The sequence below is a fragment of the Cyprinus carpio genome, chromosome B7 (genome assembly GCF_018340385.1).
Source record: "Cyprinus carpio isolate SPL01 chromosome B7, ASM1834038v1, whole genome shotgun sequence".
NCBI lineage: Eukaryota > Metazoa > Chordata > Actinopteri > Cypriniformes > Cyprinidae > Cyprinus > Cyprinus carpio.
In genome coordinates this window covers 35,445,690-35,507,531 of record NC_056603.1, presented here as the reverse complement: position 1 = coordinate 35,507,531, position 61,842 = coordinate 35,445,690, and the positions used below count along the sequence as shown (strand labels likewise).

Here is a 61,842-nt window from a genome sequence, read left to right as displayed (position 1 = left end):
TTTCTTCCATTGCGTATGTTTATCTATGGCTGAGAGGAGAACGATCACAGCTCTACTGTCTTCCTATTGGCTGTCGCTCCCGAAAGTCGCTCTTCATTTGCCAATTCGCCAATGGCCGCCGTCGCTCATGTCGCCGGAAATCACCAGCTCTCCATTAAAATGAATGGAATTGTGTTGCTTTGCTGTTGCGTGTCGCTTGTAGTGTGAACAGGACTTTAAGGAAGACTCTGTGAATGTCCTATGGCCCAACAAGAACAAGTATAGTGTAACATGGAACAATAAGTAATTGGTTGCTTAACAGGGTCAGCTGCATTTCAGTGGGAGGCCACATTTCTTACTTTGCGTAAAGAGGTGCTATTATGTTTTTTCACTTTTTCAACTAGTCTGTAACGTTGCTGTTTGAGCATAAAAAAGATCTGCAAAGTTACAAAGCTCAAAGTCCAATTCAAAAGGATATATTTTATTTAACAGAAATCACTTTCAAAAACTACAACGAACGACTCGTTTGGACTAACGCATATTTTCTGGGATTTGTGATATCACAAAGATCGACGAATGGGAAGAGACCTGGTTGAGCTGCACTAGAGAAGGCATCAACGAGTGTTATCACTATGTCGGAGACACGCTAGTGTTCCCAAAACAGACGAGCTTAGGGTGGTTACAATAATCCGAGTTCAAATCGGATCAATTTGATTTTTGACAAAATATTTACACTGAAGCTCGCAGAAGGCAGCTATGGTAAGAGGCAGGACATTTCCTGACCAGGCGCCGAGTGCTGTCTATCACAGCACACACTGACCCAGCTAACCAATCACAGCACACACTGGCCTAGCTAACCAATCACAACACATGTCGTATTCCAGAAGGCGGGCCTTCCTTTGATACAGGAACTATTCGAGCAGTTCATGTCTGACTGGGGAGAGAGGTGTTGTAATAATGAAAAATATGTGAAAAATAATGTGTTTTTCGAACAACCTAGTATGAGAGCCTGTTCTACTACACCCCCAAAACAAAATCAAGACATTGTAAAAGAGCATAATAGGACCCCTTTATTTAAGGTTCTAAACTTTGTAAAAATCGACGCATTTCAGAAAGGCGGGGCATAGAGAAGCAACAATATATGGAAAAGAATGTGTATTTTGAACCTTAAAACGCATAAACACATTGCATTACACCAAATACACAGCATAGGGTAATGTTCTTTTTAGCAACGTCATATGGCCCTTTAAACATATTTTCATTTAATTCTTTATGGAAAGGCTCTTTACAATATAATGTCTCTACTTTACATCCAGTAATACTATCTATACCCCCTATCTAGACTATCTATCTATCATTATTATTATTAACTGCCTGTTTTTGATGTAACAATGTAACATTGTTATACCTTTAAAAAAAATACCCAAACACATGACGTCATAAAGGCGGACGCGACCTGGAACTGTCACGTGGGGAAGCGCAACATTTCTAGTCTAAAGAAAACATGATTCACCTCTACCTTGCCTGCCTTTTTACATTTTCAAATGCCGTGTTTGCTTACCATATCGGAACACCAATAAAAACAAATGAAAGGCCAATAATTGGTGAGTTGCAACGCTGTATTAAACAGAGTGCAAGCTACTTTCAACTGTATTATTATTACATATTTCATGACGTAAACCATGTCTAAATCTTGTCTAGGTGTTCTTGCCCAGGAAGTGTATGACCCGCCGCCTCATAGAAACTCGTATATCGCGGCGTCCTACGTTAAGTTTCTGGAATCTGCTGGCGCTCGTGTTGTGCCTCTGATGTAAGATAAACACTATAGAGAAACTACCTTCACTGTAAACATGCAGGGTTTATTGATTTAAAATGAGAAACAGTGTTTTTTTCTTCTTGTACACCTGCAGCTTAAACATCGAGTTCGCACTGTGGCTTACTAGCGTACTGCATACTGCCTACAATTTTGTGAAAGTGGAAGCAATATGGAATGTGAAACATATCTGTCATATAGCGTTTTTATATTTATTATTATTATTATTATTTTAGTACGTAACATTTATTGCAATGGTATTATGTAATTATACAACTGTTTATTTTAGTTGGGAAATATCATTCATATAAGAACATATGGACTCCAAAATTAGCCATGACCTAAAATTTATAAATATACATAGCTCTGCTTTGATTAAATAATTAATGAATAAAGCAGCATACAGAGGCCTCTGCTGTCTATCCACCTTATTTTTCAATGAATGTGCAAGACTGAAATTTTCACAAAATTGCAACTTATTTTTTAAAAATGTCTTTAGGATAAATAAGTCTGATGATGAGTACAGAAGGCTCTTCAAATCCATAAATGGGTAAGTAAAGTATTTTTTTTAATTATAGCAGTGAATACAATAAGGGATTTGTGACACCTTTTCTCTCTCTAGAGTCCTTTTTCCTGGAGGTGGAGTCAGTTTAGAATCATCTGGCTATTCCAAAGCAGCTGGCATCTTCTACAGGCTTGCTCTTGAGGTTTGTGTACAAATGGTCCATTTGGTGCAGATATTCAGCATGACAATGCATCCAAAGTACATTATTAAACATTAAGCAACACTTGAACAGCATTGATAGTAAGGTAAAATAAAAATAAGTTAAATTAGTAGAAATTGTGAAATAAAGTAAAATTTTAAATGGAGCTGCAGAGGTCAGAGTTTGGGTTTATGATCATTTTTGTGATTTGTGTTTATGAGCTATAAAAGAGGGCTGGCAAAACTTTAACCCCTGAGCAACGGATAAAATCATGAAGAGTCATAATGATCTTCATTTTACACATATACACTGCATTTTGTTGTTTGGCATTCCTCTTACTCATGTTGGTGTAAGAGGAATACAATATGTTGGTGTGATTTAATTTTCCAGCCAATTTATATATATGTATATATATTTGTGTGTTAACAGGCCAATTCAAATGGTGATTATTTCCCTGTATGGGGAACCTGTTTAGGATTTGAACTTCTCACTTTGTTAACAAGTGGGAAGTTGCTGTTGTCCCACACCAACACCAGTGGTATTGCCTTGCCACTGAACTTCACAGATGGTAAAGCCATGTTTTATAACAATTAACTGTAAAATCAAATATATTTGCATGATGGTTAATGCAAGTAACATTGTCAGCTTACTTCCAGTCATGAATTTCACAAAAATGGTACTCTGTGATGTAACCTGTAATTATCATGGTGCCACTGCAGTGCAGCTAGTATAAATTTCTCAAATAAGTGAACATATTTTAAGAATAAGTGCCGCAGTCATCATAGATGTATAAACATTATTCATTTATCCAATGCTGTTTAGATGTAAGAGACAGTAGACTGTTCAAAGATTTTCCTGAAGACCTTATGAAATCACTGGAAACAGAACCCCTCACAGAGAACTCTCATCAGTGGAGTCTTACTACAGAGGTAGGGTAGCAAATATTATTATATATTATATTAAATATATATCACTATTCAACAACGCTTTCTTGAAATCAATTGTTGTTTTCATTACTACTATGTTACTACTAGATGCTTGGTTTAAAATACATTGATCTTGCCATAAAAAATAGCCATAGATGTTGGTATGGCTTGCTATCCCATGATTTCTGCTTTGTAATAAAATGTATAAACTAGTGATTAAAATTAACGTTATAAAAATAAAAATGATTAACAAGTTAGGGTTACATTTTATTAAACTTTTAATTTAATAATTTAATATGGTATGCTTTACTGGTGAGCAGTTGTACACAACAGGAAAAGAATACACCTTCACATCTTAGAATACAGTGTCTAATACATTTCATTGTTTGGAATGTATTCACTGAATGTGAATAGTTTATTACGTTACAGGATCACCAGATATTATTAAGTATACAGTGTACACGCCAACGCACAACATCATGTCTGTGATAGAAATTTGGTCAAACAGAGGTGAGGGTGAAATGTTTTAGTTCTCACAGGAAATATCTTAAATACTGCAATATTAGTATGATGGATGGCAATGTTAATTCTAAAGCGTAATGTACAAAAAAAAAAAAAAAGAACATATCACAGGAAATGGATTTAATGTATATTTTAGTTTTTTTTTTTTTTTACTGGAGGAAATACAATGAGACATTATCAATTCTTTAAATCTAGAACTTTACCAAGAGTGAGACCCTGAAAAAGTTCTACAGAGTTTTGAGTACCAACACAGATGGACAAAATGAGTTTGTGTCCACAATGGAAGGTGAGTGATGATAAGACTGTGCTTATAGACTGTGCTTTTCACCTCTTTCTATTGAGCAACATTGTCATTGTACTTTTTTTATGCATTCCCTCAGCATATGATTTCCCTATCTACGCTACTCAATGGCATCCAGAGAAAAATGCTTTTGAGTGGACCCGGCCCTATATTCCCCACACACCTTCAGCCATTAAGACAACATTCTACATGGCTTACTTTTTTGTGAATGAAGGTATGGTTAATACTACTACTACTGAGCAGCATAAAATGTGTTTTTATTAGCTCCTAATTAAATGTGATTCCTTTAATGCAATGAATTATCAAATTAAAAAGTTAGACCTTCACAGGCTAACCTTTCTCCTCATTTTGTTGCTTTTACAGCGAGGAAAAGTTTTCACAGCTTTCCTAGTACAGAGGAAGAGGAAAACGCTTTGATCTATAACTACAAACCTGAATACACTGGACCTCAAAGTGCATTTGAACAGATCTATTTTTTTGATTAGATGAATTCGTTAAATGCACTGATTTCTTTATTAGTTTTTTTTTCTTTTTAATTATTATTATCATTATTATTTAATTTTCAGTTTGGAACTTCACGTACACGTGACATGAAAATGAATCAAACTGAATTATAATTGAGATAAATTATTATTATTGTTCTTTTCAGACATATCAAAACTGAATACTTCCCAAACAATACAAAGAACAGACATTTTCACATGATGAAATTATTCAAACAAACGTGTATACAAAAATCATGTAGAATTTGTAGTGTTAATAAAATGTGCTTGCAGTGAATCTGAAGAAAATATATCCACATCACATTTCACAAAAACAAACAAAAACAGAATAGTTCCCAAGTTGGAAAAGGCACAAAGTGATTTTGTTTTATGGCTGTGCACTCATTTCTTATAGCTAACACATCTGTTCATTTATGTATTCACCTGGACACACATTATATAAAGTAACCCACAACATACAGTGCAACATTCAATCATATTTCTACAAAAAGTGACTGAGGTCTCCTTTTTTTTCAGAAAGAAAGAGCAAATACAACTCATTCTCTCATATTCTGATCTCTTCATTGGTCCCATAACATGCATCTCATTACTCGTACTGTTATTTTACTAGAGGTAACCCTTCAAACTAACCTAAGATATAAATCTCAAAATGTACATTTTTTTATCCTTATTGTATCTTTCATTTTACTGTTTACTGTTGAGCCCTAAAAACATGCTTCTGAAACAAGATTACAAATCGTATTTGCTTTACCAGAATTAAGATACTGAATATTAGGTGAACTGTCTTTTTAAAACCCTTGAATTTTTTTCAAAAACCACATATATTACTTACAACTATCAGCATGATTGTTTTCATAAGACTTCTACATTCAAATTGCCTTGTAATCAGTACCCACAGGACAGCACAACAGATATTTGTGATTTATGAAATCTGTGATTGGCTAAGGACAGTAAATCTGTCACTCCGATTGGCCGTTGACCTACTTTTCAAAACTCAGTTTTTAAACAAATCGTCTATATTGGTGACAGAGTCTGCCTCTGTAATTGGGTGAGTTCTGGATGCCAGACATCCACAATAAAGATGAGTCTGAAGCTTTCTGCTTCCTGCCAGACTTCATGCTCGAATGAGTCATCAAATATTAACACTTTTCCTTCTTCCCACTCCCTGAAAGACAATCAACATTCACTGAATACATTTTGAAATAGTAAAAGCCATGGCAATAAATAAAAATAAACAAACCATCAAAGTTATTCTACTCGCCAATTTTTTATTTACATATGATGCTTGCATGTGTTCATTTAAAACCCTGTAACCAACTAGTTAGAGCAGAAATGGAGCTGCCTATAGTGCAACATTTTAAAAGCTTTGTAGTTAATGCAGTTTTAATCAATGTGTGTAAACTTGTGTTTCTATGATTTAACTGACCTGGTTTGGTTTGTACAACGAATCCTGCATCCCTTAGAAGGGATAACAAGGCCTAGATGCATTCGTAGACGACAGTTGGTGGGACCAGTGTGAGGCCATACATGAGTACCAGCTTGCATTACTGAAAACTTTATCTAAAAGAGGAAGATTTAAATGAGTAGGCAACAGTTAATAAGCAACAGTTCATAAACAGAAATAAGCATTGTAAAAAGGAGACATGGTGAAGCTAAATTAAAAGTACAGCTAGGCATTAGCGTACAACTGTCAGAGCCGATCCTCCCTATATACAAAATACGCAAGATGCGTAGGGCCCCCGAAACACCAGGGGGCCCCCTTGCTCTCAAAGATGATTTAATTATCTGGAACGGTTATGAGAACATGAATGATCATTTCTTTTAATGTGGTGCACTGTCGCCCTTTCTACATAAAATTCTAATCATGTAATGTGAATGTTGTACAGTCTTGCTTGAGTCTAAAAAAATTAGATGAAGGTGTACGGAGCCACGGAAGAGACAGTTTCTCAAGCGTTTTCCTGAAGCGCGATTTGAGACGGAGTGAAACACGAACAAATGCGTTTCATTCATTCATAACCACTTGTACCCCCCCAATCCCCCCCTGCCGACACAGTTTTGCGTACGGCCCCCAGAAGTCTAGGATCGGCACTGACAACTGTAGTTGATTTCTGGTTACTGACCTGGCCTCTTTTGCAGCTGGTGGCCTCTGTGTAACGTTCGAGCAAACCACAGGTTTTAGGGACATAGCGACATGAAGCAGCAACCTTTCGACCTGAGAATGAGTAAAACTTGCATACACATTGTGTTTTCCCCAAAAGTGTCTCAATATTACATATTAAAAAAACAGTAATACCACCCAAGACTTTAGCATATTCAAAGAAATCCACACTAGGTTGCTAAATGAAGTTACTCTGTTTTAACTTGTAGTTGAAAAACCACGTGAATTGGTTTTTGAATTGAAACGTGCTCACCAATAGTTTTTTGAATAAAGGTGTTAATTGCAGAGGAATTTTACAATCAAAAAGGTTAAGATGTATTAAGAACTGCTTACAAAGAAGTCACTTTTAAATTAACCAGGTTTTTGTTGGACAACGCTGGGAATTCACTCCTGATCGCACAAATTCCTAATGGATTGCTGGATTTAAAATGCAACAGAAAATGTGACTGCACTTTAAAAAAGCAAGAACCACTAAAAACAAAATCGTTGGCTAGGCGCTAACATCCCTGTGCCCCTACATAGAGGACAAGCTGTTGGGAAACAGGTGGGTGGATGTATATCCAATGCAATTAGAAATACAAGGAATTTGTTGGTAAATCTAAGGTACATGCTGGTGGATATTAATTAATTATATATTTTACCCTGCTGCCACAGTGTAAACTGGCCCCAGTCTCCTGTCTCTCTCAGATTTTCATCTTCAGGCAAGAACTGCCCACTGTTGCTGTCTAACACTGACAGTGCTTCATCTCTGATGGTCAACCAGTTACGTTCCAACATCTGTAAAGACATATGAACACAATGAAAGCAAAGCGGAGAGACAAACATACAAACTGCACTTCCTTCACAATTAATGTGATGAATAATTATAGGGGCAGTTGTGGCCTAATGGTTAGGGAGTCAGACTTATAACCCGAAAGGTTGCAAGTTTGATTTTCAATACCGGCAGGAAATGCAGGTGGGGACAGAGCTCTCTTTCACGCTCAAGAAGCATGACAAATAATGTGTAATGGATCTTCACTGGGGACTTCAGGAGAAGATGCTGTTTATGTGAATATTTATTTGTTAATCAATATGACTGTTTTTGACTTAATTTAATGTGAAATAGCGATTATACACTACCAGTCAAAAGTTTTTGAACAGTAAGCCTCTTTAAATAGTGAAAATATTTTACAATATTAATGTTTTGCTGTATTTTGGATGAAATAAATGCTGGCTTGATGAGCAGAAGAGAGTTCTTAAAAAACATTAAACATCTTACTGTTCAAAAAAAATTTGACTGGTAGTGCATGTGTTAGAAATGTGTAGTTACATACAGTATAAGATTGGAACAGAACTGGGGTGGGGGGCTTTTAATGCATTTAGTTAAAAGATGTTGTGTCTTGAGACACTGCACTTCTGGTTTAGACAGTGTAGACAGCTGTTGCAGTTCAGTCTGCAGGATGTGCCGATTAACAGTGACAAAACAATTTAACACATTTGCTATTTGATGGTAAACACTATCTTTTTTTTTTTTTACATTTTTTGAAAGATGCAGTTGCTATGGTGCTCCCAGTGGGTTTTAGCGGAAAGTCAAAAAGTCCCCACCCTCAAACCTATATATATATACAAATATATAACCTTGACTAAAGCTGTATATCCAGTCTCTTCAGCCGTCCACCAAGGTCGAGCACGAAGCCCTGGGACATTATACAGAGACCTCTGCCATACAGAGGCAAAGTGACCTCGCCGATGTCCAGCCTCATACCAGTCATAGGCCTAAACACATGCAAAAAAACACAACAAAACACCAAATTCACTTTTTTTTTCCTTGTAAACTTCATTTTAATAATCTTAATTTCATTTTACACTCTTGTCTCCTGTTCTCTGTAGAGCATCCCCGAGATGAAAGTAAAATCTTCCGTCATCAGTTCCTGGCTCTCCAGTCTCCAAACCCTCCTAAGCACACACAAACATGGAGAAAATATTTAATTACTTGTATGTGTGTGTGTGAGTGGAAGTATGTGCTGTACATTTCTGTTCATAAAATCAGAATTACCCTGAGGTACGGTATGCTCTCTGCAATCATGTTTTCGGATTTAAGTATGAACCCATAATGCACTTTAGCAAATCCATCATGTGGGGCGCGAGCTAAAACCTGAAGAGGAATTTCAAAAAAGAAGTGAAATTAGTTATCCATATCAAATTGGTAAACATAACATAATAGCGATATCTTACCTCCTCATATATTCGTTTTGCACCCTTGTTGTCACCCAGAAGCAGATGTGCCACTCCCAAGTCATTCTTTAAGCTGATGTCTTCTGGGAAAATCTGAACTAGCTTCTCCAAAGTAGCCAAAGATCCCTTTGTACGACCTGAACAGGAACATGTCAAAGGAACATGTTGTATTATGTTCCTCATATTGTTATGGACAACAAACAATTGTTATTTTACAGCAGTCAATGAGAAGTCACCATAATTCTATACTGTAGCTACATTACTTGTATACCTAAGAACTGTTGTCTGTCTGCACATCTCTTTAATGTGGCTTTGACGAGGTCAGGTGGTACGTCTGGGAGCTCGGCTACTTCCCTGTACGAGTTCACTGCCTTCAGCAGCATCTCATTACTGCGCTTTTTCTCTGCCAAATCATCTTCTGCCTGGACACATATCACACTTCTCAGAAAAAAAAACTATTTTGTTAAGGATTTTCCACTGAAGCAAAATAATGAGAGTGACCATTATGTGATGTAAACAGTAATGTTAACTTTAATGATTATATGTTACCTGGGCTTTACCATATCGGCATCTCGGACTTTGTGGGAACTTCTGGACAAGAGCTTCAAAAGCACGGAGAGATTCTTCAATTTTCCCCTGAAAAAAAAAAAAAAAAAAGTAAGACTACTACTTCATTCATACTTTCATTTTGAAAAATACTATCTGCCAAATTTTACAAAAAACATTTTATTCTGTAGTTTTTTTTATGTTACTGGAAGAATAAAATGTTTTTTTTAAAACTGTTTTTACAGTATAGAATCTTACCTTCTTGCGTAATTTCTCTGCAGCGTTGATCTCAGATTTGATTGTTTTGTCAAATTTATTAAGAAGTTTTGGTTTCTTCTTTTTGGCTGTAAAAGAATTCACCACAGCATTAGACTTACAGTAATGTAAAATAACTTAATAAATCAAAGAAGTGCATAATGTCTATTAGTATAGTGTTTTTCACAACAAGTATCTTTAAAGTATTTCACAGCAGACCAACTAAAAAAAAAAAAAAAAAAAAAAAAACCTTAGACAAAAAAGGGTTGATTTCCCTCGAGAAGTGTGCTGACTGTGGTTGTGTGGTGCTATTAGAACATTGTTCTGTTTGTTTAAACAGAACAACATTAAAAGCAAGCTCAACATACCTTCTTTTTCTTCTTTGGACTCTACTGAGGGTTCTTCTGTAAATTCTGTTGTCTCAGTAATCGATTCAGGTGTGGAGACTGATGTAGGCACAGGCTGAGTTGCAGGTGGCGACTCTGGTGAAATTTGGTTTGCAGTTCTTGATTCCTCTGTTGTGAACTCTAATAAAGGTTCAGCATCGGATGTAGACCCATGTGGAGAGTGTGATGTGGATTATTTACAGGACACATATAGTGTACTTTAACAAAAATCTAATACCAAAAGTACACATTACATAAACCATACATAAGTATTTTAGTAAAATATTTCTCTTACCTCTGTTTTCACCAGGTAGAGAATCTGCATGTAACAAATGACAACAAAATTAAAAGAAAGAAAGAAACTTTAGCAAAATACTGCATATTCATGCACATTGATATACTCAGAAACCCTAAGGGCTAGAAACAAAATGAAAAATAATTTCTGTCTTCATTTTCAGTTTCATTTCGGTGTTTTCCATCATATTTGATTTGTCAAAGATATATAGGAATTAAATAGTCTAGATCAGGGTTCCTCAATTAGTTTTCGCGGGGGCCAAATTCTGGCAATGATACCAAGCCAAGGGCCACTGACCTATATATATTTATTATTATTATATATATATAGTCTAGATCAGGGTTCCTCAATTAGTTTTCGCGGGTATATTATATTGCTATTTATAATAATATATATCCAAATTATTGGTCTATATTGTTGCTTTTGTTAAAATAATCAAAACATGGTCACAAGATAAATATTCAGATTTTATATTGTTGTTTTTGTTAGTATTCACACAAAAATGACTCCTAATAATGGGGTTGTAAAAACATGTCCATGGGGGTGCAATAAAATTTCAGTCAGGATTAAATCTTCAAATTGGGTGGATTATATGTTCAAATCTAGATTAAAGATGTATATTAAATTTGGTGAGAATCCGCCACAATTATTATCTGTGAAGATATGGGCTGCCCAGTGGGATAACAGGAATACTGTATATTAAATAAATAAATAATAAAAAAAATCTACCTTTTCTACCAAAGGAAACAGTAGGGGCCTCATTTAAAAAATGTTGCGCATAAACCATCCTAAATTTGATCTTAGATCATTTCTCAAATATACATAAGTGTGATTCATAGAATGAACATATGCACAGAAAATGCACGTACACCTCTCTTTCAGATGTGAAACCTATGAATTGCAAATTATCTTGAACTCGTGTGCAACTAAGGGCCAGTTTTACTAACAGCTTGCGCCAGCGCAAACCGTCTTTTGGCGTAAAAATAGTACTGTCAGGTTTTACTAAAGACATGCAGTGACGAAAGTGACCTTATTGAATATGCATTTGTAGGAGTTTCCCTTTCAGATGCAAAAATTATGGGAGGAGTGTATTCAAGTAAATCACGCAACACGTTTAACATTTGTGCTCGTCAAATTACTGGTATTTACACCATTATTTAACGCCCAAAAAAGGGTTTAAAAGGCTTTAAAGGCTTCTTTAATTATGACTGCTCTAATTTGCGCTGCGCTGGGTATATTGCATTGGTCAATATGTAAATGAGATGTTGGTCTGTGTTCAATTTGCGAATTGTTAGTAAATCACTTGTGGAAATTTGCGAGATTTTCGGTGCTATTTTTGATTTTTTGTATTTGTGTTATTTGCCCTGTTTAGTAAAACTGGCTCTAAATGGTTTCAGCTCTCTGCTTTGTAAAAGACTCCTAATTAATGTCATCAACATATAAAACGATCCCGTCATCTTCCAAATCCTTTCATTTAGAACAGCGAGCTGCCGGAACAGCTTACATTTCCAAAAACCTACAGTACTCTGACAAGAAAAAGTGTGTACGTCTGCTCAGACCCTGACGTGACACTTTTCCATGTCAAAGGCAGGTTTTACAAATATGACCACTACTGTGGATTTAAGCGCACACACACTTGATAAATGAGGCCCCACAGATGATGGCCATAATACTAATATTGTTTTTATTCTTTAATAGATTAAAATTAAATTAAAATTAAAACATAATCCAATCAAACAAAGGAGACAAAAAATATATCCTTTGTCATTTATTTATTGTTAATCATTAATCTTAGCTTTCAGTATATGGTGTGACCCCATTTTGGAGCAATAACTGCAAGTAACATTGCTTGTCACTGCTGATCAGACCTGCACATCGGCTTGTATTTAGCCCATTCCTCAGTACAGAAACACTTAAACTCGGTGATGTTGGTGGGTTTCCTCCTATGAATTGCTTGCTTCAGGTCCTTCCACCAAATTTCAACTGGATTAAGGTTTGGAATTTGACTCAGTCATTCGAAAACATTAGCTTTGTCCTCCTTTAACCATTCTTTGGTAGAACGACTTGTGTGCTTAGGGTCGTTGTTTTGCTGCATGACCCACTTTCTCTTGAGATTCAGGTCTCGGACAGATGTCCAGACATTTTCCTTCAGAATTTGCTGGTATAATTCAGAAGTCATTGTTCCATCAATAATGGCAAGCCATTCTGGACCAGATGTTCTTTTTTGCAGAACAGTGGCTTTCTTCTTGCGACTCTGCCATGGACACCATGGATGTTCAGTGTTCTCCTGATGATGGGCTCATAAACATTAACATTAACCAATGTGAGAAAGGCCTTTAGTTGCTTAGAAGTTAGCCTTCAGTCCTTGAAAACTAGGTCTGTGCGATTAATCGAAATCGTAATAAAAATCGTGATTTGAGCGTGCGCGATTTCTAAATCGCTGTATAGCACGATTTTCCGCGGCCCGACCTCCCGCAGTATGCTATGATCCAATCAGAATGCAGCCACCTAAGTGGAGCGCGAGAACATAACAGACTGGCATATGCATAACTCCAGGTTCACACACTCTGTCTGTGATGCGTATTTTTTCTGAGCCCATGTTAAATGGATCAGAGCTTCACACTGCACGCGGTAAAAGATGTGAACAGAAAATGTTAGAAATCGAAAGGTGCGAAAAGAATGAATATCTATCTCATGAGCATAGAGAGAGTTGTGAGTGAGTGAGTGAGAGGAGACATGTTTTTATTGCGCGCATTCTCTCCGGACGAGAGCACGTGTATCGGAGCACACGTGTCTCATTTTGTGACAAAAACAAAGGAAATCTGCGTAGCAAAGGAGAGATTCGCGCATTATTTTAATGTGCTCTCGCGTTACAATAATGCGCTTCGCTGCTGCTTCTGCACCGCATACACATACTGTATACGCACTGCAAACGGAGTACGTGTGAACCTTGGGCAATAAATATATTTCAGCACCTGAGGCACCGCAATAATGAGCTCTATGACCTGCATGGCAAAAAAAAAAGCCCTGGACACGGGTTTTATTTTATTTTATTTTTTATTTTTTTTGCCCTGGTCTAAAAAATGACATTTTGTTTGAAATCTTTACTAGTGATTATTTTGACTTATGTCTGTTCTAGAGGCATGTTACAACTTTTTGATAAAGCGCTCATTGGTTTTCTTTTGGAAATATGTTTCAAATTTATACTGAATGCATTTATGACTGTAAAGCATGTCTGTGTGTGTCAAAATCGTGATTAAAATTGAAATCGCAAAATTGATCAAAAATCGTGATAGTTTTTTTTTTGTTCATATCGCACAGGCCCTATTTGAAACCTGACGTCTGACTGGGAGTCCAAACTCTTTAGAAATGGCTTTGTAACCTGTTCTAGCCTGATCAACAACATCAGCTCTTTTTCTGAGGTCCTCAGAGATCTCATTTGTTTGTGCCATGATGCACTTCCACAATCATCACCAAACTTTGATAGATCCCTGTTCTTTAAATAAAACAGGGCACACACTGACACCTGATAGTCATCTCACTGATTAAAAACACCTCTGAACAGATGGACTCTAATTTCACCTTCAAATTAACAGCTAATCCTAGAGATTCATATACTTTTGCCGCTCACAGAAATGTAATATTGGATAATTTTCCTGAATAAATAAATGACAAAGTATATATTTTCATCTCATTTGTTTGATTGGGTTCTCTGTCAACTTTCAGGACTTGCATGAAAATCTGATGATGTTTATGCAGAAAAATAGATTTCAAGCAGCTCTGTGCATGTTAGGGCTCAGTCTGAAAACACAAAGAAAAACAGCATGACTGGGCCACTTGGTGGTGCTATAATGAATTAAAATATAAAGACTGGCTGTAACTATAGCCAACTAATGATTGACTACAACATTGCCATGAAGTGTATTAATCATATTTGCCATGAGTTTCATGGACCATAATGATATTTGTGTATCTTGAGAGATTCATTGCAAGATGTCAAAAATGATCTGAGGCTGTATCTCTGGAAGGTGCTTTGGCATACTGACATGAAACTTAATATCTGCAATAGTAATCTTCCCCTAACAATGTTGCATAAATTTCATCGCCAAAATAATGTTCAGTTGACATTTCTGCCATAAGTGTGCCAGAACCCTGTTTTTGCAGATTGTTTTCCTTTTCTGCCATAAAAGTGAATGGACATCAGAAACGTCTTGCAGACCCCAGACTTGGATGGTTCCAAATATGCACTTTGCACAAATGTGCACTGACACCATCTGTCTGACATTAGGTGCCATGTCATGTCATGATGTCATAGCATGAAGAATTGCTTCTATCATTTTCTTACCTTTTTCTCCTAAGGGGTTCTCTGGTGATGCCACCATAACAGGCTTCTCAGTCAGACCTGTATGAATGTTGAGTAAAATCAGATCACTTTCAGTACTTTGTCTTATCCTAGTTAAATATACACATCTTTTTCATATCGTTTTCCCTGAAAACATAACAATGTCAAAGCATTGCTGTTTGTTGAAACAAACATGTAACTTGACTAGTTTGAGTAATGGAAGATGGGAAAATTGCTTAGCAGGCTTTTTATTTATTCATTTTCAGAAATCTATCTAGAAACATAACTTTTGTCTGTTTGGTAGCACTAGTGGTAAAGAAATAACACACTTCAACTTCAACACACTAACAACATTCTACTATATAATTAATGTTACATGATTAACATAATTAAACCTTAAAATGTTTCACACAACAATAAAATGTTTCACACAATAATAAATTGTTATCCATCAAAGATCCATCAAATGACAAGATCAAGGTCTTACTATACTGAACAAAATAAACCTAAATGTAAACTCTTAAATAAAACAGTTAAACAATACAATTGAGCAGACATTGTCTGGTCTGAAAATTTTGTTTAAAAAAAAAGGTTTAAAGATAGTAGGTTAGACATACTGTACAACTAACAACTGCAGACAACTGCTGAATAAATATAAGCAAATGTTAAAAACTTGATCCTCATTGTAGCTGCATAGCTTCACTTCCTGAACTTAAGTAGTGTATTATTTCCTCATTAGCTCTTTCACTGGCTCAGAAAAAGCAGAACTAATGTGTGATCAGTACTCAGTCATGATCTGATATTTTTGCATTTTAGACTTTGTTCACACTGCATTCAAGTATAATTAGTTTTTTCAAATATGACCTCTTAGGTCTGTCTGTCTGCACTTTCATTTTGCAAGTAATCAGATGAAATTGGATCGATTTGTTCACTGTATCTAAACTGAATGTCATAGTAATGATTTAAGTGCCTGCAAGAGACTTTCTTCAACAAGAAGTGAGAACAGCTGTCAGTGTGAATAGAGATGATAAAAAAAAACAATTAAACAACAACAACAACAACAACAAAAAAAAACTATGTGTATGTTTGTTATGGCACCTCACAGTGGTGCTGAACTTAACACAAATTAAACAAAAGTGTTTTACACACTCATGAACACACAATGTTTAAAACCAGTCATATGCTCATTCAAAAAAAATAAAATAAAAAAAAAATAATCGCTACAATCAATATCATAGTTCACAACAAATTCAGGCACAACTGTACACATTTGTGTTGTGTCATATACGCAATGTCACAAATGAAAAAAAAAAAAACCAAAATCTATTAAATATAATGATTTTTCAGATTCAAGTGTAATTTCAAAACTTCTAATTATTACTATATTTCAAGTCACTAAATGGATTCATATTGTATTATCACATTGTTTAGCTTGATTACACTTATGCCTTCATACAGTCACCAGTGTGATCAGATAAACATAAATAAAAACCAGGACACTGTACAGTGCTACAAGAGAGGTTGTATTAACTGAAATATTTCCATTATTCTCTAAAAAAAAAAAAAAAAAAAAAAAAAAAAAAAATACAATTATTAAAACATGCTAATTTATACAACTCGCTATTTTTTAAAATTCAGCCTGGACTTTTGTGCAAGCTAAATCACTTATTGCAGAGGTGTTTGACTCCTTTGCTGGAGTCCCCCAACTCTGCACATTTTGAATGTGTCCCATTTCAGATCTCAGTGTCTCTACTAATGAGGTGATGACATGAATCGGGGGGTTTGATTATGAAGAAATGCAAAATGTGAATGGCCGGAGAGGGCCACAGGAACAGGGTTGAAAACCACTGGCTTGTTGGATCTAAGAAATCATGTTTATTTACATGAAATCCAAGTAAACCGATTCACTGAGTCAAACCTCCCAACACAGTGAGCTGACAGTTGGGTTATTACCTCCTTCACTCAGCAGCTGTAGCATGGGACCAACAGCAATGTAGTGTTTTGTTTTACTACACCACTAGTTAAAAAGTAGCTCGTTACCATTTTGAACAGCTGTCACTGTTATTTAAAAATAGTTTGTAGTAACACTGCTTTTAGTTATTTACTTTGCAGCGCTGTTCCTAGTAAACACCTTAGGAGTTTTTATTTCTGATCAAATCTCACAGTTATGGCAGTTCACTATTATTTCCTGATATTTTTTTTCGAAGATTTAAGTAAACCACGAGTAGATATTTTCTCATCATTTTCATTTTCTGATTGATCAACTTTTTGTCCATGAGCTTTTTTATTTAATTTGGCCTCTTTTTCTTGTTTGTAATTGTTCACATTTTCTTTTTCCTCCTTTACATTTTTCTCTGTTTGCCCCTTTGGTGCACTCTCTTTTATTTTGTTAAGCCTTTCGTTCTCTGCTTTCTCTTTCTCCAGTCTTTGTTTTTCAGCTTTTTCTTTATTGAGTCTCTCTTTTTCTGCTTTTTCTTTGGCCAGTCTTTCCTCTTTTGTCTTCTGTTTCTCAAGCCTTTCTTTTTCTACTTTCTCTTTCTCAAGTCTTTCTTTTTCTGCTTTTTCTTTAGCAGTCTCTCTTTTTCTGCTTTTCTTTGGCCATCTCAGTCTCTCTTCTTTTTCTGCTTTTTCTTTAGCGAGTCTCTCTTTTTCTGCCTTTTCTTTGGCCAGTCTTTCTTTTTCTGCTTTGTCTTTCTGTGCTTTCTCTTTCTCCAGTCTTTCTTTTTCTGCTTTGTCTTTAGCAATTCTATCTTTTTCTGCCTTTTCTTTGGCCAGTCTTTCTTTCTCTGCTTTCTCTTTCTCCGCTTTTTCTTTAGCCAATCTTTCTTTTTCTGTCTTTTGTTTCTCAAGTCTTTCTTTTTCTGCTTTTTCTTTAGCCATTCTTTCTTTTTCTGCTTTTTCTTTAGCCATTCTTTCTTTTTCTGCTTTCTCTTTCTCCAATCTTTCTTTTTCTGCTTTTTTTTTTCGTCTCTCTTTTTCTGCCTTTTCTTTCTCCAATCTTTCTTTTTCTGCTTTTCTTTCTGCTTTCTCTTCTTTCTCCAATCTTTCTTTTTCTGCTTTCTCTTTCTCCAATCTTTCTTTTTCTGCTTTTTCTTTAGTGAGTCTCTCTTTTTCTGCCTTTTCTTTCTCAAGTCTTTCTTTTTCTGCTTTCTCTTTCTCCAGTCTTTCTTTTTCTGCCTTTTCTTTGGCGAGTCTCTCTTTTTCTGCCTTTTCTTTAGCGAGTCTCTCTTTTTCTGCCTTTTCTTTAGCGAGTCTCTCTTTTTCTGCCTTTTCTTTGGCCAGTCTTTCTTTCTCTGCTTTCTCTTTCTCCAATCTTTCTCTCTCTGCTTTTTCTTTAGCCAGTATTTCTTTTTCTGCCTTTTGTTTCTCAAGCCTTTCCTTTTCTGCTTTCTCTTTCTCCTGTCTTTCTTTTTCCGCTTTTTCTTTAGCCAGTATTTCTTTTTCTGCTTTTTCTTTGGCCAGTCTTTCTTTTTCTGCTTTCTCTTTCTCCTGTCTTTCTTTTTCCGCTTTTTCTTTAGCCAGTCTTTCTTTTTCTGCTTTTTCTTTGGCCAGTCTTTCTTTTTCTGCCTTTTCTTTGGCCAGTCTTTCTTTTTCTGCTTTTTCTTTGGCCAGTCTTTCTTTTTCTGCCTTTTCTTTCTCAAGTCTTTCTTTTTCTGCTTTCTGTTTCTCCAATCTTTCTTTTTCTGCTTTTTCTTTAGCGAGTCTCTCTTTTTCTGCTTTCTTTCTCAAGTCTTTGTTTTTTTTTTTTCTGTTTTTTGTTTCTTTTATTTTTCTTTTTTTTGCTTTTTGATTATCTAGTTTTTCTACCTTTTCTTTGGCCAGTCTTTCTTTCTCTGCTTTCTCTTTCTCCAATCTTTCTTTTTCTGCCTTTTCTTTCTCAAGTCTTTCCTTTTCTGCTTTTTCTTTAGCCATTTTTTCTTTTTCTGCCTTTTCTTTTTCAAGTTTTTCATTTTCTGCCCTTTCTTTCTCCACTTTTTCTTTAGCGAGTCTTTCTTTTTCTGCTTTTTCTTTGGCCAGTCTTTCCTTTTCTGCTTTCTCTTTCTCCATCTTTTCTTTTTCTGCTCTTTCTTTGGCTAGTTTTTCTTGTTCCATTCTTTCTCTCTCTGCTTTCTCCTTGACTAGTTTCTCCTCTTGTTCTCTTTGTATTCGTTCCTCTTGAAGCTTAGCTTCTGCCTCTTCTTTGACTTTTTTGGCAGCAAGAGCAGCTTGTCTCTCCTCTTCCTCTTGAGCCAAAACACTACGGACCTCAGCAAGGGCTAGTTTGGCAATCTTTTTGGCTTCAATCTTCTCATGAATAATTCGTAGCTGCTCCTTCAGGGCTGCTTTCAGCTTTCGCCCAATATCCCTGGTAGGATGTTCTGAGAATGAGTGGGACAAAAATTCACATCTCAGAAGGCTCATCATTCCCATGTCCCATGCAAACACACATATTATTTGATTGAGTGTGTGATTGTCTTACTGTCTATAATTCATGAGAAAGGAAAATTCACATTCAGTTCTTTCAATTAGAATTAGGATTTCTTTTTGATGAGGTCCAGTTTATTTGTCAATTTTAAGAATAAACTTGCAAGCTATCAGTAATTTTAGTTCAAGTCTGTACTGCTTTAGTGATTTATTGATTAAGTGATAGTTTGAATTACAAAGACTCCAATTGTTTTCATTCATGCATCTGTTGAAATCGCATTGTTGTGCAACTGATGTCCCTTACACACACATACACAGAATTTTTATGTATATATACACAGAAACATATGCTTTGTGTTCTGCAGAAAAAAACATCATGCAGGTTTTGGAACAACATGAGAGTGAATATATCATGATAGAATTATTTTTTGAGCATTACTGAAGCTAATTTATTATGCTACTAACTCCATAACTCATGCTAAGTACCTCTGTCTTTTTTAAGCCCCACTTCTTTAGGTCTCTCATCTGCATTGAAAGAGGGGCAAACAGAACAGAAGAAAGAATGACCTGGAAAGAGCTGTAATTGTTGCAACTGCCAAGTTACAGAACACATGCTCTACTAAAATCCAACATCCAGCACAATCACCTTTAGCTGAATACTAAAACATAATAAAAAAAAAAAAAAAAAAAAATGTGAATGCATTGGATAAGATATAGTAAGTAATCATATCAGATACCATTATTAGTTCTTTCAGTTAAAAGAGAGAAAAAAAAACTTTTTAAAGGGTTAGTTCACACAAAAATTTAAATTGTCACCATTTATTCATCCTTATAACATTCTGTTTTTTCAGAACACAAATTAAGATATTTTCTATTTTTTCTCACATTAAATTTTTTTTTTCCCTTAAGTTTGTTTTCCCCCCCTTAGTATCCAAACAGCATTTTCTGGAGGGAAAAAAACAATAAGAATGATACATAGACTACAGCCCGACCGATATGGGTTTTTTGGGGCCGATACCGATACTAGGGAGTAAAAAAAAAGGCAGATATCGGTATCTCAGCTGATATTCTTTGTATTATATACAGTACCAGTCAAAAGTTTGGACACTTTCCCATTTGCGTGTTCCAAACATTTGACTGGTACTATATAGAATACAGTATATACATAAACAGAATGTATATACATAAACACATTTTTTGCAATGATCAATCAAATGTGGTGGTCAAACACTTACAATGACGTGACAGAGATATGAGATATGTAATAGAGGCAGGGCATTTAACAATTTAACAATAAACTTTATTATCCAAAATGAGTCTGACATCAGTGCACTGAACAGTGAAGCTGAAGTTTATTCAACTTTAATTCAATTCAGGCACTCTGCTGGACAAACTAAATAATTACACCATTACAAGCATTTTATCTGCATTATATGGTCTGTAAAAAAAAATTCATATCGGCGGCATATTCGCCGATACCAATATATCGGCCGGGCTCTAAAATAGATCCCCACAAGTCCACACGCAAACACTAACTATCACCAGACAATGTGGTCCACAGCTATAATTAAACACTGTAAAAAAAAAATATATATTTAGACCTTTTAGAAAATTAATCTTGTCAGAAGATGTATCCCCGTGGTTATGATGTTACTGGTTTTCAGAAGGGGCAAAATTTGGTCAAGAACTTCCCAATGAATTATTAAAATCTAGAAGGTGGTTACTTTTAGGTTCACTATATTAAATAGGGATTCCGATCTGATACTCAGTATCTTTACTGGCTCTGATACTGGCATTTTCTGTCAGATCAGGTATCGGTCAAACGAGATCGATCCAAATCTGATATTGTGCGTATACTATTCTGTGTTATTGTTAAAGGTGCTGTATGTAGGTTTGACACCGAGTGGTTGAACTAGGTGTTGCAGTCCAAATTCAAAATACTGGAGAGGGTTTTTTTTTTTCACCCGGCCTCTCCTCTTCAGACTAGATGCACCCGCAGGTAGGGCTGGGCGATATATCGCATGCGATTGTCACGTGCATTTCGTCAGTAAAGCCAGTTCCCTGATTAGCGCTAAATCGCCATCACCTGCTTCAAATGGAGCGGCATTTAATAGACAGAGCCGTAGATCACTGACAAGCTACGCAATATCGCGTTCATTATCGAAGGTGGTTCATCTGCGATAATGAACGCAATATTGCGTAGCTTGTCTGTGATCTATGGCTCTCGCCCAGCCCTACCCGCAGGTTGCCAGATTGACGACACCAACAGAAACGAGCGCACTTGACAATGAATGAAATGAAATACACTGTTTTCCGCCAACTGGCAACCTGAGGTGCCAAAATACAATCGGGTAAACTGGCAGTGGGCGGGTTTCACAAACAAAAACAAAGACCAACATTCCGGCCCGGAATGCACATTTTCAAAGTAGAATAACTGACTGTAGCATTGTTTTTCAATAAACAATTACGCTAACTTGCCATGTTTCTTAAATATCTGCAAACATATGGTATTTCTATGCATTAGTAGAGTCAAAAATAGTGATCGACCGATATTGATTTTTTTATAACAGATACCGATACCAATTAGTCTTTCATGTTAAATTTAATCTTTATATTACAACAATAAAAAACATTTTATTTATAAAAAGCATCAACAGCAACAACACTAATATTAACAATAAGCAAAATAAATGTAGAATGTCTAATGTTTTCAAATGGAGAAAATAAAGGACAGGAGTCATATCAACTTTTAAATTTTAAACTACCGTTTTAGTAGGTTTATATCTGTTTAACAGCTACAGAGTCAAGAATAATTCACTGGATAATGTTAATTCACTGAATAATATTCTCTGGAATATTGGAATATAACAAACAAAACATCGTATTTTATTGCATTTCTCAACTGGAATGTTATATCAAAACTATTAATAATGTTTTGTCCTTCTAGATTAAATGCCTGCTGACAGCGCGGTTTATCTTTGCAGTTACATAGAACTAACATTATATACACAAACTGTGATCGCTTGTGGCGATAATAAATAATTCATTTCCATAGAGTTGTATTTATTAAGATGCTTATTAGCAAAATAATGGTTATATAGTAAATGTAAATACAATTTAGGGTGTTTTGAACAAGTGAATCTTGTTAAAAGTTACATGCGGTGGCCGTGCTGGAGCATTTCCTGAGCATCAACCACATCAACCCGCTGAGCGAACAGCAACATGAAAGCACCAGATTAATGATAAGCAAATTTACGACAGAGAGAGAATTAAATTCAGCGCTTTTTTCCAACATGCGGTCATTCATGGCTGTATTATTTAACTCATGCAAAGTTCCATCTTTATTGGGAGAGGATCTTGACGGATCATCTGTGTGACTTCGACTTCACAAGATCAACGATGAGCATAGACAACAGAGAGAGAATTAAATTCAGCGCTTTTTTTTTCCCAACATGCGCTCATTCATGGCTGTATTTATTCAGGCAAAGTTATGTCTTTATTGGGACAGGACTTGATGGATTATTTAACATGAGTTGGTCTCTATTTCTTAGAGCCAAGCTGCATAAACTACATATCAGGCATTTATGTAATGCATCTAATTTGTGCATAACTGGCTGTTATGTTAAATAAAGTTTACAAACTACAGCAAATCAAGTACCTGCACGCTGTTGTCTCGTCTCCCCTCAGACGCGCTGCAATGGCGATCCTGTGCGCAATTCTCAAAACACCCACAAGATGGCGTTTATCGGTGAATCCAATATTACAAAACCGATATCCGATTATGATAAAATGCTTAAATATCAGGGAAAATATTGGTAAATCGATATATATGGGTCAATCTCTAGTCAAAAACTTACATACAGCACCTTTAAGCCCCACAAAAGGCACAAAAACATTATTAAGCACCATATTACAAGTATTCTGATGCTGTTCCATTGTTTAATGTGAGGTACAGATGAGTATTTAACTCGTTAAATTCAAGTTCACGTAAACTCTTCTCTCTTCTGTGGCTGTCTGTCATTCTCCATTCAGCATTCAAACTGTGCATCATGTTCAGTTACGACAGTCAAGACTATGAAACTCTCTCCAAGAGCACAGTAACTGAAATTTAAAACTGTTAAAAGAATAGGCTCACTAAACTATCACACAGATATAATATACTACGCATCAATATATCTTCTCTTTTTTTGCTTTCTATGCGGAGTGCTGCACGCTGTGACTCCGTGTTGCTTGAAGCGCATCATTCTGCACACGGGATGTGCATAAGCACTTTGTGCCGCTCTGTATCGGAGCCTTTCATATTATAATACTTTTGTGCAATGAAAGATTATTAATAGCCTTTCTTGTTCTGTCCTATCTATTATATGTTGCTGCCTCCATTACTGTGCTATGCATATAAAAATAAATCTTTCACATATAAATACATTTGCTTTATATTCTTATAATTATTTATTTATATTATATTTATTTTCATGAATGTATTTTACAACAATACAAAGAGCAATGTAACATTTTACCAGATTTAGTCCAACACTTATTCACTTTTATTTGTTCCCCACTAAATAATGTTATTTCACTAAATGTTTAGATTTTATACAATTATTGTGCACTCATTATTTTTCTAGAATAACTTTTGCAGCTGAATTATCTACTAACCTAGTTTTTAAATAGTATTTTTTCAAAGATTATGATTATATATATAGTTTTTAAATAGTATTTTTTCAAAGTATATATATCTATATATATATATATATCTATATGATAAAATAGTATTTTTTTTTTTTTTATTTTTTTTTTTTCTTTAAAATTAAGTTTTTTTTTGTATGTATTTATTAGGTTGTTTTTGTTTAAAAAACAGTGATGTTATGGTCAAGTCACTGAGGTGAGGTAATTATATTCTAATTTAATTAAAATTGTGCTGGTATTGGATTGGTATCGGTATCGGCTGATACTCAGAATTCTTGGTATTGGATCAGATGGTTGTGAAAAAAATGGTATCATTGCATCCCTACTGTAAATATCATGTAAGAACTGTAGTCAGGAAAAAAAAAAATCTTGAATGACCACGATCACCAAAATGCTTGAATACATTTTTCTAGGGAGCCTAAAGAATTGGCTATGAAGCATTGGTCAGGACTAATCTCTGATATGTTATGTGGCAATAAAATGAAGTCAGCGGAGTACTAAATGACCATCCAATGACAACACTCACATATTACAGAAAAACAGTGCCAAATTAATCTGGCTCAAATTGTTAAAGAGTGGTTCAGGGAGCACAATGAATCATTTCTACACATGAACTGGGCACCACAGATTCCTTCCTTTAACCGCACGCAGAGCTGGGTAGATTAGTTACAAATTGTTATCCATTACTGATTCCAAATTACATGCCAAAAATTTAAGTTAGTAACATAAATCCATTTCATTACACATTTTAGGTAATATAATCAGACTTCTGTTTTGATTACTTTTGACCTAACTCATTTATCACATTGATTTAAATAGGATAATATTGTACTATATATATATATATATATATATTTCTTATATATATATATATATATATATATATATATATATATATATATATATAAAATGTAAAGATAAAGAAAATTTATTCTATTTGTTGTTACTGACAACATGAAGTGCATTAAAAATTACATTATTTCAAGGTTTCCCAAACTGGCGTTCGTAAAGGAACTGACGGGGTTTTGCGAGTTTAATGAAAAGCAAATCATTAATCCAATCATAAAAAAGTAAAATTAAAGGACGTGTTGCAGGGTTAATTTTTCAACGAATTTGTGCAGTTTGCTTGTTGGTAATAAACATTTAAACTGTTATCCATTGTATTTTATGTTGTTGGGTATCACAAAAGGGAATAAAATACGAAAAAGTAGGTACTATCTTACAGCGGTTTGCAACGATTCTCCTTTCCCCCACAATGCATTGCATTACGTCACGTTGGGGAGAAGATTTACCAAAAGCCCGCCTTGAGAGCATTTGAGAGTGACTAGAGAGACGAGTAGTAGACGAGAGTATTCAGATAGTGCAGATTATAGTTAAATAGATAAATACATAGATATAGATAGATAGACTAGATATATCAGATAGATAGACAGACAGACAGATAGATAGATAGATAGATATCGACCAACAGCGACCAAAATGCACTCACTTCCCTACAGCACCAGCTTTCCAAGGCAGTTTCCATGGGACAGCACTGCCCACACAAGCACCAGCCAAACATAGCGACAGACACGCGGCTACGTTTGCAACAACATTTTCACTGGAGGAAGAGATAAACGCTTTAGAAACGCCCATATAGCTAGCATGATGCCTTTTTTCTAGATGACAAAGACAAAGTTTACCAGTACTACGACACTATGACAAAGGTTACCAGTACTTATCTGAACTAACGTCATGATCACTGCCACTAGATATAAAGAAACGTTAATTTTTCACTCGGTGCTATCCAATGACAGTAAAAAAATTTATATATATATATATATATATATAATATATATATATATATATATATATATATATATATATATATGTATGTGTGTGTGTGTGTGTGTCGTTATTGTGCACTGGTGCTCGTAGACTAGCTCCAGTGCTCATTGCTGCGTTGCTAAATGATAGCAACTCACCAGGACACTTCACCAACTCTCCACTCATTCTCCTCGGACCATGCAATTAATTGGCTTTGACGGCCATCAGTTCTTGGGAATTCCTCATTTGCTCTCTCTCGTCTGGCTGGTTCAAAATTATACGGCTGCGGTCCATCATACATGTTGGCTCTTGCCACCTCTTCCTCATCCCAGTTTTTATCGCAACGTTACATTGTCCTAAAGTCGTTTTTTCAACGTGTACCACTTGCATAAACACTGCGTCCGCAGGCAGTATTATCTGTAGGGGCTGTCATTATTGTTTAGCGTCCTGTGTGACATTGGAACTCGAAGTACATCGATCTAGTACGAGTTCACGGGTGGGAAGTCACGGGTTTGACTGCCGTTCCAGTGCACTTTCATGGGTTTGGACAAACACCGGGTTGGAAAAACACGGGTTACGGGTTGCCTGGAACGCACATCATACTAGGCTGAGGCCACCTTTCCTCCACTTCTCCCCAATGTGACGTCATCACCGAATTGAGTAAAAAAACCTGTTAATACCAAAAACGTAAAAAAACTGGTCTTTAAGACCTTTTTTTGAGACATTTAAAAAAATTATATACATATCTTGAGTGATTTATGTACCCATTAATCGACAGTGGTGGTTAAACCTGCAACATGGGCTAAAGCAAATCATTAATCCAATCATAAAAAAGTAAAATTAATTTTTATAATTTTTAAATATTTTTTTGTTTAAATGCTTGATAATTAATTTAAGTCTTTGTAACTTACTAAAAAATGTAAATCTTTATTTGTTTACTTGAATGACGTTTGAGTAACGTGGGAGTGCAGTTGAGATGCCAATTTTTCCTGCAGTGCACTATTTCTTTTTTACATGTAATGCATTTTACTGTGTTTGAAAGACGAAAGCCTTCCAAAGGCAAAGTAATGCATGATTAAATAACCCTCTGTATGTTCATCAGTAGTTGATGTAATGTTGAAATGCTAAGGAAACACTTCTTAAAACTGAAATGATTTTTGTAAAAATCCAGGGATCAGTGGGCTAATGAATATTTTACATTTATTATTATTATTATTATTATTTTGAAAGTATTTTAAAATGTGATTTAATCTAATTACAAGTATTTTTAGTTTTGGAATCTGATTATGCAATCCAGACATGTAATCAGATGCTACCCATCTCCGAACACACACAAATATTTTGGGATGTTCTGGGTAAGACTTTTTGAAGTGATTTGACTCAGCTCTGGACAGAAATAAATGTTGCAATATTGCTTATGGTTGTCGAAAACACTCCTACAACTAATGTGCACCATAATCATATAAGACAGGTATGCAATGCATCCCACTAATTTAAAATATCTAGATTTTGATCTACTCTTTTAGCTGAAATGTAGCTGTCTTCAGTTGGACGCATGTCACAATCATGTATTAAGAATAAAAGAGAAATGACTGACTAAGACATAAACACTGAGCAATGAACATACATGGAGCACATCAAATACGGTAGACATAAACTCAAAAGCATGCTTGACATGAGAATTAAGGAGGTTTGTTTGCTTCTGCATACACAGTGAATAATGTTTATGATTTTTTTTTCAACTTTTAAATTGATGAGAGAATATTAAAAATATCTTCATTTGTGTTCAGAACATGAACACAAGTCATATGGGATGGAAAGTTTGTGGGGGGGGGGTTGGGGGGCAACAATGACAACAATGACTTGAGACTTTACCTAAAACAAAACAAAAAAAGAGTTCTGATCAATATAGGCGGGTTACTGAAGCATATGATCACACTGGATTAGTGCAGTTTTTGGCACTGAGCCAGAGAGGGACTCACTAGTGAGCACTGGTTAGCATTTTCATCCACATAATGTTTAGGATATTTAATGTTTTAGATATTAAAAATACACATAATCACTATAAACCACTTATATAATAATAATAAGAAGAAGAAGAAGAAACAACGGCAATATATATTGAAACAGCAGTAGGCTAAACCTTTCAAACATAATTAGATTTTTTTTTCACATCATACGCTTGTATGTAGCCAACATATAAAGTTCACTCTGTTCTTCCTGTTTACCAGCCACTCACTTTCATGTCTTTCAGAGGAAATGGACGAATTCACATGTTGTAAATCCATCAGCTCTTATAGCACACATATAGCCCTTAAACTAAGCCATCAACTGTGATTCATTATGAACTTATGAGTCATTATGAACTTGTTTAAAACACAAAATACATTTGCTTACGTAGTATATTTGTGTATCTGAATAGCTACAGTTTTGCAGTGAATAATTAAGCACGCATCAATTCTTAAACCTGCTATAGTGAACGTTTTGGTGCCGGACATGCTCTGTTTAGGCTACTTGTGGCCAAGAGACATATAACTCGCAAACTCGACATATTAACTCAACCCCTAGAATTATTAAAATATTAACATTTTATTTTGAATGAAGACAGTGCAGTGTCATGATAAAAATAAAGATGCTTAAAAGGTTTTTCACAGCGATGCCATACATTAACCATTTTTGGTTCCACAAAGAACCATTCAGTCAAATGTTCTTTAAAGAACCATCTCTTTCTTACCTTGTTATAATCTGAAGAACTTTTTTTCCTCACAAAGATGTTAAAAGTTCTTTATGGAACCATTTAGACAAAAAAAGGTTCTTCTATGGCATCGTGAAGCACCTTTATTTAGGCTATAACTATTACTGCACTCGTCTCCGTGGCAGCATGAAATTTGAATAATTTGTTATTATCATTATTACCCATTCACAGAGAGTTTATTATTTTTATTTAACATTTGTATAGGCTATATTATAACTATTGTTTTATATTTACTTTTCTGCTTCATTTCATGTAGCCTATCTTGTAATTAACATTCTGTATCAACATATCAGTTTAGGACTTAAAGTACAATAAATGTTTGTCAGTCCCTCATGGATTTCGCGAAATTTTTTTCTGATTTTTGTGGCCTAAAATGACTGATTTCTTTGACTGAATGTGTGTTGCGATGACGTCATGGGACGCGTCTATGCCCAAAATCTCCGGAAAATCTGCAGCAATTATGAAAATTTGAGAAAATTGCGGAGTTTGCTTGATTTTGCGATACATTCAGCGATCGCAGAATCCTGGAGGGACTGTTTTGTAAATAGCCTACTTTAAATAATACCCAACAATCATGTCAATAATACTATGCCTATTTCTGTAGACCTACGTCAGTAGGTGGCATAAATGAGTGTCTGTATTACGTAGCCTATTAGCAAATTAATGTTTGACTCAACTGATTCATTAAAATCACTGAATTGTTTACAAATGAAACAGTGGACTTAAAAGAAATTATTCATTCACTTAGGCCTATATTTGTTTACAAACATTGATTCCTCAAAGAAACACCACTAATTGTTATATCTTTATAATTATACTTACTATAGACTATTAATGACTTTAAATTTACTGTAGTAACTAATACAGAGACACTCATTTGGGCAAATAACATTAACGACTTGTTTAGGACTTGAAGCTTAAAGTTGAGGACTTGCAACTCGACTTGGACTTGCCCGTCTTGACTCAGGACTTAACGCGGGACTTGTCTGTCTTAACTTGGGACTTTACTCGAGACTTGAATGCAAAGACTCGAGACTTACATGTGACTTGGTCCCACCTCTGTTAATATTTAATTTAAAAAGTACAGTACATTTTCATGGTCCAATACTTTTTCCTTTTTTTTTTTAATAACCTTTAGCAATATTTTGCTTGGAGCGTTATGTTTGCTTTCATTCAGTATCACTTTTTAAAAACTATTGGTTGATTAATCGGTTATTATCAGTTATTATCACTTATCTTAGATTTTTGTACAAGTCATGCACAAGTATAAGATAAGTACTGTATGTGCAAATTAAAATGTTTTCATTACTGTTGTGACGGCTATTGTTGAAGCACATTGCATTACACACAGCTGACCTTCTCTGTATAAATGCTGCAACACAGACTGCACCATGCAGGGATCTACAAAGTGATGCATCAGACAACCATTACAAGCGGTGCCACTTAAAAATAAATTCAAATGAAAGTGTCTACTATCAATAACAGACATTTTCATTATATTAATTCAAAAATAAGTTGAAAAATCTTTTCAAATTGACAAATAGATTTAAAACAAATTCATGTACTTGTTTAAAAATGTAGCTAGATGTAACAATAATAATAATATACAAGGCTAAATCATTTTAATTGCTTTTCTTTATTTATAAAAATGCTTTTTAATCCTTCTGCAAAAAACAAGGCTAAATCATTTTAATTGCTTTTCTTTATTTATAAAAATGCTTTTTAATCCTTCTGCAAAAAACCAAATAAATAACCATTCGTTTGTCAATTTGAAATGTTTGTTTTTAACGATACACTCTCATAAATCCACTTCAGTCAAGTTTGGGTGCCAAGAGCCAAGTCAGAATAAAAAGCTTCCTGCTTCAAAGACCTCAAACAACACACCAGTGGATACCTTCCAACATGCCAGTGTAAGAAAAAACCTACATCTTTTTAGAGCTTTCTCATTGCAAGCAAACACAATCGACAAACACAAAGTGAAGGTATATGTGGCCATGATAGCCACAAAAATGTCTTTACATGTAGGCTTGGAAGGGCCTGCTTGGATATGGTCTCCCTCTGTTGTGATATTTTTTCTTAAAGTTTTTTCCTTAGCAGCCACAGTAGCATTTTCTGAAGGGAAGAAAGTTATACGAATGATACCGATAAATATAAAGGCATATATGCACATGCATAGAAAGATAAATAAACGCTGACTAACAGCAGACAACACTACAGCACTTATTAATAACCACTGTATATAAGCCAAACACTTTACATTTACCTGACATTCCCAAAAGAAAAAAAAAGAAAGAAAAAAAATTATCCACAGATTGTAACAACAAATTCTGGGAGCAAATCAGTGTGAAGCTTGCAAAGCAGGATAATTTGTGGGGTCACTTAAGCCTGCAAAACTGTAGAAAGCATGTTCATGTGAAGCTTTAGTGGAAATAATTTCCTTTCAAAAAACAGACCACTCTGTCTTCATGTTCATAATTAATTATTTTTGAAAAAATAATAATTAAAAACTGGTTACAAAATTTGGTAACAAATCTGGCACACCAAATGCCAGTAATAATTCTGAATCTAATTCTGAACTATATTTATATATAAAAAAAGTTCATAACAGGAAAAAACAAAACAAAAAAAGCTTTGAGATGCCAGCCTCACTAACACAAAACCAAATAGTTTCATGCTAAGTATTTGCTAACCCTGTCACATGACAGGAAACCTCAAATGCAGACACACTTCTCGTTCACGGCATCCTCACATTTAAATTTAGTGACACAGAAAAAGCTTTAGAACACTTATCTTAAGTCTGAAAATAAATAAGGGACATTAAAAAAAGAGAGATAGAAAGAGTTGTCACCTCAGTCATGCCAGGAAAAAAGCAACATACATAAGTAAATCTCACTCACCCAACAAAACTTTGGCATCTTCTACATCAAAGTCTCCATCACCATCAGCATCATATACTCCTCCAAGAGTACCTTTCATTGACAAGGATAAAAGAAAATACTTGTGTAACGAGCAATTAAAGATGCAGAGTAAAGAAGGTACAGCACAGTAACATGGTAACCCAAATGCATTTCCAAATGTAATTTCTTGCCCCAGACCCCGTTTGTGCTTTTGTTGTACATCCTTTTACATTCACAATGAATCATGAGGTTGTTAAGGCTCATTCACACTGAGCATGGCTTAACAGTATACATCTCTGGTTGTGTGAACTTTCTATTTTGTTTGTCCCCTCACAAATCAAACAGCAAACCAAAGACTGATTTGCATGAAACAACCCCCCCTCCCCCCCGCCAAAAAAAAAACAAACATTTAAGGTGCATCCCGAATCGCGTACTTATGCACTATTAATATGACGTTTTGTAGTATAAATAGTGTGAGTAGTGCATTCACACCGAAAATTCCAAAAAGAAAAAGAGCACTTTAAATACCTGTATGATGCACTAAAATGACTGAAAAAAATGAAGTGTGGAATGTTGGTTATGTAGTGAAGGGGGAGGGGCTATCAGACTTATTAGTTTAGACTTATCAGAATATGAATGACAAAATAACCTTTATGGTATTCATTTATGGTATATGACCCGCTCTATAACCTTTTTTTTTAAATTTAGATTTTTAACTCAAACCGTTGCAGTCTGTCAGTCGTATAATGTAAGTGGATGGGAATCAAGGCTTTGAGAGTCATAAAACATACACAAACAAAATCAAATTAAACCCTGCGGCTCATAACGATACACTGATGTGTAAAGATACAAAACGATCGGTCTGTGCAAGAAACTGAACAGTATTTATATAGATTTTTACCACTGATTTTCACCGCAATGTCTGAACTGTAGTGTTGGGCGATTTTTCATTTTTCAAATTGTCATATCGTCAGCCCGTGAGATCGACGATACGCGATATTATCGTGCATGGGTGGAGCAAGAGAGAGACTCTTTGTTCTTGTCATAGCATAACTATTTGGTGTTTTAAACCACGCAGGTGCGTGAGAGAGAGAGCCTATGGAATCACCAATAATCTAAAACATATACTTTCAAACATACTGATAAACTAACTTTATAAAAATACTGTATTTAAAACAGCTAGTTCATATATAGTCGGACGCAACTGTCATATTGCGCGTCCTGTGACAAATTTACCACATCTGCGCACGGAAGTTATCAGTCTAAATGTTCTGCAAAATCAGTCAATGGTGAAAATCAATAGTAGATTTAATTTAAAGTCCAACAGTTTAACACTAATATTGGACATAAACGAACATGTTAAATATAAAGTATTCAAAACAGGTAAGTTCATATATTTGGAGTAAAGTTCAATTGAACTGATGCATCAGTCATACAGCGCTCCGGACCGTGCGCCCCACCCGACGCACCGCCACAGAAACAAGAATGAGATGCATTCTAACATAACTTTGGCATTAAACTCAGTTAGTGAGGGCTCATTTAAAATATTGCACATATATAGGCCATTCAGATTACTTGTTAAAGTGCAATGAAATACATTGTATCTGCAGACGATGTACGTCTGTTTGTGGATGGAGACTTCTTCACCGGCTACAGGCTCTAATCCTCATTTGCATGCGTGTGTGTGTGTGAAATGCGGTGCTGAAGTGAAATAGCTGGGCAGTTTAATAGGCAAATTATAATAGGCCGCCTAATAAAAATAAAAATAGTAATTATTATTATTATTATAATTTAATACATTAATAGTAGAATGAGCCTAATATCGTCTTGACTATCGACAGAGACATCTGCTGTCGTCGATATTTCTGACTATTGTCGATACACAATACTATCGTCTATCGGCACAACCCTACTGAACTGTTCTGAGCACATTCGCATCTTCTTCAGCCTCCACAAAAGGAGTCTTCTTCTTGCTTTACGGTGGATCGAAGACTTCTAAGTGCATTACCGCCACCTATCTCTCAAATGGACCATTGAAACTCCTAATTGAGATTGTAGATAGAGTGTCAATGGTCCATTTTAGAGATAGGTGGCAATAATGCACTTATTTGGTTTTGTTTGTGTATGTTTTATGACTCTCAAAGTCGTGACTCCCATCCACTTACATTATATGACTGACAGACTACAACGGTTTGAGTTAAAAATCTCCATTTGTGTTCTACTGAAGAAACAAAGTCACCTACATCTTGGATGCCCTGGGGGTAAGCAGATAAACATCAAATTTTCATTTTTGGGTGAACTATCCCTTTAAGCACCTGTGGGGGATTTTGTAGAGACAAGTTGAGCAACACTTCCTTTAAAAGGTGCTGTTTGTAGGATTGACACCGAGTGGTTGAATTAGGTATTGCAGTCCAAATTCAAAATATTGGAGAGGGTTTTTTTTCACCCGGTCCTTCCTCCTCAGACTTGACGCACACGCAGGTTGCCAGATTGATGACATCAACAGGAACAAGCGCACTTGACAATGAATGAAATGAAATACGCTGTGTTTTCTCCCAACTGGCAACCGGGTGCCGAAATACAATTGGGTAAACTAGCAAGTGGGCGGGTTTCACAAACCAAAACAGAGACCGACGTTCCGGCCTGGAACACACATTTTCAAAGGAGAATAACTGACTGTAGCATTGTTTTTCAGATAAACAAGTATGTTAAAGTAGCATGTTTCCTAAGTATCTGCAAACATATTATGGTATTTTTATGCTTTAGTAGAGTCAAAAACTTACATACAGCACCTTAAAAGGAGGGCATTTAAGGAGGTTGTCCTCCTGGAGTTAAACAGGACAGATGTGACAATTTGTTATGAACTTGTACACTCAATGCCAAGAAGGGAGGAACAGTTATGCTACTTATATACTTAAAAGTTATGAAGCACATACCAAGTACTAGAACATTACACAGTTACTGGATTCAATTAAGGGTGTTTCTGCAGCCCTTTACTTAAGCAATATAATTTACTATTTGTTTTATATATTTAAATTTTGTCATCTTTCTATGAATTCCATTAGTAATCATTAAGGGAAAAAATAATACAAGAAAAACAAAATGAAGAAAAAATACAGGAAAAAAGTATTTTTTTCAGAAGGTGGTTTTTCAGGGGATCTCTCATATACACACACACACTTTTACAATACTATAAAAAAATGTTGATGCAAACACTCCAGAGATCTGCATGAATCAATTAGGTAACTATTTGTTTATTAAAAAACTAATAATTATACCACAAAATGTGAGCAGTCTACATTCCTGCAAGACTATTTTCAAAAAAATAAATAAAAAAAAAACTTACCAACCACACTGTTGTAGTCAACTAGGTCAAACCACATGACACCCACAGACAGCCAAGCCCCCAGAAAAGCCAGCACCAACAGCCAGCTAAAGAAAGAGTTTCCCTCTGTCTTCTTTTCACTCTTAATGGCTGTTTTTCCACCTGGAGAGTCTGAGAAGACACACACATACAGAATTGGATATGAAATACTCAAAACGACTGTCTCTGTCAGAAGCTATCATTCTAAGTTAAATGCAAACTAAATGTACACTGAAAAACTAAATTCAGAATTAGAATTAGAAACATATTAGGTTTTCAAAAATGCTAGTTAAGCAAATACAAAAAAGCTAGTATTTTAATGTAGGGCTGGACAATAATTCAATATCAATAATCGCAATATATATACACTGTATATATTTTTTTCAGTAACGGTGATATGATTTTTTAACACATTTTGGATATTTTGATATACAATGTTTCCCATACATTGATTTATTTGTGGCATTTGACTTTGTTGAATAAACATGAGCACTGCACATTTCAGAATCATAACACGGCATGGGTGTTTTATATGAATGTATCTGAAGGGAACCGACTGTCTTCAGAAAAGTTTCGATGACATTTTCATTTGATCTGATAAAGTAGCTTTCATGAGTGGAGCTGATCTGATTACAGCCATTACTGAGGAAACCGCTAGTTTCATCACTCTAGCGGAGCACTTTTTATACCCTTTTTTTCTGGCTGAAGCACATTTGTTTCAATCTATAAGAATAATCAGCCTACACTAACAGTCAAAAGTTTTTGAACAATAAAATCCTTTTTCTTTTTTTTAAGAATTCGCTCACCAAGCCTGCATTTATTTGATCCAAAGTACAGCAAAAACAGTACAATTTTGAAGTACTTTTACTATTTAAAATTGCTTTCTATTTGAATAGATTTTAAAATGTACTGTAGTCCTGTGATCATGGCTACATTTTCAGCATCATTACTCCAGTCTCCAGTGTCACATGATCCTTCAGAAATCATTCTAATATGCTGATTTGCTGAATATCAATATTTAAAAAAAAAAAAATTAGTAATTTTATATTTATTTTTCTCAGGATTCTTTGATGAATAGAAAGATCCAAAGATCAGCAGTTATCTGAAATAAAATGCTTTTCTAACATACACTATTCCATTCAAAGGCTTGGAGTCAGTATAATTTTGTATTATTTTTTTAGGAAATAAATTATAGAAATTAATAATTTTAGAAAGGATGCTTAAAATTGACCAAAAGTATCGATATCGGAATTATATCGTATTGACCGAAATTAAGAAATATATTGTGATCTAAATTTTGACCATATTGTCCAGCCCTATTTTAATGTAAAATAACCACAAAAAAAGTCCTAGTAAAGTATTAGTTCACCGAAAATGTACATTTCTACTATCATTTTCTTACTTTCATGTCATTCCAAATCCATAGGACTTTTATTCATATTCAGAACATTAATGATTTCCCCCACCCCATTTAAAAATAAAATAAAAATGGTACTATGGTTTGATAAATATGTGGATATGTGCTGAACACTATCTTCTCAATAACAAAATAAACAACAAAAATAAGCATTAAGAAAACATCTAATCATATCAATGTGATCACAACAGTACAACCTGCTGAACATGCAGTAATTTTTCATTAATGCTTGTTGGATGAAGACTGGAACGTTATGCTAAGCACAAGCAGTCAGCTTCAAAGCTCAAAACACAGGTATGCTGTGCTATATCCAGCTGGACACTATATCATATTCATGTATAAAATTAGCGTTGCCTGGTCTTTATTGGAGAAAATATGATTCTCAATATGCAAAGGCCATTTGATTAAGTGCACTGCTGGTTACAATGTTTACTTGCTTTTTATTCATGCTTTTGATCATTTTATTTTTGAAAAATAAAATGGGCTATGCTAATATGTTACAGAGCTGGGTGGATAAGTATATACACATATCCGCTCATCTCTGTAACATATCAGCATCAGCCATTAAAAAAAACCTATATCGGTCCACCTTTAGTTTTATAGGTTTGGTACAACATGAGGGTGAGTACATGACATTGTTAATTTTTGAGTGAACTAACAATTTAATATCATCTTGTTACATATGTCACCCCTACTGGCACTATGGAGTTTTCAGTTTGGTAATACTAGCTCTTCTGGCATTGTGCACTTCGTATTCTATGAAAGTACTGTACATGTAACGTCCTGAAATGAGGTCAAATGTTGAATGTAAAAAGCCACAGGGAATGGTTTACTCACAGAGGCAAATAACAAAGGGTTAGAAAAAACACGATCATATAACAGATTGTATTACACTTGACTGGCAAGGTCGTCTGTATGTTACATACATACATACATACTCTAACGGGCCTAATTTTTAGCCCAAACTATGAATGGGGAGTGGCTACATATATGTGGTTGTGACCTTACGAGGTTGACAGGGCCAGTGTAATTAGTGTCACAATGATTAGTCCAAAACACAACCATTTATCAAACTATTAAACATACATTTGTTAAATGAAAACAACTCAAATGTAAAAATAATTACAAAAAGTTGTTAACAACCAAAACTACAGTGGCATGTTATGAATGAACTACAAATGGCATGACATAAATAATTTAACAAGCTCACACTTCATGAAAAATGCAACACACAAACACACAAAGAGATGAACTTTGGACTTCATGCTCAAACCAGCACTGAGGTTAACAACCCCATATGAAACGTTACACTATATCTGACAGATATAGATTTTGCTCACACCATGCCAGTAAAAGCACCAGCAAAAACAGCCCACGTCTAAACACGTCAGACTATACCTGTCATTTTGGCTCCATCTACACTGGTTTCATCCATGCTTGTAGTTTTCTAGTTTTTTTTACCTAAACTGTAAAAGAAAAACTGCAAAGGTTTTTCTGCTCACATGAAGTACATCTCACTGGTTTAGCTGCAACACGATATATGCACAGCGCCTCCTGGGTATTTTTAGAGCTGCTGTACACACACCCTCTTTTGGACCTCATATGGAGACAACAGTTATAGCTAACACACACATACTAACACAACTGACCCTCCACTGAGCCCACCTCCCTGTGTTACTGTTTAATAAAAGAAAAAAAAAAAGACCAGACCAAGCTGTAACTTTTATTAGATTTTTTTTTTTTTATGTTAAAATAATTCACACCTAAACTGCACTTTGTAATAAATTGTTTAAAAAACATCATGATAGTACCGAAATACAACCAGGCTAAATCTTTTATGACAAATTCTGTTGATGTGAAAATAATGTAAGGTAAGATGTGAGAAGACCCTTATAATAATGCGTATTTACTTGTATATTGTAAAACAAGATAAGAGTTGAAAATGTACAGAATGATGATGAATAGCACAAAATGTGAATGAATTAAAATTGTAAATTTTTTAGCTGGAGCAAGACAATGTAAACATTTGATTAATGCAAGCATAGAGAACATACCTTATTTTATATAAGAAATAAATGTTAATGTTTTTTTTTTCTTTTTACAAATTCTAATACAGTGAAAACCCAGACCTAATAAAACCAAATAACTATGTAACTTTGAAATTCGTTAAACCTGACTTTTAAAGGGATCATGACATTATTATATATATATTTTTTCAATTAACTTTAATATGTTACTCAAGGTTCACTTAATTGTTAATAAAGTTTAAAAACATTAAAGGGGTGGTTGATTGTGATTTCACTTTTTTAACTTTAGTTAGTGTGTAATGTTGCTGTTTGAGCAAAACAATATCTGCAAAGTTACGACGCTGAAAGTTCAATGCAAACGGAGATGTTTTCTTTTAAAATGATGGCAGTTTAGTGCCTACAATTACAGCTGGTAGGGACAACAATGAGCTACTTCTTGGGTTGGTGACATCACAAACCCTGAAATTTACATAAACTATGTTTGAAATGTATGCTTTCTATTTCAGTATATTTTAAAATGAAATTTAAAGCCGGTTCTCTAATCAGCTGTAAATTCCATCAGGTGCGTGATTTCACATAGAGCAGCTGTAACTACACAGAGCCGTTGTTAACTGACAAGCTGCGCAAATCCGTGGATTTGGAATTTACTGCTGATTAGAGAACCGGCTTTTCTGACAAGATGCACATTAATTATAGGCCGATATTTATCGTGCACCCCTAACATAAACCCCGCCCCTGGGAACATGCAACTAAGGGGGCAAGGCCATGAATAGAGGTCGACCGATTCATTGGTTTTGCTACTGATAGTTTATTGGATAGTTTATTGCAAAAATCCAAGTCGATAGCTTTCCGGGTTACGTCCACTTCTGGAGTGACTGAGAAGGGTCCGCTCCATTATACAGTACGAGGGCGGCCTCTAGAGGCAGAAATCACTAACAGCACATGTTGTTTGTTTTGACACGTGACACTGCATGCTGCACAGAGCGGGAAACTTCAAATGCATATTTAAATGCAGCCGACAGAAAATCCTGCAACGGAACAGAGTGCCATTCACATAGTTTTCCATTAAATTACATTATATTTGTCCCAAATCATTGTTAAGTTACATAATGACTTCACCCTATAAATTATGTATCTTTCTATGGCTCTAATACAGTCTGTATGCTTCATATAGAGCGCTGTAATAAAGATTGCACTTTCTCTTTCCCTATGCTCTGTTTTTCTAAACACCAAACTTCAAACTCATTTATGCCACATTGTTCATTCTTGAAGCAAACTCCATTTGGTGATTAAATGAACAGTTTTAGACCACTGCTTGAATTGAACGTGACGCGTCTGTTGTGTGACTTCTGTCTGGTGTGTGACTTCCCCTAGACGCAGCGTTGCGCTTTTGCCCAGTGTGTTAATTATATATATATATATATATATATATATATATATATATATATATATATATATATATATATATATATATATATATATATATATATTATTAGATGATCATGCAGTGTTCTAAAACAGAAGCAAATAAAGTGTGAGTGTACACATACAATATCAATAATCTATGTATGTAATTTTAATGCTATGGCCTTGTGTACTGTTGATATTTAAAGATGGTCATCTGGTCATCTTTAAGCATGACTGTTGAAATTAAATGGTAATACTTAACAGTAAGAGTCCATTTGTAATATTAATGAAAGCTGTAGAAGTATTGTTCCTAGTGTGTTCATTTCAACATTTACTATTAATCGTTGACGGAGAGTGTGCTGACCTTTAATTTAATTTCATGGTATGGGCATCTAAATTGTAAGCAGAAAAATAATCTGGCAAGAGTCACTAATACAGCTAGTAAAATCATTGGCAGACCACAGAGTAAGTTGGGTGAAGTTTACACCTTAAGATGTGTTGGGAAAGCGGAGAGTATATTAAAAGACCCAACTCATCCTCTGTGTGATCAGTTTGTTTTATTGCCCTCTGGGAGGCGATTTTTAATGCCTAGAGCAAAGACAAATATTTATAAAAGATATTTTGTACCTTCTGCAATCAGATTTATTAATCAAAAAGGTATGCAATTAAGTATAATGGGATTTATGTGTTTTGTAGTATGTGTTTGTAAGTTTGTAATATTAATATGTTTATTCATTTACAACGTATGGTTCAGTGCTGCTACTGCTTTTTTAAAAATAGTAAAGCACTGTTTTAGTTTTAATTAAGTATCCATTTTAAAAACTATTGGTTGATTAATTGGTATCGGCCAGTGTGGTCCAATCTAGTTATCGGTTTTTTAGTTATTTATATCGCTGTTAATCACGAAAATCCGTGAAAGAGCTGCAACTGCTAAAACTTTCATCATAAACACTAATGCCAAAATGTGAAGAAGGTAGTGTCATGATCATAAACTTGGACATTTGGAGAACCAAGATGAACATCTGCCTTGGGTCATATAGCTTAAATATTATCAAACAACTGGGGGAAGCTTTTGAAAATAAGAGCGAGAAGCTGTTTCCTTCCTTTAATGAGTCTTTCATTTGCAGACTCATTACTCTAGTGTAATCTATGAGATAATGCTGCATATATTTGTCTATGGCACAGTACTGCACTATAGTACAGTATGTTTTCAGTTTTATTGCTATTGTTAGATGTGTCCCTATTTCTTTATTATGATGCTATCGGAGATACTGTGTTTCGTTTCTCCCTGAAGCCACTGGCAGATGTTTTTATAATATTCAACTGGAGACTACTCAAAAGTTGCATGAATCTATTCAAAGAAGGTTAGAATGATGCTAAAACACCTTAATAATGACATATTGCCTGTTTAACAGGTATTCACATTGTGAATTTATGTGAAATTAATTCTTGAATGAAAAAAAAAGAGTGGGACTTGATTTTGTCCATTGGGACTGTTGTCGTTTGCCACTGAGAGGAAGAGAATTGTAAAGAAAGAAGACCGAAACCTCCAAGCGATTCACTATAGAGGTGTGGTTAGAAAAACATGACAATGGAAGAAAACAGTGACTATTTAAAACAGCTTTTTAAAACTTAATGGCATGGACATTTTATTGTACTATATTTATTTAATTTCTAGCAACTTTATTGTCATTATTGTGTGTTTGTCTAGTGACATTAAATTTGCCTAAATGTTTAGGTCCATTGTGCCTGACACACTCAGTATGTACAGTTCTCTCCTTCTGATGGTGTTGATCTGAATTAGGTGTGTTAGATAAGACACATACAAAATGTGCAGAGCGATGGTGCACCGGGACTGAAATTGAAAACCAGAAGCTATGTTTTATTTAAACAATGCTAGATGGCTGAAACTGCATATTGTTTAAACGCCTGTAGTTTAGGGGTTCATTAACGGCACAATTTCATTATTTTATTAAATGTTTTAACTGTTAAGGAGACACCCCCAACAGGGTGTTTTTTTTTTCAGTCCAAATGAGTCAACAACGTGACACTAAAGGACTTTTTGGTTGCATGTAAACATGGTTAATGAAAACATACCGACACTAAAATTACTTTTCCTTTTTTTTTCATGATAAATCAATCACAGGCCAAGATACGTACAACCCATTAGGAGCTTTGATTCCTCCTAATTTCCCTGTCAGCTTGTAGCTGACTTTAACTCTGTCAGGATCTTTAAATCAGTAAAAATCACTGCAGAACATTTTAAACTCATTATTAATAATGCATATGTCTAACTGACAAACTTTGCCACAAGGTATTTTCTAAAAAGGCCATGGTAAAATCGTATGGATATGTAGTAGTACAACAGAAGTTCTTTGGAATGCCATGGTAGTGAAAGATTACCACATTAAAGTATGTTGCATATATTAATTACCAATCAAATGCCATCGCTCTACTATACTGCTGTCATAGTTTCTGGTAAGAGAACTGCAATTCCGATAAGTTATTCACAGTATCAGAAAGGGTGTGTGTACAGTACTGCTTTCATCTCTGCAACCTTTATCATTAAACATCCACCCGATTCTGTACGAAAAACATTCTCTCACTCCTGCGCGGATAACACACTGAAATTGCTTGATGAATTGTGACATTTAAATAATATTGCGTGATAAAAAAAAAAAGAATCTGAATCTCTGCATTGGGGCCCACATAAAGAACAGTTTACTTGCATGAAACGAAATCTTAATTAACGTTACCTTTTCTGGCCTGGTTGCGAACCGTTTTCTTCTGCTTCATGATAACAGAGAGAAAAAGTAACAGAGGCTTGAAGAGGCTTGTTAATGACTGGTTAATCTCACAGTTTAAAAGTTCTGCATTTCTAATTGTGACTTGTGCAATCAAAAGATTTCTTCCTCTTCTTCGGGTCTAATAGCAGATTGGTGTCGTAAGCACATACCGCCACCTACTGTACATTGGCCTCTTATCATCATGAATATACTTTATGGGCGCCTCTCAAACGGAAGGCTGCATTTTATGAGGACGCATCAAAGCTGGAGTTCTTGCTCAGCATTAACGCTTGAATGAGACAGTCTAGCAAGTGTGGATGGATATGAAACAGAAATACAATTAAAATTATAATTTGAAGAATAAAAAAAATCTTTATTTTAACTGGCCTTACAACCGAACAGTACAGACAACTGTGTGTGGTTTCTCAGTGGTTTACATTTATGCACAGTTTAGCAGTATGATTAACTTACAACAACAACAACAAAAAGAAAGCAATGCTTTATTGTCCAAAACCATTTTTTGTCTATGATTAAATTACAACAACAACAACAAAAAGAAAGCAATGCTTTATTGTCAAAAACCAAATGAATGCCTGATGAAACACTAGGGTCAGTTTTTGGAAATTCCACTCGCCCAGTAGGAGTCAGTGCTGCATTTTCAGTGTCTTCTGTTCATTTTTCATGTATGGACAGAAAAACGTGATATTATGCCTTGGCTTGCAACTTAAAAATGTGGTTTGCTTTTATGCATTGAACACTAATTATAAATATATGACCAAGGCAACATTATCGAGCTGGCTTATTGTCCAAAACCATTTTTTGTCTAAATTTTATATTGCAAGATGTTTCCTGAAGACGGTTAAGATAGATTTTATAAGCATCAACAAATAAGTCTTGCTTTTGACTGTATGCCACTGTTTAGCTAGAAAATTATTAATTTATAGCTGTCTTTGGAGTTATATTAAAACAGTAGAATTTACAGTTACTATTACTATTATAATTACTAAAGCAATTAAAAAATCTAATTATTTTATAAACGCAACAATAAAATTATCTTATATTATCATTATTATTATTATTCCATTTTATTTATTTTTTACACTTATGGACAGAAAAACATGTTGCTAAAAATAAAATGTATAATTTTATATGGAACCAGTGAAAATAATTGATTTTTCAGTTGTAATTCACAGCCTGACACTGTCTGAAGAGGCTTTAGATGAACATGTAATAGCAAGGTAGCAAAACAATGTGCTGCAAAGGAGTAGTCCTATCAGTTTTAGTGAGAAAAACTACTGTTTTTTTTTTTTTAAGTACCTAACCACACAGGCCACTCAAACATAAACAATGTAAAGAACAACAACAAGAAAAATGCATAGGCACAAAACTGTGCTGCAATTATAACTCTTAAACATAAAGTCATCACATAATTAATCTCTTAATTCTGTACTTTTTTGTAATATATAATATATCCTCAGCAGTGCATAGTTTTTTGTTTTTTAAAAAATGGCTTTTAGAATGTAATTTTAACAGCATTATTATTATGACTGATTTACTGCATCAGCATGCTGCAATGCATGTTGATGATAATTCAGAATGCTTTTTGTGTGATATTATGTTACAAGAAATTGAAATAAGCTTCAGGCTTAACAAAAATATCTAAAGATGAAGGAGATGAATTAAAGGCATCACCCAACAATGAAAATCTGTCAACATTTACTCATCTTTATGTTGTTCCAAACCTTATTCTAAACCTAAGGAGATGCAGAATATTCACACTAAAATGAGAACATGAATGGGGACAGAGTACTTCAAAAAAGCACTATGAATATGTCCTAAAAATAAACCATATGACTTGTGTGCTGTAAGTCTTCTGAAGCTATACAATAGCTTTGTATAGGGAAAAATACTGATGTTTAAGTTGTTATTTGCTGAAAATCTTCTCCACTGCAGCTCCCTATTTGAATTCATGTATATATAATTAAGAAGTGTGAAGACAAGTCACACCAACATAATGATGCCAAACTGCATAGGTTGTTGCGTGTGTTATGATTGATCGTGATGAACCAGTTTTAATATGCAAAAGTGTGAATGACATTTGACAGCTATGGCAGAGGAGAGGATAAGTGAATTTAATCAGTAAATAATGACTTACATTCCAATGTGTTCCACATTATATTTGCCTTCATATGAGTTAGAATATAGGACAGTAAGTTGAATAATATGCTGTACTTTTTAGGTTCAAAAGCATCCGACCCCACTTTCAGTGTAAGGAAAAGAGCAGTGTGAACATTTTGCATATGGCCTAACATTTTCTTTTGTGTTATATGTCAGAAACGCATATGGGGTTGGAACAACATAAAGGTAAGTAAATGAATACAGAACTTGTCAATTTTGGGTACAATACATATAAAGGAAAAACTGAAACAAATATCTCTTGTGTTCTCCTTGCTTTGTCTTTCTTTGCCCAACAATAACCTCTTAAACGTACATAAACATACATAAAATCACATGATTGTGGACACACAACTGAACTTGTGCTCCAAACAAAATGTGAGCCCTCCAAAAACATGGCCAAATCATCCTCAGCTGTACAGTTTGATCCAAACGATCTCACACCTCAGGAATAGAATGGTCCATTAGTGACTTTACAATACTGCTGGACATCCTGCAGCAAGAAAAAGAATGTTAAGAATACATTTGTGAGACCCAATAAAAGAAGGGAAAAAAGATACTTTCAGTAAAGTTGCATGAATAGACTGCTGATTGGCAATGGGTTTTGTCCACCCGCAGTTTATTTTCCACACCTTTTCATCATGTGTTCAAAGATGACCACTGGCATCACAGTTACCGTGACAACTCCTCCGCTGGAATTAAGGATGTCTGTGATTTGGGAGTCCTAATCAAAGAGATGAAAAGAGAAGAAAGTATCTTAAATTGAAATTAAGTGCTTTACAGGGCCATGTTGTGATTTAAGAGAGACAGCAAAAGAGAAAGAAGGAAAACCAACAAATGCAAAATACTGATGTCATTTACCTTCAGTCCGATTATATTCTGACCATTGATCTCACAGATCTGATGATCAGTAAGGAGGCCGTTACGTGCAGCTGAGCTGTCTTTTACTATTGAGGTGATTCGGCCCTTTTTAAAAAGAAAACCGAGCTGCCCGTTCATGTCCTTGTGAAGAGTAACAGTTCGCTCCAATGGCCTGCAAACAGTAATAGTATTTTCAGTACTGGTTTATAATTGCATAATGAACAAGCATTTGATAGTATACCAGGCAAAATGAACTTTAAAAAAAGAACAAAACTAAATTTGTTTCACATGTTGAGAATGCTAACCTAACATGTAAGTATACAAACCATAAATGTTTAAGAATCTCTTAGGCTACCTCTGGGCGATTCATGATCAGGAAGATCTTGAACCGTATTCTTGATCTGGAAGATTTTTAACTGTCTAGATTGCTTTATTTGACTTTTTAGGTGGATATATTGTTTTATTTTGTTTTTTGGATCTGACCTACTTTTTGTATGATCTGGATTTCTGCATATTGAATTTTAGAATATGTAATTTGATGTTCCCAGTGTCCTCTTCATTTTGAAAACTTGAATCTGTATTTTTAAAAATGGGATATTTTCTGAGATTTCAGAACAACAACAACACCGGGAAAAAAAAGCTATTTGACAATATGTCTATAAAACTCTGCTGTAAAAACATTCAGTTGTGTTAAATTTCAAATGTTTAATATTCAAGTAAAAAAAATGATGTTCAGTTTTGTTAGATGACACTTGTCAATAATTCAAATTTACACAATAATAATTCAATTAGTTTTGTCATATTACAAGCTCCATATGTGACTGCATCTCTAATTGGAGCAAACAGTGAAGGAAAAAATTACTGCAATCCTCTGTCACTCCCGAGTAGGGCACTGGAGTGACCTGGCGTAGAACTGTGGTGCAGCAAGAAAGATGGAGGTGAGGTAGAGGAGAAAGTGGTTACATATTGGCTTAGATTGATTGTGGTTGGGTAGAGGAGAAAGTGGTTACATATTGGCTTTAGAATGCAGTGGAGCAACTAGAGTTTGAAAAGCTGCTGCAGTGAAAGACATTTGGCTCCCATCCTTCGCCACCCAAATCCTGAGTTCCTGTTTGTGGTTGAAGTGGACGCCTCCACCACTGGCGTCGGAGCCATGCTATCCCAGCAGTTCAGTGAGCCTCCACGCCTCCAGCCTTGTGCTTACTATTCCAGGAAACTGACCCCAGCGGAGCAGAATTATGACATTGGGAGCAGGGAGCTGTTAGCGATCAAGCTCGTTTTAGTACAATGAAGACACTGGCTGGAGGGAGCTAACCACCCATTTACGGTAATCACTGATCATAAAAATATGAAATATTTCCATGGAGCCTGTAGACTGAATCCCCGGCAAGCCCGTTGGGCCCTGTTCTTCACCAGATTAAATTTTACCATCACCTACCGTCCTGGAAACCGCAACTGCAAGGCTGATGCTCTCTCGTCTGCATTCACTGGACACTCCTTCGGACCCCGAACCTATACTCCCTCCAGCCATGATCTTCAGCCCCATTATCTGGAGCACGGACGAGGACATCAGAGCCGCTACCCAACAGGAACCTGCTCCAGAAGGGAGGACTTATGTTCCCTGGTCCCAGCGGCCATCCTTTCTGGGCTCAGTTCACAGTATACTGGGCTCTGGACATCCAGGCAGCCAACGGACCCTCTCGCTCGGTACTGGTGGCCCAGTATGTCCCGGGATGTCATCAGGAACGTCTACAGTTGCTCAGTCTGTGCCATGTCTTCCACTCCACGTCAGCTCCCGGCAGGCAAGTTGGTACCCCTACCTGTTCCTCAAAGGCCTTGGTCCCATCTGGGAATTGACTGTCACTGACCTGCCCAACTCTGAAGGTAACACATGCATCTTATAGTAGTCTTAGTAGTTGTGGATGGATTCTCTAAAGCCTTTAAATTAATTTCCCCTGCCAGGATTCTTAGTAGTTGTGGATGGATTCTCTAAAGCCTTTAAATTTATCTTCCGCAACCTGTCAGACCGGGGTCCACTATTGAAGAAAGTCTTCCATCTCTTAGGGGTGACATTGTAAACTTCAGACCGGGTACCACTAACGGCCAACTTCCTGGGTACCATCCGCAGGCTAACGGCCAGACTGAGCGGAAGATACAAGAACTCGGAGGTTGAATCATTTCATTCTGTGGGGAGGGTATGCACAGATGTAACCATTTCCTTCCCTGGGCCGAGTATTGTGATGCTGGTACCATCTCTTTGTTCCCCTATCCTCTGCCTCACCCCCTTCCTGTGGATGTTGTCTATTGGTTCTGTTTGTTAGCATGGGATTATGTGTAACTTCAGTTTTTAGAGATGTGGACTAGTTGTTGAGAGCAAGAGCATGGGATTCTCTTACCATCCAGGGGGAAGACCGGCACAGCTGGATCAACAACTGTTTCCTTCCCTGGGCCTCAGTCACCTTCCAGTGCCGTTCATGCTCAAGAGGCAGACTCGGTCACCTACAGGCTCCACTTACCTCTCAGGTACTGCATTCACCCCTCGTTTCACTACTCCAACCCTTCTATTGCTGATCTGTAGTGTGTCCTGGGGACTCTGGACTCGCTGAGATTGTGCCCTCTGCTGAAATACCTGGTCCACTGCGAGAGGAAGGGAGACACAACGTTCCTGGGTGGCCCAGGATGACATTCCGCCACTCCAGTTTGAAGAGTCCAGGGACATACATCCTGATCTATCAACCCAGGGAAACATCCTGATCGTACCGCACCCAGAGGCTGTGGTCATCCTCATTGTTGCATCAGGAGCCGCCCCTGGAGGAGGGGGTAATGTCAAGAACTCTCCGTCACAGCTAAAGATCTTTACCAATCACCGGAGAACTGGGCACCTGCACCCAGCAATCACTCACCAGGATAAAGACACCTTCACACCAGTACTCTGGTGTCCGGTCTACCTTTCACTACCCCGAACTGGTGCCCAACCTCTCTACTAACCTGTCTCTCCCATGTCCTTAGATATCCTCAAGATGATCTCCAGTGACATTCCAAAGCTGACTTTCCTTGTGTTAATCTCCAGAGCTCTGGAAGTGGTCCTCTCAACAACACCTTGTCACGTTACCACTTGTAAATAAACTGTTCACTTGCACTAAACCCTCTGCCTCCGTCTTGGTTTGTGACAATATGGATGCCTTTTGGATGAGTTTATTTCTGCATTAAAAAGTAGTTAGACTGTCAGAGCTGATGGCCTTGTGTGCAGCACCCTGACACAAAACATGGTTGTGCTGCTGGTGACCTAAGTTCAAGTCCTGTCTTTCCTGATTCATTTCCATCTTCCACATTTTCTATCCAACTTATACTTCACTCTGTTAAAAATAAAGTATTTGGGGTGTCAGAGCCATAGCCTGCAGAACTTTCACGTATTGTGTACATACCTGTCAAGCCTACCGTGTTTTTTCCTGGGATTTTCCCATATTTTACCATTCTATCCCGCTATAATCCCATTTAAATATTTTCCCCATATTTCTCCCGTATTTTCATTTTTTTTTCTATAAAAAAAAAAAATCCCACTGGGTGCATGTTTGCTACATTTACCTCCGGTAAAATTTCTGTAATTTGTATGGCCCAAACAAAGATCTTATACTGTGCTTCTTTGGCCCAGACCTCATACGAATGATCGTGTCAACATATTCCAAGTTTGTCCAGTTGCCAGACCTTGTATGAAATGCTGTGCATTCTTCTCACACAGTCGACAAATTTCAACCCATTTGTCCCTTCAACTTGGCAACCTACAACCCAGTAATGCTATTGATATCTGTACAGGTAGTACTGCAGAAAGGAAACAAGGATTACTGGTAGAAATGAGAGGAGAAAACTCAGGTGGTGCTCCAGTAAAAAACAAACAAAATATACATGTAAATTGAGATATAGCTTACACTTCAAAAGGCTACGGTTTAATTGATTAGTTTCAAAGTCAGGTGCTGCACGGCTTTGTTTACTGCAGTTACCGGGGAAATGGCTATTTTCCTGGCAAAAAGCACCAACTGTTGGAAGAGAACGACTTTGCATTTTTCAATAAACCCTGCTGCTCTTTGTTTAGACCAAAACAACCCTTATTTTCACCCAGAAATCATGCAGTTGTAAATGTGAACCGGTGGATTGATAAATTATAAAACTCTAAAGATTTAGCCTATACTAAGATATATTTCTATGTTACAAAATGAATAGAATTGTTTGATAATAAATACCTCTCCCGTATTTTGGTACCCAAATGTTGACAGGTTTGATCATGTAACAGTGCTTGGTGTATACCCAAACTTTCTCATTCACCTCTCTCCTGTTATTACTGTTGCTACAATTCAGGCCTTGGCCAAAAAATTAATTGGCTTATACAATTTGACAAATTCAAACTCTTTTCATAAGTTTTAAATACCTACATACTTTTAAGTATTTACAATGGTTTACAACAATAGTTGCTGTACAGTTGTAAGGCTTAAACTACATGCACACACCTTCCTGTGTCTGATCTCTTCATGAATAATTCATGACAACCTGATCCTCATAAATTAAACATCATTGTGCAGAGTATTTGAAACCTGCAAAAATGCTCTATGTATGATGTGTGTGTGCATGCATGTGTACCTGTCTCGCACAGCCAAAATGATCTTCTCTGGGTTGGCATTCTTAAGCTCCTTATGTGCATTATCACTACTCCAGCCGGCACATGATTGGCCATTGATCTGCAGAATCTGATCACCAAAGCGCAGCCCTGCCAGTGCTGCAGGAGTGTTAGCCTGCACTAATTGCACAAACACACCCTGAAACAAACATTTGGAAATGTTAATCATAGATTACCATTATACTTTTGGTGTGTAATGCTATGATGTGAATGTGGATGTCATTAATTAAAACATAGAACACTTGGAAATTATTCAAATATCTAAAAACTGCAGACTATTGACATGTTGCAATAGATTCTCTCTTGTTGGATTGTTAGATTAATAAATTATATTAATTCAAGTGTAAAAGGTAAAGTATTTATAACATTAAAGAAATACATTATCTATGACTTTGAGGCGGAGGCCAATCTTCCCATCCATGTCTTTGCACAGCACCACCTCCCGAACACCCTGTCGAATCTCTGCCCGCTTCACCCCTAGGTCACTTCCTGTTATGGGGGCTGCCACCCAGCTCATTCCATATGTGCAGACACTAAGAACCTAAAAAGCATTGGGGAATATATAATACTGAAAAAAAAAATTTTTTTGTCAAATTACACATAATATACCTTATGCGGTTACATCTCAGTTAATTGGTTTTATTCAAGTTAAATATATTATTTTAAGTGACTGTAATCAAAATGATATTAAGTTATACCAATGAAAGTCATTTTCAAAGATAAAGTAAGGTAAAACAGCTTCTTAACCCTGAAGGGCCACTGTTGTGATATTACAACATCAGTTTTAGCTTGACTAAAATAAAGCTGCTCATGTTTTTTTTTTTTTTCTTTTTTTTTTCTAAGACCACATTTACACAACTAATGGGTTCTATTTTTTTTTTTTTTTTTCTTTTTTTTTTCTAAGACCACATTTACACAACTAATGGGTTCTATATACTCACACAAGCTGCAAACTGGTCCTTTGCATCATCTTGTTTTGCCCAACTATCTGCTTGCTGCATTGAGGGTAAGGCGAAAATGTTTTTAAAATGTATATATATATTTTCTATTGATGATTAGTAAAGGGCACATGTAGATATTCAGGTATTGTTTTGTGCATTCTCATTTTAGAATTTGTAACTTCTGTGTATCAGTGTGAAACTCTGTCACAGTTGAAGTTAAATTAATAGCAAAAATTTTGTCAAATACACGGATGTTTGTAGAATCGTTTTGAAAAAATGAGCAACAGAAATACTTTTTTGATCATGTACAAGCTTAATGTACTACGGAGCCCCGCACATGGCATGCAGGAAAATTAGTAGGCTAAAGTGTGGACGATTTAATTATTTCGTTCAATCAATTTGAAAGTATTTGTGTAACACTATTTTTTAATATGCTGTATCTTATCATTTATTACTACTTTTCTGGTCACTCGCTTTTGCCCAAAATCTGCTTGCTGCATGACGATTTACTAGGCGATTGTTTTTCCCTCATATTTGCTAATCGCATGATAATGATTTAGCAAATCGAGGGAACAGCAATAGTGAATCGAGGGAATGCAATAGTAATCGTGTGAACGTTGAAACTCTGTCACAGATTGAAGGGAATTGAATTAGTAAATCGTGCACACAATTTATTTATTTTTTCTTGCATGTCATGTGCGGGGCTCCGTATAATACAGCGCCATCTTTTCAAGAATAAAGTTCAACATAATCATATACTATTTAAATACTAATAAAGTGGGGGTATATATGCTTTTATCAGTGTTGTATGATAAACATGACTCAATATAACAGTGCAACTACAGTAAAAAAGCTTTTACCATTTTAAAAACACAGATTTGTGGCCATTATTGGAATTGAAAAGTTAGAATAAACCCAAAACATATGTGATCATTGTCATGCGGTGAATCTGGCCAATCGTGAAACAGCTGTGTCATCATCAGCACTCCTGCAGTTGCTCTTGATAAACTGCAGCGGCTGAGTAAGCCGGCTGCTCTCAAAACGCTCTTGCAGTTTTTTGATGCCACACGTAACAGTCACGTGGTGTCTGCGCGGTCTCAAGTCAGACAAAATTTCTAACCGGCATGCACTGCTTCAAGTGAGAATTTGATCGATCTGTGCAGCGCTGCGTTAAGTCGAATGCACCTTTCGTGATTGGTTGCTTTGGTCATGTGCCTTATGTCATGTGACCCTTATTGTTTGGTATTTATAGCCTTCATGTTGCCATTGTCACTTGTCGAGTATTGAACGTATTAACCTCTGTTTCGTGAGTTGTTTCATGTCTGTAGTCAAGTTAAGCCAAGTCTAGTTATGTCAAGTCTTTGTTTTGTTTGGATTTTTAGATTTCACTCTGTATAATAAAGCTGCACTTGGATTCAACATTGGATTCTACAACTTGCCGTTCAGTGGACCATTATAACAGAATACTCGACCATACCAAAAATCCAGCAGTTAGCCTCCTCTGCCTTTGTCAAGGCGACAGGGCCATAGAGGACTATGTTGCAGACTTTTGTGAATTCAGTCACTTGGTGGATTTTAATGACGTGGCCCGCAAAGACATTTTCCGTTTTGGCCTCAAAAAAAGAAATATCTTTGTTAATGCCACGTCATACACCTCACTGGACTCTGGCTCAATATATTGACTTTGCACTTTGTTTGAGTGGTTCCTCGTTTACTGTGGGGATTGCGGATGAGAAACCCTGCTATTCCCCAGTATCCGCCACACCAGAATATTTGCACGTCATGTCTGGAATTACTCATGTCACATCAGGGTCTACAGAGCCTGCTTATGCCATGCATGTCAAGCCTGATCCTGCTCACGTCATGTTTGCCAAGCCAAAGCCTGCTCACATCATGCATGCCAAGCCAGAGTCTGCTCACATCATGCTTGCCAAACCAGAGTCTGCTCACGTCACATCTGCTACGCCAAGGTCTCTTCATTTCATGTCTGCCAAGCCAGCGCCTGCTCACATCATGCCTACAAAGCCAGCACCTGTTCATGTCATGTCTTGTCTGCTAAGGTAGAGTCTGCTAATGGAAGGTATTTTGGTTACTCGTCACATCATGGCCGCCACTCAGGAGACTCGTCACATGATGGCCGCCACTCAAGAGTCTCTTCGCAAGATGGCCGCCAACCCAGAGTCTCTTTGCAAGATGGCCGCCACGCCTGCGTCCCCGACCAAGATGGCATGCATGAGCCTCACCGCGTCACAGCAGTCATGTCAGAACCTTGTCATGTCACGGCTGCTACTCCTGAGTCTTGACCCATGTCAGGAGAGAGCCTTGTCATGACATGGCCACCTTGCCAAAACCCTATCATGCCATGGATGCCATGCAAGTTTCCCCTAAGATTTTTTGAGGGGGTGAGGGGGGCTATAGTACCCAAGCTCCTGTGGATGCCAGGACTGAGGAGAATGTTTGCCAGTGGGATGGATCCACCTCTGATGTCAGTCCGAGCGGCTGGAATCCTAGTGGTCTCTACACTTTCAAGCCTCACAACCTCAACACACTCAAGCCTGGTGAGCATGCCCCTGTCTACTGCGCTGCCTGTGATGGCGGTAGCCATCCTGAGTGTTTGGGCTACACACTGCACTTCGAGGCCTCTCCTTTCCACGAGTCTGCCCCAGAGGCCTCTCCTGTCCATGAGTCTGCCCCAGAGGACTCTCCTGTCCATGAGTAATCATTGGTGTTTGGGGTATATACTTTACTTGAGTCTTCTAATTGGGATCCTCCCGAGGCAGCTGCGTCCATTTCTGAACTCACTGCCTGTCCTGTTATGGCCATGATGGCTGTTCATGAACTCACAGACTGTCCTGTCACAGCCTAAAAGGCCGTTCTTGAACTCACAGTCTGTGGCTGTTCATGAACTCACAGACTGTCCTGTCACAGCCATGCCCAACCGTTCTTGAACTCACAGTCTGCCGAACTATCTGCTTGTCCTGTTATGGCCATTGAGGCCATTCAAGGATATTCTGCCTGCCATGTTGCGGCTATGGAGGCTGCTTACAAACTCTCTGCCTGTTCTGTCACAGTCAGGTTGTAATATTCAGCCCTGTTGGTCAAATTTACAATTATTAAAATGGGGTCAGATTATATTGTGTGAGAGGTCTGAGTGTTTAAAAAGATGAGACCGACAAAAAATTTTAAAGTGAAAATCAAATGTGTAATTACAATATTCACAGGGAACTTAAAACAACACAATAAAACTAGGATAACTTAGGCTGTTAACCTGTTGAGCGGTACAGTCCCACATATGGGATTTTTATGTCCTTGCCCCTGAGAGTACGGTCCCACATATGGGATTTAGAGTGTTCAGTGACATAACTGCCAAAGTCAAACTGCGATTTCATGCTTTGGCTGGTGCTGAACCAGAGACAGACACGTTCTGCACTTGTCATTGTCAGGAACCTGCCCTGACAGTCTTGTCTTTGTTCAATGTTTCACTGTTTGTTTTGTGTCTAAGCGCATGGTTCTGTCTCTGTTTGTGTCTGCCACGTGCTCCTCTTGTCCCACCTCCTTGTTTCCCTTGGTCACGCCCCCTTGTTTAGCCCTTGTCTGCTTGATTGTTTTCACCTGATCCTCATGTGTGCTGCTCTATAGATTGTGTTCCCTTTGCTTGTGTCTCTGCTGGTTCGTTTTTGGTGTTTACCTGTCTCTTTGCCCAGAATTTATCCCTTTTATCTTGATCATTATTTTTTGATCTCTTATCTAGATATTTTTTGTCCTTTTTGGTCTTTAGTTTTGTGTAGTTTAAAGAGAATGGAAAGAAAAAATATTTTTTTGTGCATTCTAACCTAGTTTTGTTTCTCATTTGAGTCTCTACCTGGCAGCTAGACTGGTGTGACATTAGAGTTTCACTTAAAGCTACGGGTTTCCTGTGTGTCTGCCTGGTCCTTCCTCTGGAGCTGCCTCCTCTGTGCTTGAGCCCGTGGTCATCTCGGACTGTCTTGGTTGTCATCCCTCCTGCCCGTATTGTTGTCTGCCCTGCCCCTCTGTTTGAACTGTTTCACTGCAAGTTCCCCCAGCTGTTCCAGTCTACGTTTTTTGTTAATAAAATACCCTTGTCTGCTCATTCTGCATTTGGGTCCCATTTCCTGCAGATCTCTGACAGTCATATACTGTAATCACAATGCAGTGTTTTTTAACCACATAATGTTTATTTTAGGTTTCAGACATTTAAATACTGTGACGAGTCAGCTGCCTCCTCCCTGATAATCACCGGCACCCCGTCCTTATCGCCGAGTTCACCAGGCTCCCGATAGGAGTGGGTGTGGGAGAGACACTGGAAGGTCAGGGCTGGCGGCGTGTGATGGGGCACACCTGAAGGAAATGGATCCTCATCACCGCCGCTGTTTAAAAGCCCAACGCGCCTCTCCTCGGGAGACCGGTAATTTCCCCGTGCATGCACACTGGTGTCCTCGTGGGTCCAGGAAGGGTGCGTTGAGACTCCCGCGCCACCATAGACGTGAGCTGCCGGACCCGCGGTCCGGTCGAGAACCGCACCCGTCTACACGGCCGTCGGGCCTTCTCCCAGTCCATCCCTGGCCGCGGCCAGCGAGGAGGATGAAGCCGCTTTTGGACCGAAGAAGCGCGTGCGGGCCGACTCCGCCCCTTACCTGGACCCTGCTCCATGAACACTGCCAGACCCCCACGAACCCCGCAGCACGGAGGACACCACTCCCTGTTTTGGACAACTGACACTTTATTTCCCCCTTTGTTTTGGTTTTTCTGTTAAATAAAAACCTCTCCGAGGCCTGAACTGTGGCTGTCGGTGGCCCGTCCCGTCACGTTACACATAATACTAGTAAAACATACATTTAGAGTTGGTAAAATACACAAGGATGGTATACTCCATTCAACTAAATTTTATGTGAATGGTATATCAATTGACATAAACACAGTTCACTCTGTTCATACACAATTACTTATATGTATTTTATTTATGTGCTGTAAATCCAGATAGGATTCTCTGAACTGCAGTATGGCGGTGCCCATCCTCACGTACAGATCAGCAAGTTTAGAAATAAAATTTAGAAATAGAAGAAAGTTTATAAATATTTTGAATAAAAAAAGAAAAATGAAATAAATGCGATCCATCTGTCATACAGCGTTTTTGTGGCCATGGTTTGTCATGTGACAAACAAGACGCGTCGCCATGGAAACACTAAGGGGAAACGTTCTAAAATAACGGTCGCCTGAAAAGAAAAAACACACTCTGGGGGAACCGCTAGAATATTATAAACTCACCAGTGAAAGGGTTAAAAGCAAAGAGTCTTCTATAGTTCCATACCATAAAACAGTCCTTAAGAATCCTAGCGTGCTGTAAGACCCAATATGAATGTGCAAAGTGTCCACTGGTGCTTCCTGGTGGTCTCCTGGTCTACTACTCTCTGGTCTGCCACTGCTCTATGGCTACTCTCTGGTCTGCCACTGCTCTATGGCTCTAGCCATCCACTGTTTCACAGTCTGTCACTGCTCCATGGCCCTGGCCCTCCACTGTTCCACAGTTTGCCACTGTTCTACGGCCCTGGTCCTCCATTGTTTATACTGTTTTGTTCTGTTGTATGCCACTGTTCTACGGCCCTGGTCCTCCATTGTTCCACAGTCTCCCTGGCTCCACTGCCCACTATTGCCCCACAGGTCCACCATTGCCACTGTCTTCTCCATAGCCCAGGTCCTCCCTGCATGGGTGGCCCTCAGTCTCCCAGTTTTGCTCCACCCTTCCCCTGCATGGGCCTGGCCCTCCGTCCCTCTCCCAGTTCTACCTCCGCTCCACCACCCTCCCTGTGTTATGTGGGGTTTGGGTTTTGTTTCATGTTTAGGTTTTCTGGTCTTTTATTTTGATATTTCGCCTTGTTACATGTTCCTGTCATGTGTTCCTTTCCCCTCATGTGATCATGTCATGTGCTACCCTTGTCTGTGCGTCATGTTGTGATTGGTTGCTTTAGTAATGTGACTTGTTTCCCATTGGTTGGTTTTTGTCATGTGACCCTTATTGTTTGGTATTTATAGCCCTCATTTTTCCATTAGGTGCGTTCGACTTAATGCAGCGATGCGCAGATTGATCAAATTCTGACATGAAGCAATGCATGCCAGTTAGAAATGTTGTGACTATGTGACTGTCACGTGTGGCATCAAAGTGCCGCGAAAGTGTTTCGAGAGCAGCCGGCTGACTCAGCCGGCGCAGTTTCTCCAGAGCGACTGCAGGAGCTCTGATGACAACACAGCTGTTTCACGATTGGCAAGATTCACCACATGAGAACAATCACGTGTGTTTCAGGTTTAATCTAACCTTTTCAATTCCAATAATGGCCACAAATATGTGTTTTTAGAACAGTTAAAGCTTTTTACTGTAGTCACACTGTTATATTGAGTCACGTTTATCATAAAACACTAATAAAAGCATATATACCCCCTGATTATTAGTATTTAAATAGTATATGATTATGTTGATTATGTATGAACTTTATTCTTGAAAAGATGGTGCTGTATTGCAGTATATAAAAAGTGTTTCTGGTGCTCATAAAAATGTTTCTGAAACATCGGTGTATTTGACAAATATTCCATTTAATTCACTTCATCTGTGACAGAGTATGCAAACACAGTGTGAGTGTCACTAACGGGATCAGAAAATGTCCAGCTTGACGTGTCTTTTTTCAACTCCGCCCCTGACTGCAAGCGGCTACTCTCATTTACCGCCATCTGTAGCCATGCTTCAAGTTGAATGCACCTATTGTCTCTTGTCGAGTATTGAATGTATTAACCTCTGTTTGGTGAGTTGTTTCAAGTCTGTAGTCAAGTTAAATCAAGTCAAGTCAAGTCTTTGTGTTTTATTTGGATTTTTGGATTTCACTCTGTATGATAAATCTGCACTTGGATTCAAATACAAATTCCATTCAGTGGACCATCATTACAGGTTTGTTAAGCCCCGTTCACACCAAGAACGATAACTATAAATATAACTGTAAAGATAACGATATAAGCATCCACACCAGCGAATGATATCATATGTTTATTCTAAGCGCACATGCGTCTGCCGCTTTAAATTCTCGAACTTGTTATAGCAGGATGGATTCTGATTGGCTGTCAATGTTTGTATCATTCATCTGCTGGAAAAAAAAAATTCTGAAAATGATTCCAATGATATAGTTTCTTTGTGCCTTTATCATCATAGTTGTAGTGTGGACTCTGCTATTCTTTAATATTGAGAAAGATTTTTAGAACTACTTTATATATTTATCATTATCTTTATAGGTGTATAGGCTTGGTGTGAAAGGGCCTTTACAGTATATTAGTTTTACCATATTGTAAATGCTTGCGGCAATAAGCATTAACCTTATTTCATAGACCATGGAATTAATCATGAAATTACATATAAAGTTGTACTTAGGTCCAAAGTGTGATGTGTCTTCTGCTTTCTTGGACTCTTAAGTTTTTTTTTTTTTTTTTTTTTTTTTTTTTTTTTCATTGTGTATATTTACATTTCCTGTTGCTTTTTTCCTGTTTCCTTGGATTTACAATAATGTTCACCTGAATATAGTTTTGTTCCTTATTTTATTTTGTGAATATATACCATCTGTCCAATCAGTTTTTTGTCAGTTCTTTTCTTAACAGTGCCTATGTTTTATTAGCAAGTAATGCTGTGATGTGTTTTTTTTTTTTGTTTCCCCTGTGGATTTATGCATTATTTTTGTTTATCTTTTAGTCATGGATTGTTTTCAGTTGTAAATAAAAATCAAAAAGTAAATAAATTCTGTAGTAAGTACTCTTTTTTTAAATACATGCAAAGTGTACTTCTTTTTCACAAGAGAATGTCTTGTTTTTGTGTGTTATTTTGAAAAAGGGTATAAGCTGTTGAGCAGTTCTCAGGCACAAAAACACTCACCCCACTGGTCTGGTCTGGAACTGAATAGGAAAGACTTTGTTGAGCTTCTGCACTGAGATTTAGACCCATAAACTCATTCAGCTCAGGGTACAATCTGTTAGAAGTAGCTTAAGAGAGACAGACAACAAAAAATGGTCTAAGCTAAGTGAGAAAAATCTGATAACTCAAATTGACTTGTTTTTATTTTCCAGACATGAAAATATCAGTTTTGGAATTTCCAATATATTTCCTGATTGTTCAAGACTGCAAGAACCCTATTTATTCAGTAACACTTTAGTTTAGAGACAGTTTTAACCATTTACTTATTAGCATGCATACTACTAGTATATTATATACAGTATATTAGTACTTATATAGCACATGTTAATGCCTTATTATGCATGACCATATTTTAGATCCTTTAATCCTACCCCATACTAAACTAAACAACAACCTTTCTGTTAATAAGCAGCAAATTAGGAGTTTATTGAGGCAAAAGTCAGAGCTGATAGTGAGAATTGGTTCCCAAACTAAAGTGTGACTATATATTCTAAAGCCTCTTGTGAGGTAACCATGCCACCCTTATTTGAAGTTCAGCTTCAGGGTCTAAGTCTGTTTTCTGTCATAAATTATGTTATCATACATAGGTATAGCACAGTATCTGATTCTTACCTTGCTCTTCAGATTTTGCATCATAGTAAGGCTCAGGTTCTGGAGGAGGTAAAGCCTTTATTGGGCTCGCAGTAGGGGTGTTCTGAGCCTACATAAAATGGGGGGTTGTATGGGGGCGGTGGGTTAGCATTTTGGATAGGTAGATATATAGTTTTAAATACACACATACACACATAAATAAATCAGTTTCCAACCTTCATGAACTTATCCACCTTCATGTCTTCTAGAGATGGATACAGTGACATGGTTATTATTCTGTTTCGAGCCGATGAATTTCCTGACGAAATGTTATGTTTTAGCTACTGTAACAATAGAAATACAATTTACTATCCAAAAACATAAAACACGTCATAGAAACATAGCCTAAACATTTATTATTATATAAAAAAAAAAAAACACTTTCCTTATTTCCATGTGTAATTTTCGCTTTATAAAGATATTAAATCACAACAAATATAGGCTATTAGGCTTACTGGTCGTACGTGCAAGGAAGGTTTGTTTCTTGAATGTACATTGCGCGTTATTGGAATATAGAATAACAGACAGCGCAATTTAAGATATAAGATAGCAATAATTAATATTTCTACATAATAGCTGTGACTGTGACAAGTCACATTAGCTCGTTTACTGACGCTTTGTAAGAACGCGGCCAGGATGATGCGCACTCACCTTGACGCTGCAGAATCTAGGCGCGCCAATAAAGTATTATATAGCTTCAGTGCTCGTTGGTCTTGTTTATTCGATAGTAAACGTATGACACCTGATTTAGTTCACTGGATCTTAGAGGCAATGAATGTAATGTCCTCGGGTGTGCTGGATGAGCGAAATACAGCCTATACTCGAGCACAAGTCAGCACATCTCCCTTGAGTGAGCGCCCCCGTTCGACTAAAATAGCTATGCTTGCTCGGAGTACATGAAAACGCGAGGGGAAAAAAGCATTGGACTGTGCTTTTCTACTGGACTGCAACAGTTATAAATAATACAATTTTTGATAATAATAATAATAATAATAATAATAATAATAGGCAACGAGAAAGTGCTGCAATACACTACATCAAAACAGACAAAATTACCAAATAAACAACATATACAGGATCTTATGGGCATATTTCATGAGTCTTCCAAAGTACTGGTTTTGAGAAGAAGAATTTACCTTTGTGACATAGGCTACTATGTAAAAGAAATGCATAATACATAGCAACCTGATACACACACACACACACACACACACACACACACACACACACACACACACACACACACCTTAAAGTGGCACAGGTTACTCCAATAACCCTCTTTAACCTTCCAATAAAGGGGCATTGGCTGTTTGCAGTAATTCATATAGTCATTTACATTTTTATTTATGTTTAAAGATTTTATGTCTAGGCCTAAATAGTACCATCATTTGATGATGGCACACTGTTAAAAATTTTATTTTAGTGTGAAGTTAAAGAAAAATTCCGAGTTACACTTTGCACAGTAGGATTTCTCTTGGATCTAACACTGCACTCAAAAATTTCTTGCAAACAAACAATATCATACTGTGTTTCTAGCTTGTCATTATTTTGACAAATGTTTTCATTTATCATACTTCTGACATGACTAGATTAGAAATTTGAATATAAATGTGCAATGTCAAAGAGCCCAAACAAATGGGATCATCAATCACCATTATGGTGACTTCAAAACAATTACAAAGTTAATTGCAAATTGTTAAAAGTTAATTGCACAGTTGCAAAGTTAAAGACAACTTTATAATGTGAATTTACAGTAAAACAGGAACAGTAAATGTCCATTCACAGTCATTTGATTTCACAGTAAATTTCTGAATGCAGTAATTTATTGTACAATAATACTCTTTTTGATCCTGTAATTTCCTGGCAATTTTATTATTTTAATTTTTTTTAATTTTTTGGCTTTATTTTACTTTATTATAAAAGGCCAGTGTAGAGGAGACAGGAAGCAAAGTGGGAGAGACTGAGGGGGTGAGATCAAAGGTCCGCACGTTGCCCACAATGCTATTGGAGACGTCCTGGCTATTTTTTTTACAGTGCAGACAAACCAGGCAAAGTGACACTATGTCACAGATAATATTAAGAGGTTCACCCGCATTTTCTTATACTTTTT

General features: G+C 36.5%; 3 protein-coding genes across 9 annotated transcripts; 1 reads left to right on the top strand and 2 right to left on the bottom strand.

Moving 5' to 3' along the window:
- Window positions 1-1,422: 1,422 nt before the first annotated feature.
- ggh (gamma-glutamyl hydrolase (conjugase, folylpolygammaglutamyl hydrolase)) lies at window positions 1,423-5,025 on the top strand. Its single transcript, XM_042728438.1, has 9 exons — window positions 1,423-1,583; window positions 1,681-1,789; window positions 2,292-2,342; window positions 2,415-2,499; window positions 2,926-3,064; window positions 3,319-3,425; window positions 4,140-4,230; window positions 4,325-4,459; window positions 4,609-5,025. The coding sequence occupies exons 1-9, from the start codon at window positions 1,484-1,486 to the stop codon at window positions 4,728-4,730; spliced, it is 939 nt and encodes a 312-aa protein (XP_042584372.1). The 5' UTR covers window positions 1,423-1,483; the 3' UTR covers window positions 4,731-5,025.
- On the bottom strand, window positions 4,781-42,647 carry unm_hu7910 (un-named hu7910). 4 transcript variants are annotated; one of them, XM_042728436.1, is made up of 19 exons: window positions 42,464-42,623; window positions 37,672-37,739; window positions 34,839-34,988; window positions 31,493-31,564; window positions 30,615-30,707; window positions 14,948-15,004; window positions 10,603-10,626; window positions 10,290-10,448; window positions 9,925-10,010; window positions 9,670-9,756; window positions 9,392-9,542; window positions 9,121-9,257; window positions 8,942-9,040; window positions 8,752-8,841; window positions 8,524-8,661; window positions 7,548-7,683; window positions 6,869-6,960; window positions 6,175-6,308; window positions 4,781-5,913 (listed from the first exon to the last, which is right to left on the bottom strand). In XM_042728436.1, the coding sequence occupies exons 2-19, from the start codon at window positions 37,706-37,708 to the stop codon at window positions 5,763-5,765; spliced, it is 1,893 nt and encodes a 630-aa protein (XP_042584370.1). In that variant the 5' UTR covers window positions 37,709-37,739; window positions 42,464-42,623; the 3' UTR covers window positions 4,781-5,762. The 4 variants fall into 4 exon arrangements, with proteins under 4 accessions (XP_042584370.1, XP_042584367.1, XP_042584369.1 ...); XM_042728433.1 differs by lacking the exon at window positions 37,672-37,739 and having other exon boundaries at window positions 42,464-42,647; XM_042728435.1 differs by lacking the exon at window positions 42,464-42,623 and having other exon boundaries at window positions 37,672-37,843.
- Window positions 42,648-43,995: 1,348 nt separating this feature from the next.
- On the bottom strand, window positions 43,996-60,604 carry LOC109056381 (syndecan binding protein (syntenin)). Of its 4 annotated transcripts, none has more exons than XM_042728429.1 (9): window positions 60,384-60,604; window positions 59,909-60,016; window positions 59,715-59,802; window positions 59,064-59,170; window positions 50,578-50,739; window positions 50,162-50,337; window positions 45,530-45,701; window positions 45,301-45,392; window positions 43,996-45,161 (listed from the first exon to the last, which is right to left on the bottom strand). In XM_042728429.1, the coding sequence occupies exons 2-9, from the start codon at window positions 59,957-59,959 to the stop codon at window positions 45,107-45,109; spliced, it is 903 nt and encodes a 300-aa protein (XP_042584363.1). In that variant the 5' UTR covers window positions 59,960-60,016; window positions 60,384-60,604; the 3' UTR covers window positions 43,996-45,106. The 4 variants fall into 4 exon arrangements, with proteins under 4 accessions (XP_042584363.1, XP_042584364.1, XP_042584365.1 ...); XM_042728430.1 differs by having other exon boundaries at window positions 59,909-60,013; XM_042728431.1 differs by having other exon boundaries at window positions 59,909-59,991.
- Between the last annotated feature and the right edge of the window lie 1,238 nt (window positions 60,605-61,842).

Bases quoted from the DNA above. Each gene is read 5' to 3' on its own strand.
- ggh (XM_042728438.1), top strand. From the start codon at position 1,484: ATGATTCACCTCTACCTTGCCTGCCTTTTTACATTTTCAAATGCCGTG. The intron at 2,500-2,925 runs GTTTGTGTACAA...GTGTGTTAACAG, and splicing joins TCTACAGGCTTGCTCTTGAG to GCCAATTCAAATGGTGATTA. The intron at 3,065-3,318 runs GTAAAGCCATGT...AATGCTGTTTAG, and splicing joins GCCACTGAACTTCACAGATG to ATGTAAGAGACAGTAGACTG.
- unm_hu7910 (XM_042728433.1), bottom strand. From the start codon at position 42,503: ATGAAGCAGAAGAAAACGGTTCGCAACCAGGCCAGAAAAG. The intron at 15,005-30,614 runs GTAAAGACATTT...ACATTCATACAG, and splicing joins AGGCCCTTCCAAGCCTACAT to GTCTGACTGAGAAGCCTGTT. The intron at 10,011-10,289 runs GTATGTTGAGCT...ATTCTTTTACAG, and splicing joins GTCCAAAGAAGAAAAAGAAG to CCAAAAAGAAGAAACCAAAA.
- LOC109056381 (XM_042728429.1), bottom strand. From the start codon at position 59,959: ATGTCACTGTATCCATCTCTAGAAGACATGAAGGTGGATAAGTTCATG. The intron at 59,803-59,908 runs GTTGGAAACTGA...CATTTTATGTAG, and splicing joins AGGTGGATAAGTTCATGAAG to GCTCAGAACACCCCTACTGC. The intron at 45,162-45,300 runs GTGTGGAAAATA...TTCTTGCTGCAG, and splicing joins TTTGAACACATGATGAAAAG to GATGTCCAGCAGTATTGTAA.